This window comes from Chelon labrosus, assembly GCF_963514085.1.
Source record: "Chelon labrosus genome assembly, chromosome: 21".
Taxonomy (NCBI): domain Eukaryota; kingdom Metazoa; phylum Chordata; class Actinopteri; order Mugiliformes; family Mugilidae; genus Chelon; species Chelon labrosus.
Window position 1 is genome coordinate 2536325 of NC_140354.1, and position 72089 is coordinate 2608413.

Sequence of the window (72089 nt, forward strand, 5' to 3'; positions counted from 1 at the left end):
AATATGTTCTGCCCTAAATGCAACAAAAATGCAACAAAAAAGCAATGCCAAAACTGATTTGTGTTATTTTAATGTTTAAATGTTCAAGTAAACCCATTCAAATGTGTATTCTGCTCTGGTGTGGTTTTGAGAGAGCTGTTTTCTCAGGTGCCTTTTTCATTCCAGCGACTCTAAAACCTTGTGAATACAGAAGGAATGCCAGCCCTTGAGAGCAGCATACACTGTGTGTGTAAACATTTGCCCGAAATATAATGAAGCATTTGGGAGGATATCATTGAATTCATTCTGTATGCACAGTTTATTTATTTAAGCAGCATTTACTGAATAAACCGTCACAACCGTTGACGCTTGGGGGACAGCAGCAGCTGCTCTAATCCCACTAGGGCAAACCCCTGACTGCATTATACGGGATTAAACTGCTGAATGGATGCTTTCCAGTTCAAACGCAGCAAACTCATACTGAGGCGGTCATGGCTTTCCTCGTTAGAGAGAGGAAAGTGACAGGAACAAACCAATTGGTTTGGGAAAAGTCACAGGAATTAAATTGACTAGAGTTTTGAAAATGTTGTATTTTAAAATGAATCTTTAGATTATATTCTGTATATATGCACAATGATCTGGCATAACATTATGGCCACCTTCCTAATATTGTGTAGATCTACCTTGTGCCTCCCAAACAGTTTTTAGTTGTTCCTAAAGCATTTCTGTGTGTGTGTCTGTGTCAGGCTGCATCCTGCTGGGGATGGCTGCTGCCATCAAGGAGTGTCATTGCTAAGGGGTGGGAGGAACATGTCTAAGTAACATCCACATGAATGCCAGGTCCAAGTTTCCCAGCAGAACATTTAATTGTCACAAGATGGTCAATTTACTTCACCTGTCAGTGGTCATAATGTTACGCCTGGTCGGTATATTAATTATTATTTTTTTTTTTTAATAAACAGGAGCTGTAGCTGAGACATAATTGTCTAAAAATCATAAAAAAGGCTGTTCAAGTAATAAATACTTTATTTTCACATTAGTATTAAAATGCAGTCATCTTCAGAGCACAATATCTCCTCTGTACTGTATAGGTTTAAGTTGTCAGTGAGAGACATCTACCTTCCTTAAATAGCGTTATGTACAGCAGTTAAAATCTGTTCAAGAGAATTATTGTTCAGGAAATATTCACATCTTGATCATCGGCCGCCTCCGTTGCCGGCTCCACCACCAGCTCCTCCTCCTGACTGGTCCTGAGCACCAGACATCATCAAGAAGAGAACGAGTGGCACAATGTACATCCACTGCAGGTTAAAAACAAGAAAAGGGCCAGAGTAAATACAACAATAGTTTGTCTTTCAAGATAAATTAACCACGATCACCGACATGGAGTTTCCAGATTGATCATCCCCAATTAGGTTCAATTTATTTTCTGAACAGGAGAGAACAAAAGTGTTAAAGTGGTTGAGAGACTGGAGAGTGAAGATGTCAAACACCAAACACATTCAAAGCAGACTGACACTGAGAAATAAGATTTAGGATATACTGACTGTTTACCATGTATGCTTCTGCATACTTTAAAAAATAAAATTGTAATCTTTGGATTTATTAGGGCGAAATGTATTTGGCATTGGACCTGAACAAGAAGGAGACAGAGGAAAGCCACGGAATGGGTTTCAGTTAGTCACACTGCTGAGAAGTTAAATACAAAGTTTGACAGGCAGAGAAGGGAGGGGACAGAACGAGCCACAAGTAAGGAGACTGTACTTCAGTGGGAATCAGCTCTGCTCTCTGCCTCCCTCTGCTGGGGGCTGTGCCGAATTGGTGGCCATGAGAAAGATTGCACCTCCCAAGATCAAATACCACTGGAACACAGTACAGCACCAAGTCAACACACTGTTACTGGATGCAGCACAGAGTCAACACAAGTCACTGAACACAGCAAGGTGCAGTTAAACAAGATAGAAAGATGGTAAAGGAGCGCAGACAAGCCAAGCGATAGAATGTGGCATCCGTGAAAATGTTTCCAAACATGTAGCTCAAATGGAGAGCAAGTGTGATACCAAACAAGAGCCTGAAATGTCACACAAAAACTTGTGGTTTTAAAAGATGACTCGTTTGTTCTTTGTGGGAAGAATAATATTGGATGACTAATCCAGTTTCTCAGTTAAAGGTAATGGCAGCACACAGGGAAGAATGGCAGTACAGAGCTGGGTCTGAGCTGGCTCTCAACCATACCAAAGACACGGGCCTTGTTCAGGCCTGGTATTAACATGCATCCAGAGTGATCCAATTAAAAGTGACCAGCTTAAAGCGCAGGTGTGACCACACCCAAGATGTACCACGGAAGTATTTGAGATCTGATCCCTTATATTACATTAGTAGGTAGTTTGTGCCACTTGTGACCATGTTGCTTTAGTAGTGTGTTTACAGGTTTGCCTCATTCATTCCGGAAACACAAACACAAGACACAACAGATATTTTGAATGATTGTCTAAAAAGACAAAAGTATGCGTCACCTGTAGCTGGTAAAGAGAACCTTTTGATGAGATGTAGTTGTTAAATAATAACTAAATTTTATCAAGTTTTCATTTTGATGTTTGCAAAGTAGCCATGTCAAATTACCTTGTGCATTTTCTTAATAATACAGTAAACTGCAGACAGTGAGTATATCTTAAAGGCACAACCGGCAAGTCTTATCAGCAGTTTTCAGTGTGAGCACTTACATATTTGGCAAAGAACGATTTCTGTTCTTGTGGATTCTTCCCTTTCTTCTCAGATTCCTGTTCCATTCGTTCAAGGAATAGAGCCGTCTCAGGTCTGGAAGAAAGTTGACAATTAGTATTCAAACAAACCCAGAGTGTGAGTGACACATAGTGTATGTGAAAGGCAGAAAATGTTCTACCTATGGGTAAATGAGTTGCTAAGCCAAGGCAAAAATAACCAAATCAAAGGCAAAAAAAACAACTACACTGTGAGAACAAGACTAATGCAGCTACAGAACTGGATAGCATATCTGCAACATGCTCTCATACCTAGACAGATTTATCAAGTTGTTAGAATAAGAAGGGAGAAAATCAAAGTGAGAGTCAAACAAGAGTTCATTATAGTAGCAAATAGGGAAAAACTAAATAAATGGTGAATATAGGACTGACCCAGGTGCATTGACAGGAGCCATGATACTGAGTGTGGTGTTGAAAACCTCAAGATCAACTTCATCCTCAACTTCAGTGCCCCTACAAGCTCCAGGTAACGTCACTATGGAGACGCCAATGAGGTATCCAGAGACGTCAGTGTGAAGCGTGATCACATCACTCAGATGGGACTCAACCATGGCACACTGAGGATCAGAGGACAATACAGCTTCACATTAACATTAAAACCACTCAGGTCTGCTCTTACTCAACTCTGAATCATATGATCCACTTGTTTAGAAATATTTACACTGCAATTACACTGATTTTGAGAGTCTGTAAGTTTGAACTAACACTGATTTTACATTTTCCATTTCTGGTAAAACATCTTTATTTTTATGATATTCTAAATATACAGGAAATCAAAACACAATCATAAAGTGAGAGATCAGACAGATCTAGACAGACCATGATTGTTCATTATTACCTTCAATTAATCCAGAGTCAATCATTTCATTAATCAGTCCCATTAGAGGAACATAGATATGCAAAATAACTGATGAATATCTTCATCTAGGGATGCCCTTAGCATTAACGAACAAAGTACTCTCTTATCTCAATTTATTGCTGGTAAAGATTAGTAAAATACATACAGCTCTGACAAATGCTGTGAGGTATCCTTCCATCTGTCGCTCCGTCTGTCTGTCTGCCTGCAGGAAAACACGAGGCACTCTGATTCTGTAGAGACCGTCCACTGACGCCACTTCCTGTGGCGTCATCGAAGATGAAAATAATCGTGTTAAGAGATGTAACTCCCTGCTGTGTCAGTCTGATCACACTTAAACTGTAAAGAACTCTTTGTAACAGTGTGTATTTGTCTGTTTGAGGCTAGGTGTGTCTGCAAAGACATAAATGTTTATTGGGTATTTTTAAAATCTCTACTTTGTGCAGTTTCCAGCCCACATTCTTTCACCCTGATTCTCACCTTCAGTTTGGCTCTGTCCTCCTCTGACAGCTGGTTCTGACTTAGAGAGACGCTGGGCTCTCTTCCAGCTTTCAGCACCAGTGCTCCACGAACTTGAAATTTTGCTACATCATCTGAAACAAGAAACGCAGTGAGACCAGACAGAATAAATTAATGTGCAATAATGAACAAGTACAAATGTTACACATTATTTTCGAGTAAAAAAAAATCTCTTGTATATATTTTATATATATTTATTAAAAAAAATTCCAAACTCCCTGCACAAAAAACAAACAAAAAAAAACAATATTTAGTGGCCCACTTTAAATGGCAATATACACAGATCAGGCATAATATTATGACCAACTGCCTAATACTGTGTAGGTCTCTTAATGTTGTGTCTGATCGGTCTAAATGTACTTAAATGTGTGTATCAGGTGTGTATAATACTGTATTATCATTATCATCTTGACAGTTCTCATAACGTCTCCACTTATGCAAGACCAGGCAACTGAGTGTACATATATAAGAAAACTATTCAAGTGAGAGATATTTGAATGGAGCTTGGTGTGTAGGTTTCTCCAAGGCGTTTTTGCTTGCACAAGGCTGCCTAGCTAGCTTGCCAGCGTTGCCAATCGTACTATACAACATTATAGCAACACAATAATCGTAACTTGTTCTCACCAACTTCAAATGAGTGTTCAAGAGGTACAGAGAAACCGCCGAACTCAGTCTCCAAAGCATCACCAACCTGAGAATGAAAATACAATTCATCGTTAGCATTTAGCTACACAAGGCTAATGCTAAGCACGTAGCTAACAGGTACAGCTTCCGCTTCGCTACGTTTAGAACAATGTGGTTAAATTAGTAACATGTCTCACTTACCCTCCTGCCGTTATTACAATGTACAAAACTTGTGCATACGACAAACAAAATAGTAGAAACAATAGCAATTTTAGACTGTGGTAGACGAGCCATTTTAACAACCAATTGTACCGGACGACACGACAGTGTCAAACGTGCCCTCACAACATTATCGCTTCCGGAGTTTTTCATAATAAAAGCCCGTATAATCGTTTAGAAATATCTTTTCTTTTCTTTTCTTTTCTTTTCTTTTCTTTTCTTTTCTTTTCTTTTCTTTTCTTTTCACCGTTCATTTCGAAACGTTGTTGGAAATATAATGAATTTCCATTTCCGTTGAATTACCTTTTAAACAATTCTTACAGATGAATGGCTGTCTGTCATGCAGGTGAAAGCAAGTGAAGTTACTCATACACACATCTACACACACAAGCACAAAGGCACATTTACAGTTAATTTGCACATGCTGCTTTTGTTTGATACCTCTCAGTAAGCCAGGTATATATCAACTTGTCTGTTTTTGACCATGTTGTCAGCTGGTGTGCCAGAGCCTCTGCATAGGAACAAAACTAGTCTTTGAATTAATATTTCTGGCATTTTGCTATTTACAGTAGTTTCCTTTTTCTCTTGACAGAATACAACTAATGAAACAGGTCTGTATGTGTGCAGCTACAGACCTGTTTCATTAGTTGTTGACCTGTTTTATTAGAGAAATATAAATTGCTGTTGTTACAATTGTTACAACAGCAATTTATATTTCTCTGCAAATTTAAACAGCTCTCCATCTCTGTTTTGGGCTGTCAACATTTTAGTTAGCGCGACTCTGTATACTGGTTGAAGCGAAGAAGGAACAGGATGGATCATTTATCTGTGTGCCCAAGAGTGTTTTCTGATCTTTTTGGTCTAATATGATCATTTTTAACATTTCTTTATATTCATGATATTGTCTTTTGTAAAATGCTTTCCTGTCTGTGGTCTATTATCTCTCAATTCAAACGCAGTATGTCAAACACGCCATTTCACTTTGGTTTGCATACCATGACAAATGTACTGAATTGAACACGATGTAGAGCTGTTGTAAACAATCATGAGTCAGTGTACTGGCATATGCAGGGCCAGCAGAGGCTGCTAACACACCAGTAAAGGCCTCAACCTTCCTCTCAACCCCCACCTCGTTCCAAATGCCCCCCCCCCCCATTTTTTATCAACTGATTATTAAATATTCATGTCATGTGATGAAGAGAATAATTCGTGTTTTTAAATACTTAAGTCAGCATTCTGTGCTCTACCTTAGATAGAGTTTTATACCTAAATGTTCTCTGTCCTGAGTCACACAGTATAAAAACGCAGCCGCACTGATGTCAAGCTGGAGTGGACAGCTGTTAACATCTGGCATCAGACAGAATGTGTCTAGAATGTGACCTTTTGTGATCAGATTTCATTTCCCTGACAGAAGTTTTAGTGGGAAACAAAGGATCCTTATTTCTGGTGTTTAGTGCTGGCTATAAAACCAGAGAAGAGCATTGCAGTGGTTATTTGATGCTTTGCACCTGTTTCCAAAATCTTATGTATATTGTTCTGTACCCAAGAGTAATTGGGGAAATTGTAAAGTTGGGCTGCCTGTGTGTGAGAAAACAAGATACAATGAAGGTGAAACCATTCCTTCTGGAGTGGATGCGCTAAATACTTTTTTTTTTTAAATTTAACTGACTGTCATAAAGGAAATATTTCACGGTTGCATTAGTTACATTTCATCCCATATGATCTCAGGGTTCCTGCCTTGCTTTGTTAGCAGCGTTCCTTCATCTCAACAGGTTCAGCAAGTGCAGGCTACATATGTGGCACCCTGTTTCTGGGGCTGCGCACATTTGATTCTGGCTTCACTTTCTGATTTGACTAGGTTGTCAGAAAGTAATCCTCAAGCTCAGTTAAGAGGCAGCATGGCTGTGTCTTGACTGAATGGAGATCTGGCCAGAGATGCCCAAAACTTAAAAGTATCAAACCAGAAAGAAGAGAAATCAGCAGCAGGTTTCTGCCAAACGTGATTGATGTGTTTTATTTCTGAATGCTTTTTCTTGGCTGAAGAGTTCTGCTGACATGCAATAAACCCTCTGTGGATACCAGTGAAAGGCATCCATCATTTTAATCTTTAACATTCAGCATCAGGGGTGCAAAAAAAAGAGAGCTTTGAATCCAATATTAATCCGTTAAAGTTTCTAGAAGACCATTTTTGGACACCAGTCTTATCCTAACCTCTATTTCTGTCTTCTTCCTTACAGAACTCTTGACGAAATTACTTTTCTGGAGGGTGTCACACCTTATTCACTTTTATTTCTGTCCTGACATTTGTGAGGATGACAGTTTAACTCACATTAGAATATCACTGGTAGAAATATACATACATATTTGACAATGACAGTGACGTCCTAGATGAGGTTGAAAACATAAATTGTGCAAAGTGAAGACAGGCTCTATGACAATGCGTATTGCTTGCATATTAAAACATAAATCGCCAATAAAATATTATGGTTATATTTCTAAATGCCACACACACGCACATACATATATGTGTGTGCTTTAAACTGCTTGAAATGTAATACAAATGCATGAATCCAGCCCACATATTACTGTTGATGAAAACAGTCTGTCTTTTTCTGGGCTCTGCTTCAGTTTAAAGGTGGCAGAGCTCTGTACGGAGCATATGGTGACTGAGGCATGTGATTCCCCCGGGCTCTGCCTTTGAAACTATTCAGGCCCATACAGTATCTATTCCCCCCTTACTGGGACAGCCCATTACTCTCTGTCACCGCCCTAAACAACAGTGTCACCTTACTATTCTTAGTCAAATATGAAAGCATATTTATGTGATACGACAGGGCTTTCACTTTGAAGGAAGACGCTGTCGTGTCCTATCTGCCTGTGTGCTGTTTGAAATGGAGGATGATGAAAAATGAGAGAGTCAACATAATGTTTAAAAATATATCCAAAGTTTTAAATATGTTGTCACAGTTTATTATCGGGGAAAAAAGTAATTTTTTTTCATATAGTTTACAGATGATGAGACAACTCAATAAATTACAGGAATTAAGATGAAATGTTCCCATGGTCCTGAAAACCTCTCAACCCAGTTTCATTAAAATTGTGCCAGCAGTGTATTACTACATATACGATCATACATCATAGTCCTGCATAAGGAAGAGACAAAAGTGACTGGAGGATGTGAGACAACACTTGCTTCAGACCATATAATAAAGATCTCCTGCCTTTACTTATTTACTTTTTTTTTTTAAAGCATTATTTTGAGTACTTTAAGTAATCAGTCTAATCCCAGTTGATGGGTCAGTTACAAACCACGGATTGATCATTTCATCAAATAAAGACCAAAGTAAGAGCAGATTTATAGCCAATCAATCTGCAGCATTTCATTATGTGGCCACTTGGGGGCAGTGTAAACGAGCTGCGATCACAACATTGACATGTCAACACATTTTAGTGGCCGTTTACACCACATCCTACAGCATGTTGGCATTTGGAATGATTATTTCTGTCCAGCTGATGTAAGTGCAGTATTTACTGTGATGCAGTCCATTCTAACATCCTATTTGTGTGTCTTTGTGAAACCAAAGCAAACGGATAAATCGAGCTTAACTGTTTGCTGAAATAGGTGTATGGGTAGAAAGGTTTACAAATGAGTGTGTCTCTGGTTTTGCATCATATTGAAGAACTGCTCTGTTTACCCTCCTTCTATTCACAGCCATCTATAAAAACTTGTTTTAACACGGTCAAGGCAGTGTGCTGTAGTCCGCTGTTCAACAGTCGTGGGGAAGTTCCTGGGAGGATAGAAGCGACCCGCTTCATTTGGCTTAACATGCACTTCAGTAAGGCTTTATTAATGCGTAGTGTGGAATAACTGAGGTGTCATCCTCTATAGCGGATCACTGGATCATGTAGGACACCTATAGTTAGTCTCCTTTATCCACTTTAAATTTACAATATGTGGATCATTTCAAATCATTCAAAGAGATTAGTCACAGTAATGATTGCAACTGATGAGCTGAGAATGCATTAAAAAGATTTATAAAAGACAATTCAGCTTGAAAGTGGCATAATGTGAAGTTATAACATACAGTAAGTCTAACACACTCAAGGACCTTTTATGTCCTATTCAAACAGCTCTCCATAATCTTCCTCGAGGGTATTTTGTTCTCCTTGAACATCTGAATCTCAAGTTGCACTTGCCTTAAATAGCCGTTCTTCAGTCTCTGCATCTCTTTCTGACTTACGTTCACTCTGCAAAATTAAAGTCTCAAAGATGTTTATTGTTATAGCCAAGGTTATGGCTGCCTGGGCAATTCGGGCAGCAAGAAAACGAGTGCAGAATCCCAAAAAGTCTAACTGTACACAGATGGATGAATGGAAAGTGAAAAGCTTATTGAATGCATAATTTAACGCTGATGTCTATAATTTCCATATTTGGTCTGCACGGCCATTTAGAATCAGCGGAAGGAGGATAAAGGTCACTGTCACGCTTCTACGGCTCGAATCTTTCCTTCGTTGTGATTTATTTCTTTCATATGTGAGATACATGGGGAAGCCCAGTGCAAGCTTACATGTCTCTGCAGTCTGTGATGGTTTAAGATGTTTATGCTGCTACGGGACCTCTTAAGGTCAGCACCCTCCTGCTGTCTATGACCTTGTTTCTCAAATCACTGAGCGTGTGCGCCCTGTCTTATGAAATACACCCTGTTGACAGCTACAGCCACTGAAAAACAAATGAGATTGTCAGAGCCTTCAGGAACGCAAAGCTGCTGCTGCTTTGTTCTTGTTTGATTTTTTTTTTTTTCGCACCCATCCTCTTCAGCAAGTTGTGTGCCAACATTGCTGAGTGTGAACTTCAACTCAAACTTTTTTTTTTTTTTTTTAAAAAAGCAACACCCTCTCCAGGGTTGTTGGTATTTGGAGTGGACCCTTCCTTTGACACACAAAAAAAAAAATGTTGCAACACTCTTTCTGCTAATTTCTCACTTTAGCCCTGATTTCAGATTAATAGACAAACATCTACACAGCCCAAATTGCACATTAGGAGTAAATTTAGCCAACTCATACTAAATTTAGACTCATCCCCCTTAATATTTGTACTGAACATATTAATTCATCTTAACAAGAAACATTTCATTTTCAGTTTGTCATATGGCAAAAGAAAAGAAAGAGAGGCACTGGCTGACTAATAAAAAATGGCAAGCTCTTTAAATAGATTTTTTTTCATCTGTTTCTCAAATTTAACACATCAGCACTGCTAGAAGCCCTGACACAGAGACATGGTTGACAGCTAAATAAACATACATACAAGCGCACCTTCCTTACTGACAATACAGCTGTTGCAGGTTGGCCAGAGTTCAGATGATTAGCATCTGTCAGTTTGTTAAACTTCTTCCTCCGGGGACTACCAAGTTAATCAGCTGTCTGGTTTTCCTGAGGGCGGGACCCTTTCTTTATAACTCGGAACCACTTTTACTCCTCATGGTCTCTCCATTCTCCTCCTCAAAGCCCCACAGCTCCTGCCAAGGTTTCAAGTGACAACCATCCTGTCACCCTCTTCTTTCCTTGTTCTACTTGTTGGGAGGAGGATGGCAGTGGTACAGCGTGTGTTTGGGGGGGCGAGTGGGGGGGGGTGCCCAGGTCATAAAGGGGATGAAGGGCGAAATGCTGGCAGATCTACTGACGCGAAGGAAGGAGGACACTTTGAGAGGAATCACTATAATCAGACATGCCTGAGCCGCAGAAGCCAGGTAAGCTCGTCCATCCTGTGGGATTAAAATAGGGGACGCACTGATTAAAAACAAAGGTGAAAGTTGGTGTTTCAGTGTAATAGTGACATGATCAGGTGTGTGAACTCGATGCTTGAAATTTGGATAGAGGAGGCTGTTAGTCCATTATTGCATCCTGGTACATCTCAGCCCCGTTTCTATTAGTGCTCTGTTTAGTCCACGTGTTAAACCATGACGTTCAACCTTCATTAGTTTATGATCTGATATTTATCAAGGAGCCTGTGTGTTGCTTTCTGGTTTCCTGACAGTGTTCTTCATTGTTATTTATAAGGTATTCACAGTGAAATGTGGCGCACCTTGTTTTATTGCTCCCCCAGTATATCCTTTATTTGACTTATTTATCTAACTTATTAGTTGGTAATCAAAAATACAATGAGCCAAAATGAGGATGGATGGAAAGAAACATGCGTGGAAGGGGAGCCAGTCATGGTAGTGATGATGGACCTCACAGCTCAATCCTCTAGGGTGTTTTAAATTCCTTTTTTGCTCTTTGCAATTGTTTTATCTGATTATGGTTTTTACGTGTTAGACAGAGCTGTGTAAAAAAAAAAAGACACCTTTGAATATAAATGTGCAAAGTTCTATAGATTTGAAATACATGTATAAAGACAGTACTGTAAATGTACTGCATCATCACTGATAATAAGCCCCTTAATCACACCAGCTGTGTAGTATCATCTTACCCCACATGTGACATAACATTCAATAAACTTAGCACTGAAACATTAACCGAGCAGTGCCACAACGCTGCGATATGTGCCATTAAACTGTACAGGCTGTAATGTTTCTATCAGTCATGAGGTATGAAATATGCTCCGCTGCCTTTGTCAACAGCAGCCTCGGAGTACCGTAAATCATCCGGTGGCTTGGAGCGCGAGAAATGAAAGCGTGCAAGAGGAAAGGAGGGAAAGGAGGGCAGGAGGAAAAGAGGAAAGGAGGAGGCAACAGATAAAAGTGGGGAGATGAGCGGGGTGATTTGTTAGTGAGGCCTCTGCCAAGTCAGGTGTAACTACCTTGCGTCGTATCTCTGCACCTCAGACACCTAATCTATCTGACCCTGATTGCCTCCCTCATTCTGTTACACTGTCTCCTCTGCTGCCGTCAATCTCCTCTCGACAATATGCATGAAGTTCCATATCACTTTTTAGTGTTTGAATTTTTTTTTTTTTTCGTGGATTTCATGGATACAAAAAATCCGAGATCTCTTTTGCTTATTTACCATTTTCAAAGTCCAATGCATGAAACAAAACCAAAAATGCTGAACACCAAATGTGTCTCCATATAGAGATGGAAGTAAGCATGGACGCGTGACAAAATCCATTTAATTTGATGCTCTGAAATCCCTCCCCTTAAGAGGAGCTAACACCCTTTCCCTTTTTATTCTCTCTTCATGCAGTAATTCCATCCCTCCATTTCATTATATCTTACCAATGTGTTGCCACTCCAGTGTCCTGACATCACACATATAATATTCCCGACACCACATTATCTCCTTCTCTCAGGCTCCTCTTGTTCCTGTGTTTCCACCCATCCCAAATCACTGCCCCTCTCTTGAACTACCTCACACTCTCTCAACTTTGGAGGCCCTCTGCCACTGTCGATCAGTTGGTTAAAGCTCAAGTGACTCCCCTGGTGGCGTCTTGCTTGCCGCAGCTAAGACAGCCCGGGACTCTATTAGCCGTGGCAAGCCCCGAAGAAGCACGCATCCCAATAAACAGTCACAAGAATAGTTCTTAGGTGTAAGGGCGACGGCTGTGGATTCACAAAAGGAAAGATGCCTCTAGAGGGAGAGGGGCTTTTAGACCCTGATTGACCCACATAAAAAAAAAAAAATTAAAAATACAGAAGAAAGCCTGGCAGGCTCATAGTTCCTCATGCTATCTATGGATTGTTTTGTCTCATGAACCAGTGGGGTCTTTAGAATGAGCCAGTTACAGAATAATTAGAGCTTGTGCATCAGAGTTGATGTGGATAGTTGCAGGGTGGCGGTTCTCTGGCGTTGCTCCATTGCTGAGCGTGTGCAGAAATAACAACCCAATTTTTAATTACCAGTAATACTGCCAGAGGCCAGCATCTCCACCCAAACAGCCCTCCCTCCTCGGTGAGGACGGGGCAGAGCACGGGCCATAAAGATAGAGTTTGACTCTTGCTTGGGCTCACCTAATAAGCAGATGTCAGACAGACGTCTAAAGTCACGCAGAGATAATTTTCATTGCATTCTTAGTAAATTAATGCTGCCTTCAAACGGGGTTGTGTTTCCGAGAAAAGCCTAACAGCGGCCTCTTGTTGCCTTCGCGCTTCCACATTAAGTTAAGTTACTGGGTTGTTAGCGCGCTAAACTGTTACCCTCGGCGGCTTCTAGACACCAACAGTTGCATAGCAGCAGCGTTCTCGCGACTTATGGCTGATGTTACCACTTACATGCAAAGCATTTTGCGACCAGTCTAAAGTATCTTTGTGAAAGCGGCCTGTTGTCGCCATGGTAACAGTCACTTCCACCTGTCGACCCGCATCAGCGAAAGAAGAAAAAAATGGGACGCAAGTTTTTAAATAAAATCTCATGCGTGAGGAGCAAAATTGCTTACTGAATTAGGTTTAATTCTGATTTTACAGGTCTGTTGTCCATTGACTTTTTATGCTGCAGGATGTGAAGTTGTTGTTTTGTTTTTTTCCTGCAGTGAAATGTCCTTGCAAGAGCTCTTCCATAAAGGGCAAACATTTTCTGCTGTAATGAAAGGAGTTAAGATATCACCAAGAATTCCCTCTTAAATTACCAGAACTAAAACTGCAGTAGTCCTATTTAAGATGATGAAGAGATAGCTTTGTGGAATGGAATCAGGTGTTTAGTTGAAGCGTCACTGTTAGTTTTGATCTGATTCTGTGTAAAGTTGCCAAAGGGCCTGACACTAAAGTCCAGTCTAATACCTCTTTGAGAAACTGGCCCCAGGACAGAGGGCATCTATGAGTCCATCTTCTTGTTTTTTTTTTTTGTTTTTTTTTTTCCCAGAGTAGCAGTTGTTTAGCGGTAGGTTAAACCTCCCATCACCGTTATAGGCTGCAGGCCAGAGGCAGGCTAACATCATGTCACACTCCCAGTCATGGCCCAAAGCCACACATCTCACAACGGGTCCAGTGTAGCATTACCTCATACCAAGGCCATCATCAAGTTCCCAAAGGTATGCACCCGCTGCTTGATGAATCACTGACAGATGCAGAGTCCAGCGACTGTGCCATGAAGTCCTACAGAGAGAGCGTGAAACATTAACCGAGCCCTGATGTAGGATTAACAAAGACCCTCTAAATACAGCCCAAGTAGCGTGTTTTGCAGTGGATGCACACACACAGAATTTATCCCTTTTTCTAAAACCTTCCTCTGTGATCGGAGAGGCCTTGGCCTATTTGGAGCCCAGGCTGCGCTGATGCGAGCTGGAAGACAAAAGGAAATGAATGGAAAGCTGAAGTGGATGACAGCTTAATACGGTATTTAGAGCCGCCTTTGTTTACGGAACACCACAGATTCCTCATCCCTAAATTTGAATTGCATTTAGCAATTGTTTTCTTATGTTGAGACTGCTTTATTCACGTAATGACGATCCATTAAAATTGTCAGGAAAGTTTACAGCGGTACTATAAAATCTAATCTCCAGCTTCGCTCTCCTTTTATTCATCATTCAACCCTATTACCAAATCCTTCCCTTTCTCTTCCTTTGTTCTACCATAAATCTTCATCCTCACGTGTGGCAAAGAAGGAGTGGAGAGGAGGGGGAGGAAGACATCACTGGGGGAATCCAAACAAGCCATACTTCATATGATCATCACTACAACCCAGTGTTATATACAGCCGTCCCATCTGTCACATTCCCCCACATGTGTGCGTGTCTAATCCCTCGATCCTCACCCACAAGGCTTAATTCGTGACCACTAGTGCATGCACACAGACTAAACAACACAGCAATGCCAGCACCTTTAAAGGTTTATCAACTGGTCTCACAGGGAGAAACATTATTAGTGACCTTTTTCTTTTTGGGAAAGTCTTTATGGTGCTGAGATCAAGATGAAATAGAGAAGGGAACGGGAAGAAAGTATATCATTTCATCCCTTCTGCAATAATATGTCGACACATAAATCACAGAGAGGTTCTCTAAAAGGGTGACAGTATCAACACTGAAGCAATGACCAAACCTCGGATTGTGGAAAGTTTGTTGTAGTCATCACAAGTACTGCTCTCCATGATTCACTGATGAACTTCTGAAGGCTTGAAATTGTTTGTGTTGTTCATCTATGTAACTATCGTATAAGAATATTTGAGAAGCTAAAAAAAAAAAAAAAAGATTTCGGCAGCCTGAGCGCCCTGAAATCTTTAATAACTGGGTTTTTCTTTTCAAAGCAATTATGATTATATATCAAAAACAAATAAGTTTCATTTACTTTCTACTGTTGTCTTCTAAATCGTGTACCTTTCATACATTCTGGTTCAGGTTCCTTTAAAATATTAAAACTGTTCATATTTTCCTCCTGACTAACTGGAGCTCGGCAGCCAAAAACAAAAAGTAGGTCATCCAAAATTTGCAAAAAGACCTCTCCTGTTCCTTTTCTGGTCATATCAGTTCTGTGAGCTCTTATTAACCATGTGGAACAAACAGTTTCTCACAGCCCTCAAACGCGATGAAAACTGGCATTTTATCAGTCAAAATCAACAATTGCTGGAGGTAGATTTATATATATTATGGAACAGATATTAAAATCCAGCATAAAGAAGCAGAATAAAATCAGTTTGCCATATTTCTGCAGGAAGGTTTAAATCGCCATACCTTTGCCACCTAATATTTAAAAAACAAATCAGTAAAATAATCATACCAGGAATTTTAAAATAGGTGACCTAATTAAGAAGTGTGTCGAGAATGGATTTCATGCAAAGCTACACTGCGGCATGCTGTTATTTTTTATACTGACAATCACTGGCATTACTGGAATATCTGTCCTTTGATGTTTTATAGCATCCACTGCAATACGCATGTCAAGCAAATGTAATCGCTACTCGGTGTTTCTCCATTTGCCTACACCTCCTACACGAGCTGACGCTCGATTCAGTGCAGGATACAGCCACAAGTAAGATCATCAAGACAAATTAACTTGGCAAATGATTGAGGGATAAGAAGGGCAGAGGCTTAAGTGTACCCTGGTTCTGCCTACAGCATTGCTCTCCATCCTCACCATAAAATGGTGAAACTCCATCAGTCACGCTCTGCCCCCAGCATGGATACCAGCCAAGTGCCAATAATACCATTGATACTCATCCACTCACTCATCCACTCACTCAGTTTTATAAATAGTTTTCTTTGAATATTAATCTTCTCTTTATGGTCCGCTGCCAATTCATTCTGATGCGTATTTGAATAGTGTGCAGATACAAGAAGAAAATCTCTATGCGGTTTAATAGTAAAAGCAGCTTGACCGTATGTAAACAGAATGGAAGTGGGTTGCTTTTAAGGTGGGATTAAGGTGCTTTTCAGGCATTTAGGGGTTCCCTTATGTAAAAAAAGCATCCCTCAGAGGCAGAGCTGCTCTCAAAGCAGAAGTAATCCGACTGGTCAAGTTAAATCCTCTCTATTTGGAGAACGCTTTAAGCTCTGAATTTTGTTATTAAATAGTTAATCAAATTACTTTTAATTATTGAAATGCTACACTTCCCGTGGCCTCCCTGCCTGGTGAACATGTCCCCAAGTTTAACATCGACTCCCTCTGATCGTGACTGGGGAAACTTTTCAGACTTTTGAGTTTGCTCAGTTGCACTCTGAATGATAATTAAACCAGTCTTGATGTGTCACATGAGTGCCCCGCTAAAATGAAAACTCTCCTGTGCTTTTCTTTAGTTTACTTCAACAACATCCATCAGGTCTAAGAGTTGATTCTGTGTCTTTTGATCTTTCAGGGTTATCTTAGAGAGAATAAAGTTCAAGTACAGTCCGGTTCGATGTTGTAAAATCAGTTTAGTTGCACATATGTTACTAAATTGAGATTTACACTTTTTTTGAAAAATTCCTCAGGGCTTTTCTTCGGTCTGATTTTCAGAGTTGCCATCTGCTGATAAATGAACTTTTGGCATCCTTAAACAAATATTATGTCTCACGAATGAAAGAAGTATTTCATATATCAGCATTAAGAGATGTATTATGTGACTGGTCTGGATTTGAGGTTTATTTCTAACCCTGTTGCCTGACTCCAAGAAGAAACTTATAACTGCAACATGCAACTCACTGGATTCTTAAAGATTTCCATGCCAACAAACACACATAGTAATGTGAGCTTACAGTTTCACACACTTGTCCAGTGTAGAGAGTATAACTGGAGTGCTGTGTAAAAGGGCACCAGGCTGCATTAACAAAGTATGAGCAGTGGGAATACGTTACCATTAACCTGCACAGTGCTCAGCCAGAAAGGAGGCCGCAGTGGCCCCGGTCTGTAGTTAACACGTCTGCTGTTGCCATAGTTTACGGTTGTAGACACGCTTAAGTGACTTAATGCATGCAGCAGTCCTCTAACATCAGGCTCCAGCAGAAATAAAACCACGTAAGAGGTGCCTTCCTCAGAAGCAGCATTACGCCTCAGCCTCCGAGTTTAACACACATTCAGACAAATGCATATGAGGAATCGCTGCCCTTTTTGGCTTTGTTAAGCGATGAGAGAGAAAGATTTCAAAATTCAAATGTTTGCCTTGGCCTGACTCCTTTGGCTTAACTGCCTCAACAAACAGGAGACGTACGCAGCAAAGGAAGACAGGGAAATGTCAAGAGAGATTAACGAAGCACATTCCGCAGAGGTTACCCTTCAAAAGCAAAACAGGGAGAGAGAGACACACACACACACACACACACGCGCAGAGGAAGACTGTGTGGAGGATGAGCAGAGCAATGTTAATCTACTTACTGTTTTTCAGAATTATAGAGTTACTGATATTTGTTTTCAGGTGGATTTAAATTAATATCTGTCCTTGCCTTATATAATATGAAATGCAATGATAGAATGAATAGTGATATTGTGATAATGTGATACTATTCTAAATGTTGATTTGAGTGGTCCAAAAAAGGAACACCACCCACATGAATGTCACCAGCAGACAATCCCAGGAAGTCTTTAAAATAGAATTATCACTCATTTTGTCTCAGCTCTGTTGAGCTTCATACTGTTGCTCAGGTTCTGGTATTGGTTGTTAGACCTACAACTTTTTTTGTTGTTGTTTGTTTTGGTTCAGTGCAAGCTGCCACTTCCAGTTCTGGAGAGTGAAGCCAAACTGGTAGGGGTAAAAACTGCATTCCCTCATATGCCCACTGGAGGCTGGCTAATAGACCCCCACGTCCAGGATGAGAGCTAAAAGGAGTGATACCGAACTTAGTTCTGCCCGGTTGCCAGAAGCTTATCAATTCCAGTGCTGGTTAGCTGAATAAAATATGTATCTTCCTATGTATGGGACATCACATGCCATTTGGTGGATGCTTATATACTAAGCACCTTAAAGAATCCTTAAAGATGCATACATCTTTTAGTATCTATGGTCAGAAACAAATTGAGACACTGCTCTGTTAACTGAGCTTAAAACACTCCTATGTCTTTACATCAGAATTGTTATTTAATCAGTTTATGGCTAGAGCCTTAAAGCCCCCCAGAGTTTAAAACGATATGTGTGATAAGCTTTTGGAAAGAAGGACTGTCTGTAATCATGGATTGCAGAGCATAAAGTAATGTGTATATTTAAAGGAAGCATTACCAGTGACAGGGTCAGCAAAAACTAGTAAATAAAATCCACTGTCAACAAGCGTCTGGTATGGTATTTGTTAAATATAAACAGTGTAGCCCATATCTCATGTCTCCACTGAAGAACCCAATCCTGGAGCTCCTTGACCCCCCCCCCCCCACCCCCCCGCTGGCCTGCGTCATTGTTCTTCTGTCTCCCAGTTTTAGTTTCTCTGCTCCCCATTCTGCTCAGCCATTTTTTTTCTTGAGAAGAGAGTGGAATGAGATTAAAGTAGGCCAAAGAAATGATAGGACAAAAAAGTGCTGAGAATAAGGATTTGCGTTAAGTGAAAAGAAAGAAGGAATGGAGACCGCCAGAGACATTATCCGTTTAATAGATACCTGGAAGACAGGGGAACAGACGGCCGCTGAGTGAAATTAACTAGGGTGGAGAGGACTGTGGATGAGGCGTGGACAGTAATGAGAGTGTGGAGGGATCCACACAGGCAGAGTGTTCATCAGCTGAGCATTACCCTCAGCATTAGCACGGAGGGTTCAGGGGTCACAGTTGTCTTGGCTGCCACTTGTCAGCTTGCACACAACTTTCACAGAGCAGTGTGGACATACATGTGATAGGAGAAGCGCTACCACCAGGCGGAGAGAGCTGAAGGAGAAGCAGGTCACTGATAATTAGAAGAGGATAAAAATCTTTTTTTTTTTTTTTTTTTTTAAACTGCACTCGGCAAAACTTTTTCATTTATTTATTTAATACACATTCACTCATCTTATCAGCCTAAATCACAAAGTAGAGCTACAACAGAGAACAATGTCGCCAATCTTCACTAATTGAGATGTATAGACCTGCTCTATCTGCTTAAATTAAATATGAGTGTAAAGTATGGAACTAAATACAGTCCTAAAAGTAGTGCATATAACATAATGTACATCCTTTGCAATCATTCTAATCGTCTTTAGTTTGGCTCTAGAGGAACATGCAGCCTCTTTGTTCCAGACTGAAACATCTACCTCTAACGTGAGGTGGATGGTTATGAAACGTTTCCTCTAGTAACATGACAAATATTGGATGGACCGACATGTAATTCTGTCCAAACATTCACGGTGAGCAGAAGACGATAATCCTATTGGCTGTCATGATCCCCAGGCCTTCCCTCTAGTACCATCTGAAGGTCAGAACTGACTTTGAAATTTCCTGTGAAACGCTATTCTCTAATTTGGCACCAACATCAATGACAGAGGTCATTCACAATCTTGCTAAAACTAAGGCAAAACATAAGCATTAGGAATCCATATATTGGTTACCAAAAGTAGAGTGCAGAACGGCCTGGTTCTGCACACGGTAAAATCCGTTTTAAGAGCAGGATTTTACACAGTGGATTTTAAATTACAACACACTGTCAAAGATTAAATCGTCATTTCCTGACTTCTTGTTTTCTGCTGTCTTACAAAACACAGCGTGTATTCTGGGTCACATTCCAGACATCTATCAGTTGTTAACAGCTCCTCCAAATTCCCTTTTAACTTTTTTTTCTTCACATGGCTTCATTTCAATAAATGTTCAAACAATCCTGCATCTCACCAAAAATCACAGCTTTGTTCTTTCTTCTCTTCTCCCCTCTCCTCTCCTCTGTGTAGCCGTTCAAACTGCATTTTCAGCGTGAGCATGTTGTGGCACAGTGGGTGTGCCAAACATTGTGCCATGGTTTTGAGCCAAGTCCACTAGCTGTTGAGGTAGTGTTATTACTAAGAGAGAGAGAGAGATCCTCTCTGCCCCATATAATTTCACTGCTAGTCTGATTTACAACTGTCAGCCACTCAGTAACTATTTCAGCTACCAGCTTTTATCACAGACTGCCTTTAGTCTTATTTTTGGCACTGTCTCTTGGCATCATGACATTAGCATTTAGCTCAAAAGCGCTACTACTTTGTGTTAACGTGATGTCAGGAAAGGTACCAGAGGCAGAGTGCAGAAACATTGCAGTGTCTATAGATTTATCATGGCCCCAACATACTTCTCTACATACTTTTCTCTCCATTGCCATGCAAACAATGGAAACAACTATCAATATGGCATTTAAAAACAAGCAAAAAATACAACACAACCTATTTGTAGCATTACTGTCTATTTGTTACCATCTTAAAAGTCAGGGAAACGATTACCCAATTTGGAAAATTGCAGCTTCCATTGTTGTATAAATGTTGTTTTCCTTTGTAACAGAGCTTATTATATACATTTGTGTAACTGCCCAACTTTATGTGTCTTTTACCTCTCATTGCCACTTGGAGCTGCCAATATAAATAGTGCCTGGCAGAGTTTTAAACATTTTTGTCAGCATGGCATTTTGTCGTGCAATTATTTGCATTTTTTTTTTTCCCCTGGTCATCTGCATAAAACGCTTCACCTGGGACATAAAGACAAAGCCTAAAGCACTTGTCAGATACCCAACCTCACGCTGCAAACAAAAAAAGGAGAAATAATATCCAACACAGAGCAGAGCATATCTCATAAATTACATATGATAGGATGGCATGTATAAAATCCCTGTGTAATCATGCACGGAGGAGGTAGTGGTGACCTTGCTGGTCTAAAAATTCTTTTGTGGAAATTCAGTTCAATGCACAGAGAATGTGGAGGAAAGTTATGGAGGAAAAATGTGATTGCTGAGAGTCTCACTATCTTGCGTCTTCGCAGAGCTCAGCCGTGGGCTACAAAGATCTTATATGTTTGTAGCTAACAATGTTTTGTCATCATATTTCCAAGTTATGATGTAATGAAAAAATGTTGTCAGTTGGAATGTGAATTATTATTTTTTCAGTTTATCCGATAACAATAATATATATTTTTTATTGTTAAGGCGAGCTTTAACTATTTTCTTTTTTCTTTTTTTTTTTTTTAAGGATGTTTTTGCATCAGCTTTAATCTGTGTGAGAAAGTTGCTTAAGATGTCACAGCACATTTACCATTCCTAAGTTTCAAGACAGTCAAATCAGAGTTTCTGAACATCAATATCTTTCTCTCATATCTTGACACCGGTGAACCAAAACTCTCATTTTAGTTCTCATATTGATGTGCTGCCGCTCCACTGACAATAAATGAAGCTCTGACTGAGTATTCGTAAAAATGACAATTGAAACTTTTGCATCTAAGAAAGCTTTATATAACCAGCTTTTAGTCAGAAAAGGCTCTGTCACCATCAAACTATGTCACAGAAATGTCATACGCACATATTCCTTCCTTCCTCGTTCTTACTGGTGTTATTAGTACAGCTTTACAGGTGTAGGCTCATCTCTCTGACAACAGCAGATGAAACACTGAGCTCAGTGAAACAGATCAGATTGTCCTCACACCGTTATGTAATTCTGATAAATAAAAAATAAACTAAAAAGGCTGAGTTGGAGGTAGTTGCATTTTTGAAACATCTCTGAGCAGATGCATTTTATTGAACTTTCATGTTATGCTAAGGGCTTTATTAGCATTTATGAGAAGTCTTTCATATGAAATTTTCCTCTCAGAGACTGTAATATTCCTTTTGGAATAGTGAGACGCCAGTGGGACTGCTCTGCAGCGCACACTTTTTTGAATTCTAGGCGTCTTTGGTAAAACGGTTATATTATTAATCACACATATCTAATATCAGCATGGGGCTCTTTCCATGGCGATTTCATGACATTTATTTAACGTCCCTGCTGTCTCCCAGGGTGAGGATCGTTTCTCAAAAACAAACCCTCCTCCTGTCTTCTGCTATGCCATGACAAATAAGAGATCAAATCCTATACGCAAACTCACTGACATCAGGGTAAAAGGACCTCCTAATACCTTAGTAACAAAGGTGGGATAGATGTTTCAGCAGGAACCTAAGGAAAGTTTTTAATGTCTGGCGCGATCCTCTCTAGCGTTGAAGTGCTGAGAGAAGCATGAATAGACTGCTGCCTGAAAAACAAACCATATCCAAAATAGAAGTGTTGCCTCCCCAGCAGTATGTCAGACATAGTGTGCCAGCCTGGAGCACAAGCAGAGTGCCAAGGCCAAGCCTTGATATCTTAGACCCACTGTTAAGTAGTCTCATGGGACTCTGCTCAGTTCCAGTTGTGGTTTGTTGTTGATGGTTTGGAGACATGATAGCTGTCAAGTCCTCATTCATTTCCGTGGCTCAGCCCTCTAATAAGATTTTGCAACTTCAACTGTACCTCCCAAGCAAAGTTAAGGCACTGAAACCTTTTTTAACGTTCAAACATGGGCCTTAATGAGGGCACAGACCTGCGAAATTATTGAAATAGATGGTTAAGATGTGAATGCTGCCAAAGCTGAATTATTACTGTGCAGCTGTGTGCTTTAGTTGGTCTGGCAGACAGAAATTCATGCTTAATCTGCCATCTCATTAGACACCCTTGAGCTTCTAAAGTAACCCAGATCTAGGATCCTGGAACTTTGATGTACTTATCCTATCAAATGCCTTTTTGTCTTGAGGCCGCCCCTTTCAGAATTTTTTTAAGCCCAATTATTCCTCATGATCTCTGAAAAACGTACTTATATTTATCTCTGCCTCACTGTTTCTGTAAACTGTGGCTCATTTAAATCATGCACGATTCCTGTGTTGAAATCCAATATTCTCTCTTTTGCCAGAGGCAAACCCTACAGAAATCAAGCAGAGGTGCACAAAGCAGGGTTGCCTGAATGTAGTTTCCCTGTGCGGCTTCTTGAGAATGTGTGTGTATGTTATTAAAATGAAACAGTTTATTTAAAAGTCTATTTTGTGCAGTTTGGTGTACTTATGTCTGTAAGTATGTCTGATCTCTATTTGCAGTGTTTACCTGCAGCGTGGTTCTGGAAACCTACTGGAAAACATTTGTGCACACCTTGCACAGATGAATGAATACTATATATATATGAACTGCATGGTGTTTCACATTTTAGATGAACAATGTGATAAACAAGCACCCTCAATTATGTAAAGAAATGATTTTCAGTTATTGTCTCCTGAGGATTCAGATCAGAAGATGTGGCTCTTCAAACAGTTGAGTTACTGAGTCTCGGCTCTTAAAGCTGTGACTATCCAAACGCTGTGCTGCTGGTGTTGTATGATATGAAATAATGAGGATGTACAAATTAATTTACATAATTGTTGTTTAATTGCAGCTGCCAAGGGCGATAAGGCTGCAGCAGCCCCTGCTGGTAAGTGCCTTCATGACATCTAATCTGAACCCACAAGCTGTGCTCCAGAGATCCAATTTATTTTTGAGTTATGCATATAGTAATCAGCTACTTTACAGTTAGCCAGAATAACCACTGGAAACACATTTAGATAAAAGCTACTCATGAAGATTGCTTCATTTTCTGAATCATGTTCTTCTCTCATTTTCAGACAAGAAGGGTAAGAAAAGCGGTCCGCGCTCAGCGTTGGTTTGTCTAATAGATGTAACCACATAGATCATCATCCCAATCATCATTCACATCATCATCACTGTCATTCTCGTCGCCAAAATAATGTGCATCTTTCCACTCATTCAGAGAAGCCAGCGAACGAGGAGGGTAAGATTTAAAGATGAAACAAACACAGAAGCAGCAGACTTCTGTGGTGATGGGACTGCGTGTGTGGAGATGCATGATCCCCACTTGCTAGATGCATCACACACTACACACAGACACACACACGCACACAGCAGATACTGTTCAATGTTTCTCGATATTCTTTTATTAGCACCGAGTTTATTTTATGCACCAGGTGTTAAAATCAGAAGCAGAGGGTGTAATTTATGGGTAAGCATAACAGTGTGTCTATGTCATTACTATTTTAGCTTTGGTACAGTTAATCCTGTGAAAGCATACAGTACATGCAATTTAATGTGTCCTTTTTGTCCTTCAGCTTCCTTTGTACTGGCAAAAACACTCGCCTGAAGGTTGCTGAAGGTTTTAGCCAGTGCTATTTCTAGTTAAAGTGAATGCTTATTTGAAAGACTGATTGATTAACCACCTAAACCACCAAGTTTCACTTCATTTTGCCATCAAGCAAAAGAAAACGTTTACTATCCACAACATGTTACCGTCATGTACATTTGGTATCTTTCCTTTAGTATTCAACAGCAGCAATTTCAGCATTTGTGTCTATGTTCATTCAGTGAGAAGTCTACTACAGAATAGCCTCTGATGCTGGTACATTGAAGCCTACAGTGAAATGCAGCCACAAAACCTATGTTCACAGCAAAGGGGCTTCAGTAATGATGCGTTCAAAGAGGCTTCATTAAAAATATTGTCTGCTGCTTGTCTCTGCTGGAAAATCAAACGTGGAAGATAAAGCTATTTGGAACACAAGTCATCTTTTCAAACGGTGTGCGATTTTGTTTAAACATGGAAACTTTTATATAGTTAATTTTAGTGTAGAGGGGAAAATCTACACCTAATCTCTGAGATATCCTTCACTGAAAAGCTGAAGTGCTTTATTTGTACTTTGAGAAATCATTTCCTGGTACTGATTAATCCAGGTGTCAGTGCAGTCGGAGCCATTGCCAAGTATTGATATATCCGATTGATTGGCTATAATCATTCTTAAATTCTAATAAAATACACCTTTCTGTATGTTTACATTGGTATCTGACTGAGAAATACAGCCCTCCCTCCTCTCTCTCTCTTTTCTAGTTATTTTCTTTGCTATTAAATACAGTAAAGAGTTAAAACACAGATAAAATACACAGTCTTCGTCTCTTTATTTTCTAAATTGGGGGAGCAAATAAACAGACTCCTGTAGATCTTATCTGTGCTGTCGGTAAGCATTATATATAATGTCATGGCACTGTGAAACTGTAGAAAGAAAATAAATACATAGATAATCTGAATGTGTGGTGGCACTGAATATGGTGTATAATTGGTACATTCTAAAGTCATTAATCGGAACAAATTGCTAAGCTAATAATAAACAATCTTAAGTCAACACTACAGGTCAGCTCAACATGCAAAAACATAAGGGAGTATACAACATAATTGTAAGCATCATGTACATAATGCTTACAATTATAAAGTAACTGAATCTCATTATGTTGACATTATCATCCAAGTTCTTTACAGAAAAGTTGCTCTGAAGTTGTTAAGACATTATGAACCTATACAACCTATAAAATACTAAGAAATACTATGTATTAAAGTATGTCTAACTGTCTGGAGATGTATTCCTGGGGCTGACGTGTCGTTGCACGTGTAAGCTTCTGTGGTTTACTTCATGATCAGGTTTTGTTTTCCAACATTGTGCAGATTGCAAGGAGATGCTGTTTCATACGTGTGGGAGACAAGCCTAAGACAGATTGAGAATGGCAGTTGTCTGCATTTTGGCTCCGGGTGTGCCTGAAATCTTGACCTTTCCAGTCCAGTCCATAGTTGAGGGTAATACATTCAGCGTGAAAACGTGTGAAATTATTTTGTGTGTGGGTGTAATGGCCCACCACAGAGCAGCAACATGATATGTGAGTTGCATGTAATGTGTTCATACAATGTGTATACATCAGTTAGAATCGTGCATCGAACTGCCGGTTAGTAATAAATAACAAGTCTCCTGGGAGTAACATTTACGTGTAGAATTGGAGTCGTCAGTGTACAGTTTTAGTTCACCTTGCTGGATTAAATGTCAATTCATATTACGGAGCAGCTGTAATAGAGGGCACGAGCAGGAAAATTGTACACGTGCTTCTGAGCGTGTGCGTTTGTGTGTGCAGCTGCTGTCATTCAAGGTGAATTATTACATAAACTGTCCGTGGCTCACAGAGAGTGATTAAATGTGCGTGTGTGTGTGTGCAGGTGCGATGATGAGTTAGAGTTGTACTCACACTGCAACTCATTTACGCTCAATCGCTCTTTGAAGGGGAGACCTGGTCAGCCTGCAGATGATTTTAGGCAAAGATCAGTGGAAGCTTTAGTGTGTGATTAACTTCTTTTGTTTAACTTACTCATCTCACATGGCAGTGAAGCTCGAATCATGCCTACCATGTTTCAAAAAATGCGCTGCCACCACCTCCGTCTGATCTAGCCTGGAGTATGTTCTGCTGTCTTGTCGGCCCTGATAGCCCTGAAAGCATAACACAGATCAAAGAAATTTGTTGCAACATTTATGATATGATGTTACTGCTGGCTTCAGAGGATTGCGGCTATGGAATAACCAAGCGAGGACTACACTGCAGATTAGGGTGTTGATTGCCAAGTGCCAAGCCGATGCAAAGGCACTACAGTATTGGAGAACAGCAACATGCGTTTGATTTGGACAATCAGGGACAAATTAAACCCAGCAAGGGAGCAGTATAACTTTGCATGGCATAAACATGAACGGTTTGCAGTTTTCTTGGGCTCATTATGTCATGGTGCCTGACAATTAATCTTTACAAAGTACTGTGTCACTTTCATTTGCAGAGAAAAGAAGTTAAGTTCTATCCAGGCTAAACAGCTTAGTATGTGAGTTTGTGTGTGCTCACTGTGGCTTTACTCATCTGTTAAATTAAGCACATTGATTCGCCTGTAAAATTATCAATAAAACACAAAGAGGCACGGCTTACTTATGAAGCTAAGCATTATTCCGCCATACTTGTGTGTTTATGTACAGTACGCATTTGTATTGAAATGCTTACGGTACATTATGTCTGCATTACCACTCATTTTGTGCTGTTTATTTGCTTAACCTGTGCTTATTCTTCATTAACAGATAATCAGCCTGCTGTAGGTAAGCGCTTCTCTTTGTTGTCATTATCTGTGTGTGTGTGTGTATGCGTGTGTGTGTATGCTGTTGCAGCTTGTCTGAAGATATTGTGGTTGTCTCCATGAAAAGGCTTATACATTGTCTTTAATCCAATCTTTGTTGAACAGCTTTGTCATTCGTAATCGCACACATAAAGGCACACAAACACAGACACATCTCCGCAGTCTTAGGAGACAAATTCTTTAGTGTGGGAAGTGTTTTAACTCTTAATTGTCTACATGCCTAATTCCCATGTACCAACTGTTTCTTTTCATTTAGCCAACAGTGAGCCTAGGGATGGTAAGGAAACTGCACAGCGCAGTGTATCCCAACCTGCTTGTGCATTCTTTGTGCTTGCTTTGTGTCAACCACTTTATGTGTTCATGGACATTGGTATTAAACTGCAACTTTCCTCCCTGAAGCCTGGGATGGCCTGTGGTGATGGCCATCATTGTTAGGATCACAGGTTCTTCACTCAACAGATGGATTCAATATGAGGATTCATTTATTTTATTTTTTTTATAGTCTTGATGATTTCGTGACATTGCGTAGAATAATAATTACAGCATTAACTATGAGCCTAAATAAAATATAACAAATAACAGAGAAGCTTCTGACAGTGTCTTGTATAAAACGTTTAAAAATAAGTATATATAGTGGTTAGATTGCTTCAACCAAAGAATTCATATTAAGAAAACTGATATATCCTGCCTGTATTTCTGCTGGATATACTGTACACCAACCAGGCATAACATTATGACCACTGAGGTGAATGAATAACACTGATTATCTCTTCATCACTGCACCTGCTAGTGAGCGGGATATAATAGGCAGTAAGTGAACATTTTGTCCTCATACTCAATGTGTTAGTAGCAGGAAAAAGTATACGGATTTGAGTGAGTTTGACAAAGGCCAAATTGTGACAGCTAGACGACTGGGTCAGAGCACTCCAAGACTGTAGCTCTTGTGGGGTGTTCCCAGTCTGCAGTATCTATCAAAAGTGGTCCAAGGAAGGAACAGTGGTGAACCAGCGACAGGAGTTACTGTAGCTCCACTGAAAGCACCAACAATGGGCACGTGAGCATCAGAACTGGACCACGGAGCAATGGAAGACGGTGGCCTGGTCTGATGAATCACATTTTCTTTAACATCACGTGAATGACCGGGTGCGTCACTTACCTGGGAAACACATGGCATCAGGATGCACTATGGGGAGAAAGCAAGACAGTGGAAGCAAAGTTCTGCTGGGAAACCTTGGTTCCTGCCATGCATGTGGATGTTACTTTGACACGTACCACCAAGCATCGCTGCAGACCATGTGCACCCTTTCATGGAAACGGTATTCCCTCTTTCAACAGGATAATGCTCCCTGCCACAAGGCAAAAATGGTTCAGGAAAGGTTTGAGGAGCACAACAACAAGTTTAAGGTGTTGACTTTCCCTCCAAATTCCCATGACATCAATCAATCGAGCATCTGTGGGATGTGCTGGACAAACAAGTCCGATCTATGGAGGCCCCAGCTCGCAACTTACAGGATTTAAAGGATCTGCTGCTAACATCTTGGTGCCATGACACCACAACACACCTTCAGGGGTCTAGTGGAGTCAATGCCCAGACAGGTCAGGGCTGTTTTGGCAGCAAAAGGGAGACCAACACAATATTAGGCAGGTGGTCATAATGTTATGCCTGATCAGTGTATGTCACCTGTGTGTGCGACATGTGCTGCTTTATACTACTGCTAAAGAACATTACAGTGCAATAAGCATTCAGAACCTCAGAGTTGATTCTGTTATGCATTGCCATACTTACATGAGATTTAACAAATTTGAGATGCTGAATTTTCAGTCTGGTGCTTAGATGAAAAATTGATAATATTCTGAATAAATAATAATTATGAAATGAGAGTACTACTGTTCATGCAATATTTGACTAAAAAAGCATGTGTAATGTTTATGGGTCCATAAATTCCTAAATGTTTCCCAATGAGTTCCTGGAAAGAAATGGCACTAATTTCAAGTGACAAATGATCAAGTAATAACCTTTTGGTCAGTGTTCCGGACGTCAGCTGAAATATGCATGCTGCATTTTGACTATAAGCAAGTTGTAGTTTGGTTAGGTTTAGCAACAATGACCACAATGATCACATGAAACAGACCTCACCTACCTGGACATTTGAATGCAAAAATGTGATATTGAAGCATGTTAAAGGATGGATACTGTTTTTTTTAGTGTGCCTTAGAAATTGTTCAAATATAAACAGTGTTTGTAAATAGTGTGTGGTATAATAGCCCCAGAGGGCATTTGTCCAAAATTTAGAACTCACGTTTCCAAAGCCAAGCATTTAATTTAACTTGGAAACCCCTTCCCAACACAGCAAGTCTCTGATGTAACAGTGTATGAGTGTAAACATTCAAAAGTGTCCCCTGGGTTCCATTCCAGGATCAGTTTTACCCACTTAGCATTCTAACTGAAACCTCTTAAATCATCCTGAACATCTGAACTTGGATCTGTCCTCGGGGGTACTTTTGATTAAAAGATCAAATTAACTGAGCCCATAAAAGCAGAGAGAGGAAGAGGCGCCGACAGCGCGGTTCTCTGAATTTATGGAGGCGCATGACCTTAACTGACACATGACCCTGGATCCATTCTCTCAGCAACTGGTCTCGTCCAATGGATGTTCACAGAGGGTCCCACTCACTCTACTTGATTGGTGGTCCAATGTGCTTTTATCGTGTTGCTTGTCTTTAAACATTCTTATCCTCTACAACTTACAGTATGTCTGACTGCAAACATGACAGAAACAAGACAATTTATATAGATTATGTGAAGTTAACGTCCTAACTTCAGCGCAGTTTAAAGTGACTTTTGAAAATGATTTGTGTAACTTATTAACAGTTGTGGGTTCTTTTGAAGAGAAAAAAAAAATGGATTTGTTAATTAGAGTCAGAGGAAGAAAGATGTGTTTTTTGGAGTGTGAGAGCACGTTGATTTAATGTGTGAGTGTTCCTCACCTGAAGTCAAGGTTATCATTGGGCCAATTAACGCCTGTGTTTAACAGCACAGCACATATACCGTACAGACTGACGTGTTCCTCGCTCTCTCTTTCTTTTTTCCCCCCTCCAATGCAGAGTTGCCTCCTGATGGTAAGAAAAATGAATATGTTAGCGTCTCTGTAAAGCATATCAACTGACAAGCAAACGCCTTACAAAGGTTACATCAATTTACTTGCAAAAGAAACAAGCAAGCGGATAAAAGAGCAGCTCATTTTTTATTGCCAAGATAAGACTGTACAGCTTCAGCTTATGTTCTGTCAGGGTGGCAGATGATTGCAGAGAGTCAACCCTAATATGATGTCTTCAGAGGTGATCTGAGGAATTTCTTTATTCCCCGTTGGCCAGGCTGTTTCAGAGGGCTCCTTGGTCGCCTGTCATTTGTCAAAGGGTCCCAAATGGCATATGCAATGTAACAACAAAAGCATAACACAAACACGCTGAATGATTTTGCCTCATGGAGAGACTGTTGCTCAGCTTCAGTGCTAAATAGGACCCACTAAAGGTATCAACTTCCTTAGCTTAGAGGATGGAATTTAGTGGTTAAATGGTGATAATTACAATTTCCCAAATGATCATCAAATAGAACTTCCATTTTAAGGATGACAGTTTGGTGGTTTGCTTGGTCACCTTGTCCCCTGTTGTCTACAGTCTATGTCTTCATCACAGTGGTGCCAAGATCATGTCTTGCTTGTTTTAATTTTACCTCTCTGACCAATTCATCCAACACCCTTCACAGAACATGCTCCAGGGGAGGGTCCTCAGCTGTCCGAGTTGACCGGCCTGTTTGTGGAGAAGCCAGAGAGTGTCACAGCAACAAAAGGTCTGGCAAAATGACTGGCCCATAAAAGCCCTGAATTATATCTAAAATGAAAGGCAAGGCCACTTAAAGCTAAATCCCAGTCGGGACACAGACAGTTCATCTGCTTTAATTAATCAGTGTGTTTCATCTTTGTTCCTGGCAGGCAAGGACATCACGTTTGTGGCGAAAGTGGACTCCTCAAACCTGCTGAGGAAGCCGGCCATGAAATGGCTGAAAGGGAAGTGGCTTGACCTGAGTAGCAAAGCTGGAAAACACCTGCAGTTCAAAGAGACCTATGACAGGAACACCAAGGTACACATTTATTATGTGTGTGTTAAAGTGACCTTTGGGCATGCATTGCTACACAGACGTGTTGAAGGGTTGGTTGTACACTTTGGTCCAGAGTGGAATTTAGAGAAAGTCAGATCGTGTTTCAGCCTTTAACATCTCAACAGTTTGATAGGTTGATAGAATGTGGATGAATTCTAATGAATGAAAGATCACTTTACCATCACTGAGTCAGAATTTCCATTCACATCAAAGTCAGCTGTGTGTTAGATGCTAATTAGTTAGTAATAGTAAGCTAACAAACTACCTTTGTAAATACTACCAGCTAATCTTCAACATGTCAGCATTGTTACTAAAAGAATGTTAACCTCCTGTTATCATTTATCTCAAATCAAGTTAAGCACAGGTCTGTGTCACCTCCAGTACCACTACAGACTAACGTGTGTGATATTTTAATCTTGTTTTAAGGTGCCAACCCCCAACTGAACAGTTTATTCAACTAAGCTGTTTATATTTGATTGAATTGTTCACTGCTTAATTATGTTATAGCATGTATCCAGACTCAGTGCTGATCAGAATATGGGTCTACCTGTGTTCTGTATTAAATTGTTGATAAATGCATCCATCCCCGTGTAGAATTCAGACAAAACGAATTAGGATGATTGGACTTAATTAATGATTGGACTTAAATAAGAGAATAATTACAGAACATGATAAAACAGGATAAATGAGTAACTGAACAAATTAATCGTGCAATTAAAATAATAGATTTTAGAATGCCACATTCCAGATCAAATTGATCAAACAAATGTTTCCTTTACTTTTTCACAAAAGTAGTTTTATACACGTGAGCTACCAATAACTCTTGCACAAGTAAAGGATGCAACTAAAGGAAACTTTAGACTACACGTGTCTATCGTGCCTTTTCATCTTGAAATGAACATCATGACAGCAGGATGATAGGCTTGTTCACAGTTACCGTAACGTCTTTTACACCACTCTTTCTTGCTCAAGGAATATGCTGAGGAAAAACCTGAGATGTTCCACTTTGCATAAAAGTCTGTGCAGCGTTTGGAGGAAACGATAAATGTTTAATTTAACCAAGTCCAGTGAGTGCTATGCAAACCAAGTACCTTTTCATGGTATTGTCCTGATGGTTTTATCTGCAGACCAATATCGTTCCAGCTGTGTTGTCTGTTGTCTGCATATTCTGGCATGTGTTTTTAAGCACGTACTGCATATCTGTGCACGTGCTATGTGTGTGTGCTTGGGTGCTCATATAATTGCGTGTCTTACTAGCATATCATCCCCCCTCTCTCTCTCTGTCAGATCTACACTTACGAGATGAGCATCATCAAAGTAGTGGATGGAGACGCAGGTGGCTACCGTTGCGAGGTCACCTCCAAAGACAAGTGCGACAGCTGCACATTCGAAGTCTCCGTGCAGGGTTGGTCCGGAGACAGACACTTAATCACATTATTGTCATCTTCCATTTAGGGTATCCACTATTACTATGTAACTGGCTTTGTCAGCCAATAACTCAGTGAGTGCGATACACATTAGGTCCTATCATTTAGTGGCCTAGCGAGGTCATCACTCCATTATTCCTTCCGCTGTGTAATGAATTAACCTAGCTGAGCTCTCACCAGCCTTTCCCCTTCTGTCTGGTTTCAGCTGTACAAGAGGACCAGCAGGACAACATCTTGGAGGCATTTAAGCGATCGTGAGTGTCAGTGTCGGCAAGGGTCTACTCAACATGTCACCCGTCACACTGTCTCCCATATGCTCCTCTGTAGATCGCTGCCTCTGGGCATCTGTCAGTCTCAACGAGAGTCTCTGCCCATGCCTCTGTCTATCCCTCTCTTGAAGCAGACTTTGTGCGAGTCAGTCTGTCTGCCATCTCTCCCTTTTTGTCACGTCTCACTGCGTCTGCTGCATTGGTGTTTTACTTCACCTGGAGCCCCTCGTGGTTTACGATTTTATGTATTTCGTCACATGTCTCAGTAACAGTCTCTGAGGGGATTTTTTCTTTTTTTATATGTAACTGTTCCCCTCGCTGTCTATTTCTGTCTCTGCCCGTGTGAAGTGTCTATGTATGTATCTCATGACTGGGTAGCTTTTTTTTAATGGCTTTTTTATTTCAGTTGTTTGCAACCTGTACACTGTACGTATGTGTGCTGTGTGATAGGAGCTCAGCCGACACCTCCGTGCTGACACCTCGAGTCCCCATATGTGTAATCTGTGTTTAAAAATATAATTTCCTCCCCTCATTAGAGCTCAAGCCGAAAGGCGCAGGTAAGATGAGAAATGCAACATGGAAAAAGGCAGCATCACATTGTGGTTTAGACAGGATGTCTGCGTGCTTATTTGCAGAATGCTGATATGAGGGAGAGAGAGGGTGAAGGAGAGAGGTGGGTGTGATAAATGAAAAGTGAAAAGTTGGTTAAAACTCAAACGTGTAGCTGGAGAGATAATGTATGAGCGTGTTAAACACCTTGTTATTTGGAGGTCATGCAGCTCAGGCTCCAGAAGGTAAGTATGGAGGAGCCTATTTCCTATAGGAGGCTCATCCGTCTCTTTCTCTTAACACGTGTTACAGTATCACAGCCGGATACAGGAGGTCTGACTGCGTTCTTTTGGGATGCTCACTTCTGTTCACTCATTATTTTCTGCCCGAGGCATATCAGGTTATTTTTTTTTTTCTTCTTCATGTTGTGTCTTCACTGACTGGTTGGTCAGCTTAAAGCGCTTCAAAGGGAGGGAAAAAATGTGCGCAGTACACGCTGTATGTTGACACTGCAGTCTGGGAGTGTTTTGACAGCCTTTAAAAAAAACACTTCCTGCTTGCATTCTTATTATACCATATTGTGTTAATTCTTGACAAGGAAACATACAGTTGTTGTGAAATTTCCCATCTATCTATCTATCTATCTATCTATCTATCTATACATTATATATGCATGTCAGTATTTCGACTGAATGTCGATATTACACTGATATGAGATGCAGTAAAAAGAAATAAAGAACTCCACCTGCCATGGAAGTCAAAGTGGCTAGACTTCTTTCATTTGAAGGCTTACAGTTAATGCATCACAGAGTCAAATGAGGGGGTTTGCATTCAAACCATCGAGGGGAACTCATCCCAGTTATCACCTCACCTTCATTTTCATGTGAACTTACAGTATAGGTTTTTTGGGGAAAAAAAGCGTTTAAACAAACTTAGCATCAAAACACCCTGTAGTGCCGTGGCTTTTGGTTGCTATCTGTCGCAGTGCTGCAGAATCTTTCAAAAGCACTCAAGTAGGTTGAAATTTTGGAACTGTTGTGGCCACAGTTCACAGCTAACATTGTTTACATGCTCACCCAACCATCTGGTGGTCGTGTGTGCCCCTTGAATGAGAACATTATTGCCCTGGGAGAATCCACTCCCGTCGGGATGGCGGGGATAACGTGGATGGATGTTATCCTTGGATGAACTGCTCATCCATAGGACGAGAATGATCGCCCAGAATGACTTCGCATTTATTGGCATTTATCTTGCTCTCTGTGGGGTTCAATGAGCCTCAACCACACCAGGAAAACACACTCTACACTGTGAAGGAGCTGCCAGAACCATTCACGGTGGAAAACAACAAGCACTCGATCCTGTAGACATTTATTGGCGTGTGCCACACACAGTACTTGTCACCTTGTTGAGCACAAGAGGATGACTGATGACTCAACACCACGTGACATTCTTCCCATCACTTTATACTTGCAAATGTGAACGTGAGGGGTAATAAAGTGTTTTATGCAGGGAAGTCGAACCATAGAATATTCTCAACATATTGTTCTGCATGAGACTGCCTTTTTTAATCAAATCTGGAGCGCACTGATGGCTATGTCACAGTCTTGCATTTAAAATCCCCTTAGGCCACACCAGTGCTAACATCACTATAGTCATACTTCATACTTCACTTCATAACTTCCGTGATTGTAATTCAGTCATCATGTAAAAAATTCTTCATCACTCTTAGAGTCAGTGGAATGTTTTTTGAGCCACAGCTACTAGAATGTGCTTCCTGTAATGTGTACATTGTTTATGATGTTATAGCTTGCTTATGTCATATATGTTGTTTACATGTTGTTTGTCTATTGGGCTTTTTGTTTGTCACTTCAGTTTAGGACATGTAATGTAATGTGTGTGTGTGTGTGTGTGTGGGGGGGGGTTATTGAATGTTGCAAATACAATGTTGTTAAAAACATGCCACAGTAAACCTCAAACCTTTTCTTTTTTAACTCCAGCGGAGATGCTGGTGAGGATGCTGGTGAACTAGACTTCAGTGCACTGCTCAAAAAGAGGTAAGACAATTTACATTTTCAAAAATGCATCTTCTATCTTCTATCCTCGACAGTCTTTAATTTGGTTTGCATTATGGTTATAATCTCAACCAGGGAGAAGAAACAACAAGGGCCAAAAGAAGAAGTGGATGTTTGGGAAATTTTAAAGGATGCTAGGCCCTGTGACTACGAGAAAATTGCTTTTCAGTACGGCATCACAGACCTGAGAGGCATGCTGAAGAGGCTGAAGAAGATGAAGATGGAGTCCAAGAAAAGTGATGGTGAGGAGGGAGGAAAGAGACAGGAGGGTGGTTAAAAGGCACAAAGCAGACTGTGCACTTCGAGGGAGACGGCAGGCAAGAAACAAGACCTCTCAAATGCAGTATGCTGTTAATACCAGCAGCGTTAAAAAGGCCCCAGGAGAGAAGTTTGTGGTAGCATATGTTAGCTGCTGTTTGACACTTATGGATTATTTGGATGTTAAAGCAGTGGTTGAACTAACAGAATACTTTCTTGTTAGCTTTCCTGACCAAGCTGGATGCAGCCTACTCAGTGGACAAGGGCAAGAAGATCCAGCTCACTGTGGAAGTGGCTGACCCCAACGTTCCTGTCACGTGGCTCAAAAATGGACAGGAAATCAAACCATCGGCCAAGTGAGCCCCTCTCCTGTGTTTGTGTCTGTGTGTTTTGTTTGTGTAGTGGAACATAATGTAGAAAGAACAAACTATTTTACTTAGTTTAATAAATGCTGTCATTTGATGACATTGCTAACATGGGGCTTGGTGAAAAATAGACAAGGGTAGCTAAGAAAAAGTGGCTCAAGATGAAGATGTAGTATAAAGGTGACAACATTTAAACCATGACCCTTAAAGTCCCCATTAAAACAGTGCAATTTGTTGCCACATATTTTGCATCTCCCCGGTGAAAAACAAGCTAGGGATGCTATCACCTCCAAAAGAGCCCAGTCTGCCCTGATTGGTCAGCTTCAGTGTTGGGAAATATTAATCCACCATGTAAAGTAGGTAACATTTATGTCTCGTTACTTTTTCCATACGATCAATGTAACGGACAATGTAATGACAATCTTCATCCGGTTAAATAAAAAGTTTTGAGGTGTGCTCAGTTTAAAGTTTTAATATCACATTACAGCATATATCCAGACATAATGTTAGTCTAGATGCTGAAATGTTAGTCGCTGAAGTTAAACGGTAACTGTGACAATCAAGGAACCAAAATATTATGTATAAAACTCATATTTTACAAGTAGTTCACTCCAGCAACTGATAGATTATAATCGTTGATATATTCCTCTATGTCAGAAGAAATTGTATAAAGTAGCGTAGCATTTATTAATACAGAGTGTACTCGGTCCTCTGATTATCAGATACGCATGCAATAAGTATTATCTTCATGAACAAAACATATTACTTAACATGTGTATTTGTCTCTGTATAGTTTTCCTCTAGTTGATCCAGACAGGCTACAGTGGATGTTCAACATGAGAAAATGAACTAGACTCCTAACAGGACTTCCCATCTCTGCAGTGGACAATTTTTAAGCCATCACTTGATCATTGATTTCTTATTCCATTCCAAAAGTCGTACTTTCAGTATGGATGTTTTCCTGAATATGGAAGTTTAAGTTTAAATGTGAAGTTGCTTCTTTAGTAGTATGTATATTATGTAAATATTAACTGATTCATTGAACTCCAGCCAAAGTCCTTTTATAATAGCAGTCTTACTGCTATTTAACCAATGTACCACAATAATATAAGCTATATATAAAGATAGTGATTTTAAACTTGCGTAGTATAATCTATTTTTAAGACTATTAAACTAATAGTTTTGGGTTAATTTAGTAGAGAACTTTGAGCAGTGCTGTGACTGCTAGCTGCCAAACGGGAGCGATTCACTGTAGTGCTGTGTTAGCCAGCTGATAGCACCAGAGAGTAACACTTAGCCTAGCTTGGTGGCCGGAACGAGTTGAGTAGGTGTTTTTAACAGCCAGATGTAATACAGTCCACCCCAGCCCTCACCAACGTTCCACCCACATACCCATATTTGGATTATCTGAGAGATATTGGTCTCTTGAAACCAATATGTCAGCTGCCATGCCTGAGCTTCATTCACGCTGTTCAGAATCAGTGGGTTGGATTGGTGGGAGGGATTGTCCATCTTTTTTCACTCCCCACTCTTGGACCGTACTGCGCAGACTCTGGCTCCAAACTTACAAGATGGCTCCTTTCATATCCTTGGGGAAACTAGTGTTTCTATGCAAGGAAGTGGGGAAGAATTGTCCATATTTATATACAGTCTATGCAACGGAGAGACACGGGGAGAGGGGCATGAAATTCAAGGAAGTGTTTCTTTGGATGCAGAATTAGTGTACATCCTTTAGGAACCCTAACCCTAACATTTATAAATGTTTTTCCGGGACATGACAGTCTAAACTTCTATTAATAATACCTTTTACATTTTTTTTTTTTTTTTGGGCCAGATACAGGTGAAAAAGTGATATAAAGTGCATTCATAAAAGAACACTTAAATATCAAATTTGATTTCATACAGACTTTAACAGTACATCGATGCTGTAATAAATTGTAGAAAAAAAAAGATGTAGGTTTTTGAGATTTACGGCTGACTCAACCTAAAAAACAAACAAGGCACAAAGAGGGAGAGTGGGTTAAGATAGAATGGATAAACCAGGTAGCAAGAGTAAGTCCACTTCACTCACTTTTTAGCTCTGTTTCAGTCTTCAGAGACTCCAGTATTGAACCACTTAGTTGATCACTGTCTGACTGCTGCTTGCTGCTGGAGAGGTAGGGTACACTGTGTTTTACTGAAAATCTCCAGCTACAGCTGCTGCAGGAAATTAGGTTGTCAAGAGTGCTGAAAGAAAACTAAACAGTGAAGTTGTAGGCCGGAAAACAATGAGCTGAGACTGGGTGCTCCATGTAGCTGAGGGAAAGTGCAGAACTGGTTGATGATAATTATTGATTCATAGCTGCAAATAGTCCTTTTCACATATGACATTCATTTTTTCTCCATTGTTCATATCAAAACTATCTGTTCAGGAATGTGCAGTTCAGCCATTAGATTCAAAGACTACTCTATGAAGGGTTAATTTCAAATACTCTGTGACTATCTTTTGTATCTAACAGTAGATATATGTTAGTTTTGAGCCTTTTTCGCATGCAGTGTCGCTCTCCTCTTTGCTCTTTTCCCTCCTCTTTTCCCTCCTCCTTCTAAGATTCTTTTGGTGTTTTATTGAAGAGGGTACAGCTGTTGTGAGTTGTATTTCTTTAGTGGCTCCGCCATCTGCTATTTTGAGAGTCTTCATGCTGTTCTTGGAAAGTAAGGCAGCCCTCTTCCTGTTATGATTAAGACAGTTACTACGGGAGAGGGGACTTTGATTTTACCCTGAGCGGAGCCTCCCTGGAGGTCTTTCCAGGCTGTACGGTGTGACCATTGAGCTCTAACAAATCAAATCTTTTAGGTTACAGACTGAAAGCCATTGGGATTAGGATATTCCTGCTTCTGGTCCTCTTTGTTTCATTTTTAACAAACCACTGCTGTGACCGAGATGCAAAGCCAATGCTAAGCCGTAACTGCATGTGTATGTAATTGAAGGGAATTTCTTATTATGACCAGTTGAGATTTATTTTCTCCTCTCAGTGGTAAAACTGGATGCATGTGCCATGGAAAATGAGTTTAATCTTGTTTTCTATTTCCCTTTTACACTGAGAACTACAAAACATAATACTTGGTGCACTAAAGACACAAACAGAAATTGATTTCTTTAAGACTGTTCACATTTAAGTTAGCCTATTACTTGGAGAAAGCCTGGGAGATGATAATAAAAACGCTGTTATCATGATAAACCCTAGGCGTTTAATACTTCTCCAGATCCTTCTGCAATTTATTTGAATTTGTGTAGCTGGAGCTGCAGTTTGAAAATGAAAGGAAGCTGGAGTTGTAAAAAAGTAAGGCTGCGAGAGTAACACACACAAGGGAGTTGCATTATGGGTAATCCACGCACCACAAATTGATAAGTTGTCCAACGATGTTACAGGAGTTAAATGCTTAAGTTGTGGAGTACATCTCTGAAAAGCATACAAACATTGATGCCCCGCAGAAACTACATTCAGATTTTGTGGTGCTTTAATCCTAAACACTCCCACACAAACAACTGTCACCCCTACAGTTGGTAACTATTCATTCAGTATTCAAATTAGGCTTAATAGACCTTGAGCTGTCCGATGATGTGAGCGCTTGCAGCTTGTAACCATGGGAATCTATTCCGTCATCTGACACTTTGACGCTGTCGCATTACTGTAGCCCTTTGCAGTTTGTCACCATATTTTCTCAGCAACAAGAATATACAGTATGTGTGTGGGAGCATACATTTGCGTGCGTGTGCTTGGCCAGCTCCCAAGAGGTATAGAATAATGTGTGGATGCTTTGTCTTGTGAGTCACTCAGGCCTTCGTGCGTCTTACTGTGGCTGAATTTGCTGAAAGCAGTTATTCATTAATCTTTATTTCTTTGTCTCGTCATTTGTTCTTTATCCTCCTCGTAATCTTCCCCCAACCTCCCTGTGTGTGCAGGTATGTGTTTGAGAGCGTGGGCAACAAGCGGACACTCACTATCAACAAGTGCAACCTGTCGGATGACGCAGCTTACGAGTGCGTGATTGGGGAGGAGAAGTGCTTCACGGAGGTTTTTGTCAAAGGTATATGAGTCACTGTCTTTGGAGGAATCCTTCTTTCAGCGGGGAGAGGTTTTTCTGCTCGGTTTAGCAAATGCTGTCATTTGAGCACTGAGAGGCCTGACAGCTCGGTTCCCGTCTTGTGCCTGTGTTTGTCATCTGTTTATTTCACTGCTTTCATGTCACACTGTAACATGCTGCGCTCTGTTGTCTGCTCACTCATTTTTAATGGGTACGTGGCGAGTGAAATCTTTATGCTTTGTTTATTGTCATGTATCATTGTTGTTGTGGCGTACGGATTACTGTCTTAAACCACAGTTGTTAGAATTTGAATATTTTGTGTGTTTTTAAAGGATATTATATTATATTATATTATATTATATTATATTATATTATATTGATCTATGTCATGTCAGTGTATAATCAGACTAACTGTTCCATGTGCGTCCTGCCTCCTCAGTGTACATTTTAATAGATGTAATTGGGTCTACTGCTTCTATATTAATCCTTTACTGAGTGCTCACTGCTGCCATACAGGAGGCTAAGCTCTTCATCACTAACGCGGCTCTCATGTAGCGACAGTGTGTGTGTTTCTGTGCGTGGGGACGAGTGTTTGTCTCTGCAAAAATATCATCCATGGAGCTGTTTGCAAACACCTACATCAGTGCCTATTGCTGCTGATTCATCCTGACATTAGTGAGGGCAGTGGGGAGTTCAGTAGATGACAGCCAGTCAAAACCAGCAGTCACAGTGCTTTAAATAAAGACACTGAGTACTTATGCACAGGCCGTTGCTGTGTTGCGGTACGAGGCGATTCTCGGGTGAATTATGTGTTTCCTCAAACATGCCATCAAATACAGCAGCTCTGTGAAACAAGTAACACGGTGTAGATGCATGCTAAAATTATGTTCTTACACAGAATAGTTGACAGTATTATGGATTGGTTCCTGTAACTGAATGGTAAACTGTTTATTATGACTGACTCCTGAAGATGTGTTCAGACAGGAAGCATTTTCAGCTTGCGTTAAATCAGGTCATATATCCGTGTTTGCTCGCCCCAAGCAGCCAGTGTACCAACTGTAGAGATGTTGAACTTAAGATGCTGTTATTATTATTCCTGTTTTCTTTTTCTTTTTTGGTTCTTTTTCCTTCAGTCTAACATCTTTTTCCTCTGAACGTTGATGTGTAAAAATCATATTGATTGATAGTGAATCCTAGTAGCCATGGACTCAAAATTGACTATATTAGGATATTAAATTCTACTCTATATTGAATCCCAGACTACTTTTATACTTTTTAATTCACATTTCATAGGTTTTTCTGTTTTTTTTTTTGTTTAGTAGATTATACGTCGACTAGGAGGACAACTAGTGTCTTTCCATTTAGATTATAGGTATTTGTGTCACAACTAAAATTAAAGTAAAATAAAGTAGAAGACAGCAGACTTGTTGAATAATTGTTAACCCAGTTAATGTTGAGCAGCGACAGCTCATAAGTCACACACTGATCAGTGTGTGTCTCTATCCTTAGGATCTACTGGGCTACTTTGGCATAAAACCTTATTTTTCTCAGTTTATTCCTCAGGGAAATGTATTGCCCACTGTTCATGTGGGCACACCCTGGCCAAAGACGTCAAACTCATTTCGCGAAACTTTTGTGAGGCCAGCAGTCAAATTGTACATGTTTCTGTAGTGCTGTGACTATGATTCAGAGGGTTTGTGGGCTTACCAGCTGAGGGTAGATAGAATAGAGACGTCCAGAGGGGGGCTGGATGCTGACGATGACAAATAGTCGAAGCTAGCAGAGCATCAAGCATCTCGCCATGTGGTTAGACAACGTGACTCCCGGCATCTCAGGAGACTGGAGGTAGCTTCCATCTCTACAACACGGGTGTGTTCAGTGGCTTTGATAAGTATATTGTGCGATTATTCAAATCCAAAAGAAGGCTTGCACACGTTCCTTGTTTTTGCTAATTGACACTAATATACATGCTATCTACCACCCACCAATAAAGGAGGAAAGAACTATAGGTAGATGTATATTTACCTTCAGATAGAACTAAAGCTGTAAATATCAGGACTGGACATTATGGCTGAAAGCCATAATCACTAATTTTTCAACATTCGAATTAGTTAGGCTTTAGTTTATTACAGATTACTTCAAGTCAATAATGAGACAGAAGCTACTGTATAGCCGACAGGAAAACATACCCACCCATACCAGCTGCTCTTTTCAGCAAGCTAGATTTCTTCTTAACTGTGCTTGACTTGGACTGTATAGCCAGCCCGTATTTAAGCTGAAACCAAAAATTTGCATGTGTCAGAATTTAGCCCCAGGCTCCAACAGTTGCCACATTGGCTGTTTTGTCAAGCAATGTAGAAACGCATTACTCCACTTAACTACTGCTACCTTCCAGATCTATTTATCTGCCACACTTCATTTATCCTCCACTCATGTTCCCGGGCAGTATTACTCTAGTGATTTAGATGCGTACAGTCTGCAATTAACATAACACAGTAGTAGCAGGTCTTTAATGACTCAGTACCCCTCTGCTGTTTTAAAGGAGGCTTGACTCAGAGCTATCCATTTGTCTTCAGAGCCTCCAGTCACCATCACCAAGCTGCTGGACGATGTTCATACTGTGGTGGGTGAGAAGGTGGAGTTTGAAGTGGAAGTGTCCGAGGAAGGTGCCAGCGTCAAATGGTGAGCTATTGTACCCTTTGGTTCTCTCTGATATGAAGTAATTATGAAAATCCAATTCATTAGTCTGGGGTCATAACTTGCTGAACAAATTTAAATGAATAAACAGACCACAGGGATGAAATGCTAGGAGGCCTGGGAGTTTATGTGTTCATCATTATTGTAGAACAAGATGTGTATGTTTTCAGGTATCTTTAGTTCAAGAAATAACAACGGTATACATATAATAAAATGCAATAATATGAACACTTGTATCACCCAGTACTTTATAACAGCCCGGCTGGAGAGTCTTCTCAGCAAAAAGTAATTGAAAGGGAATTGGAATTGGAATCTACTTTCTAGATGGGAACATTTTACATAACACCCCCCAAAAAAACTGAGGAAGCAGAACGCGTGTATGCAAATAACCTGAACCAGCCAGTGGCTTGTGTTTTGCATTGTGGTAAAAATTGTCTGACAAATGGGCAAAGACAGAGCTTGGGTTTTGTACTGTTACAGTACATAACACTCAGTCTTATAATACGACTTATAAGACTTGAAATCCCAGCTGGGCTGTCAGCAGGGAAAATGTCTAAGCACGTTTTATGAGCAGGACTTGGTGATGCCACTGACAAGATTTTACATATCCAGACAAAATTATATCAAGGTGACAGCAAACACAATTTTCCCCCCTGTGGAATATTACTGCTGCATTTTTATAATAGATGACTTTATCAAAAGAAAAAAAAAAAAATAAATCGCAGCACTATTTTTACAATAATCGTTAATGCAGCACGAAAAAGTATTTTTGAAAAAATGCTCACCTTTCGCACAACTGTGCCAAAACCTTGTGCTCCCAGAAGGCTTCAGCCATGCAGAAGATTGCCGTCATGTCAGTCAGCAACTCTTCCTCTCTTCTCTGTGTTGAAGTGTCTCTGATGTATGTACGTGTGTGTGTGTCTCTCTCTCCACAGGATGAAAGACGGAGTTGAGCTGAACAGGGAAACGGCAGGTTCAAAGTACAGGTTTAAAAAGGATGGGAAGAGGCACATTTTGATCATAAATGAAGCAACTAAAGAGGATATTGGGATGTACTATGCCTTCACTAACGGTGGAGAGTCAAAGGCAGAACTTGAGGTTGAAGGTACTTTTTCCTCTATTATATTGTTATATATGTTATTAACAGCATTTGTAAAACTACCACCCAAACCCAAAAAACAGAGAAATCTACAAAACAGTAACCCATCTGTGATCAGGTGCTGTTTAAAGTTTACTAACACACATTTCAGTTAGGAATTTAAAGAAAATGTAATCAGCATATGTTGATGTTTTCCATCCTGACAAGCATGAAAAGCAATAAATTAGTCATTACTCAAGTTGTAATTAACATTACTTCATTAATCCCTTGTATCAGCGGTTCATCACACTATTCGTCATACTAATTTTCTTTTACACCTCCAAAATTGATATCAGGCTTCACATATCAGGCTGTCTTGGAAGCCAGACAAGTCTCTTAAATTGATTATAGTGTGAGAAAATGTCTGTCCTTCCTTTTGAGTTGAAGGATAGGAATACAGAAAACGGAGTAGACAGGCCAGTCATATTTGTCGCGAATCAGGTGGCCAGGGTTAATTTAGCATCGCAGTATAATGAATCAAATTAGTCAAAAGCAACTCAAAGTCTAAATAACGTTTTTTTCAACAGATAAGGAGCTGGAGGTTCTACAGAGTATAGCTGACCTGACAGTGAAGTCAGCCGAACAGGCTGTATTCAAGTGTGAAGTGTCTGATGAAAAAGTGACGGGGAAATGGTTCAAGGACGGCGTGGAAGTCCAGGCCAGCGATCGCATCAAAATGACGCATATTGGAAGGTATTGTGGCTTTTAATCTGAGAAGCTGTAGTTTCTAGCTCTCCATCTTAACCACACATTCAAACACACTCACAAAATCACACAGCTTTGACAATAAGCACTGTCTGCCACATGGCTTGGCAAACTATTACCTAAGGTTTTTCAGCCCATTTTTTTGGATAGGCTTCAATCTGTAAAGCTCTAACCTCTAAACACACACTCACATACAGCATACACACCCTGAAGGCCTGGGCTTTCTCTCAGTAATCCTTCCATCAGAGCGGCCCATGGTAGGAGATATGCCAAAGCGACAGCGGTCACACAAGGTGAAAGCCATTTAGTATGTTTCTCACTCTGCGGTACTGCCTCATGGAGTATGTTGCTAGGGCAACCATCCTTTGCATAATTGCAGGTCATAACGAGTGTTGTCTCCTTGGTAACATCTGGTAACATGTCCCCAGGACCCACAAGCTCACGATTGATGACGTGAAGCCCTCAGACGCTGGAGATTATACCTTCGTCCCTGATGGCTATGCACTTTCTCTCTCTGCAAAACTCAACTTCCTGGGTGGGAGCGATGAGCAAACCAAAATAGGAAGCATCTGACACTTTTCTGCATGTAGACAAAGGATGTTAACATTTTGAACGAAACTTATTTGCATATTTTTCTCCTCAGAAATCAAGATTGACTATGTTCCCCGACAAGGTAAGCGTTATCTCTTGGAAAGATATATATATTATTTGCTGTCTTACATAACATTAGATGTAACACCTATGCAAATGTGCTGGCATATGATTAGTACTGATTTAAAAGTTCAATCAGCAGGGCACCTGGTGCCAATATAATGAACGTTCTTAGTTTATTTTATACTCTATTGAACTTGCTAATGGAGAGGATTTTAAATATAATTTTGTGGAATTCAGAGTAAGGACGTATCCGCATATAGTGTCTTTAATGCAGAAAAACACTGTATTAAGACACATGTCATACTGCAGACACACTGCAAACACTGGATACCTAATGTTAAGGTAAAACGTTTCAAGCCTCTGACAACCCATTCGGGTAAACTGCATATGTAGTGTGTTTGGCTCTACTTGTAACCAGACGCTGCAGCAAGGTGTTAAGTTAGGTCACTAGAAGTCAAGAACAAACTGATTTTTATCTGCTGTTAAGTTGTTCTTTGAACTACTCCCTCTTTAAAATTGAGTGGTCTGCTCATGAAATGCATCAGTGACAGATGATGCCCCTGTCTGAATGGATAAAAAAAATATATATAGTATATTGAATTGATGTGGTCAAAGGATCTGACAAGAAATTGACTTAAATGTTGAAAATGTTAGTGGCTCTCTTGAAAGCCTTGTTTGTCATTACTCACAAACATACTCCAGTATATTCAATTCAATTTTATTTATATATTGTCAATGACAAAACAAATTGGCTCAAGTCACATCAAGTATTCAATTTAATGTTGATTCATAGCAACTTTGAGACAAAATGATTATATTTTTTTCCATCTGCTCATGTAATATCTACAATGAAAGACCCTCCCAAAATCCACCTGGACACCAGCAGCACTGGCAACAAGAACACCATTACCGTGGTGGCTGGAAACAAACTTCGCCTTGACGTTGAGATCACAGGAGAGCCGGCCCCCACTGTGTGCTGGATGAAAGGAGACCAAGTGAGAAAGAACAGAGAGGATTCTCATCATTCACCTCATACACACCCAAACACGTCAGCTACTTTCTATGTTTGTGCGTCAATCAGAATATCCAGCTGTTATTCACCGAACAGTACAAAGGAAAAATGAAACATGCACTAGAGTGGGAGTGTTGAATCACCTGTCATTGTTGCAGATGTCGTCATGCGACACCATCCTCTTCTGCTATGTCTTTTGTTTTGTCTGTCTTCACTCTGTTCTGCCCTGTGGTGCTGTAGGTGGTGGCTGAGGATGAGGGACGGGTCCGCGTGGAGACGAGGAAGACCCTGAGCAGCTTTGTAATTGAGGGGGCAGAGAAAGACGATGAGGGCAACTACTCCATCACTGTTACTAACCCTGCTGGGGAGGACAATGTTAAACTCTTCATCAAGATCGTGGGTCAGTGGCTTTTTCTCACACTTGCCTCATTGTTTTTTTTTTTCCTTTTTTTCTTGCGCCCTTTCTCTTTTATTTTCTGGACTGTTGAGAGCTGTAGGTCCTTGAAATTGTATTTTGCCTGTATGTTGTAGCCACTACAATTTACGAACATGCTGTATATATAATTAATGTAAAACATCAGTTATTCATTTAAATCAGTAGGGAATGGATTGTACATTAAGTGTTGACCCTGGAAATCACATCTGCATGTTTCCTCACCCATACTGTACAGCCTCAGAAACACTTCCCATGCATGCTCTCATTTCTCTTTCTGTTTCATCTTTCCAACTGTAACCTGCCTCTCCAGATGTGCCAAACCCTCCCGAGAATGTCATATGCACATCAGTTGGCGAGGACTCTGCCACAATCACATGGGATCCTCCTGCTGTTGACGGTGGAGTTCCCATTAAAGGTGCTGAAACACGCAGCATGTAATGTTTACATATGATGTCTCTGGAGAAAACAGCAGTTTATGATCCACTCTGTTTATTACATTGCAGTGTTATCAAACTCTGTTCCAAATAACACTGAGCCGTTTTTAACAGCTTCGCTGTGTGTTGATATTGCTTCCTCCAGGCTACCTGATGGAGAGGAAGAAGGTTGGCTCTTCCAGGTGGACAAAGCTCAACTTTGATGTTTATGAGTCCAACACATACGAGGCTAAGAAGATGATCGAAGGTGTACTTTATGAAATGAGAGTGTTTGCAGTCAACGGCATTGGCATCTCTCAGCCCAGTGAAAGCTCAAAGCCCTTCATGCCCATTGGTGCGTTGCCATTTGTCATTAGCCGAATGGTTAATTAACAGAGGCTTTCACACAATGCTCATTTTTAGGCAGCTTAACCTACCTTCCCATCTCATTTACAATGGGTATTAACGTATTAATTAGCTCTCGTCTCTCTCAGCCCCCACCAGTGAGCCCACTCGTCTCACGGTGGATGATGTGACAGACACTACCTGTGCGCTCAAGTGGCGTCCTCCAGAGAAAATCGGAGCAGGCGGCATCAACGGCTACATCATTGAGTACTGCAAAGAAGGAAGTAAATATATGCAAAATGGATACCACTTTATTCTCAGGTGCTATAGTGGGTTTGTAAGTTGCGACTATTGGTATTATTTAAGTCAACTGATTATGAATGCTTTGTAGATCTATCAACTTTTGTGTTATATAATGTTTACACTTCTCTGGCATTACTTTCATTGTCTTTCTAGCTAGAAAAGCCCTTTTGTGTTGAAGCAGCCTACCTGGAAATAATGATGTGTCATTTCTACTTAGTGTTCCAGTAAGCCTTGACAGTGGTACAGCATGCACAAAAGCAGGACCTCCACTAAGTGGAAGACAGCCATAATCAATACACAAGTCAAAATATCTGCTATGAAAATACCAGCCATAGTATTTCTTAGTTTTAGCCAAACAAAAGCTACAGTCTTGTATCATACGTACACAGTCCTTCCACAAGGTTGGGCTGGACAGGTGTTGCAGCAGAAGCTTTGGTGGGACAGGACTAATCAAACACTTTATTGGTGACCAATATACAGATCTTTCCTGGTTATTCTGATCTTCTGATTCCTTCTTCTCCTGGTCCGACTCCTCTCTCAGGTGACGAGTGGGTGCAGGCTAATGATGTACCATTGGAAAAGACCCAGTACAGGGTGAAGAATCTTCCAGTCGGGGAGAAGATGCTATTCAGAGTGGTGGCGGTCAACCTTGCTGGACGCAGCCCTCCTGCCACTCTCTCCCAGGCTGTCACTATCAGAGAAATCATGGGTCAGAAAAGAGCTGATTTTAAAAGCTGGTGTAAAATATGTAATAAATCCGCCTCTGTCAAAAACCCACTCACTGCTACTTCTACTTATGTGCCATCTGTACTAATGTTCAACAACAGTTCAAGAGTAGCACACAGTTTTTTAATTATAAACTATGCCTTTGTGTTTAAGCTGTTATAAAATTACTATAAACCTCATATATTGTTTTCTAACTACATGGTGCATAATTGATATTAATTAGTATTAATTTATGCTTCAACACACACACACAAATATACATAATACAAAAGCTTTATATGATATATATATTTACGCACACACATTTACATTTGTATATATGTATAGCATCACCCACTCATTCAGTTTCCTCTCTTCTGTATCCACCACCTAGAGAATCCAAAGATCCGTCTGCCTCGCAGTCTGAGAACCAAACTCATCAAGCTTGTTGGTGAGAAGGTGAACTTGGTCATCCCCTTTCAGGTAAATCCAGTTCTTATATATATATATACATAAGTTTGGATGGGCTCCGACTCCATGCACCACATAAAACAGGTCATTTCAAGTGAATCCCTGGGTATTGTAAGTAAAAATGAAACTGGGCCAAGTTATCCCATTTTACTACAGTGGGCAGCCAGGTTTAATTTATGGCTATCAGTATTACATATCCAAATGCACTCAGCGTGTGTGTTTTGGATAGTGGACAAAACCAAATACTAAGATTCCCCCATGGGCACAGTCTGACGGGGCACTTTTTCTTCTGGAATATAAATCAGATCTGTAAAGGTTGCTACCAACAGTGAGTGCAATAGCTCAAAGGGTACAGGGGGCATTATAGCATTTGACAGCAACTTGCAAATTATGGCACTGGTAAAAAGAAGCTAACCACAAGTAGCAAAGGGAAAGCCATTGTTATAAATAAAAATAGTCAAGAAGAAAGTGAACCGAAGCTCTGCTACTGTTTGAAGCAGCAGATGAAAAGTCTTTTCTGAGACACAGAACCTGGCTATGTAATGTTCTCCTGGGAGAAAAGAGCACCCATTGTTCTGTCGTTTTATCCAAGAGTTGTAGAGCGTGTGTTTCCGTGGCTGTTTTCACACTGATGGAATATGAGGTGCAACTACAGTTGAGACATATTTTACTAGACTGGATGCCCCCAAATATTCTTCAAATTGAGATTCATTTCTGTCTCAATAAGCTAAAAAAAAAAAAAGGCACAAGTATTCAAGAGTATTTTCTAAGATCGAATGAATTTATTCCTTGAAATATGAATGTCCTTCATTCTGACTGCAGGGTAAACCTCGCCCAGTTGTGACCTGGTTCAAAGATGGCATTCCCATGGACGACAAAACTGTGGGAACTCGTACCAGTGAGGTGGACACCATCCTCTTCATCCGCTCTGCAGAGAGAACCCACTCCGGAAAGTACACCCTGTCTGTTCAAATTGAGAACATGTCAGACAGCGCTGACATACACATCCAGGTTGTAGGTCAGTTCCCTCATTGCACCGACACCCTTTTAACTTCAGTTAAAGAGTCACCCCCACATCGCATGTTCTCTCATTAAGATTGGAACATCTTACATAATACATACTTCACAAGGTTCACGAGTAATAACCTGTTTGGAAGGGGATGATGGCATGAGCTAAAATCTGTGACATGCGAAGAGTTTTTTCAAATATGATGATAATTCCTCATTTCATACTTCTTGGGATCTGTGACTCAAAGCAGCAAATCATCAAAGTGCACATTCCTCTGTCTCGCATAATCCTGGCTCCTGCCCTGCCACGGCGGCCGCCAACTCATTCCTCAGCTTACGCCATGTATTCCTGGGTCAGGGATCTGGGTGGATTATTTGGTGGCGCTCCGCTGAGATTATTTGCGTGTAGACTCGGATTAAGTTTGAGGGCTACTCTGTCACTTCCTCGGCTGAGAAGGTTGAGCTAATGAGAAGCGCTGATCACCTCTAGTTGATCTATTTGAGAGGTACAGGGAGGATTAAGGAGTGAAAACGGCAGTGCTGCTCACTGCTGGTACTGTACTCCACAGAGGAGAGTATACAAAGAAAGATTAATGACAAATACATTACTGCGTTGTACAGTTTTCTGTACTGTGCTGTGTATGGTGCAGGCCACACTGAAGGATTGATGATATACATCGCATCCTTCTGCTCTGTCCTCCAGGCAGGCAAAGTATACTATTTCTTTGTCATCACCGTGCCAACAGTTTTTTCTAGTAATGTATTCAGCTATCACCACCTTCCCTTGATCTTTTGTCTTTTGCTCTGTTAATCTGTCAATCGTTGTAATCTGTTTTTATCTCACTAATCTGTCAAATCTCAGCCACTGTAAGTGTTGGTTTCTTTCTCTTTGTGGGGCTTCCCTGCTCCAGATCTGTTTGAACATTTCTCCCCCTGTATGCATTTTTAACTTGGCAGGAAAAAGAGTTATCTCCAGCTATGCATGTGTGGACCACTTTCTCAGTATACTTTAGCTATGCAGTGTAAGGATTTTGTATGAAACTATAAACCAGACAGCCTGGTTCTTGCAATATCCTCCAACTCTATCTCGTCTCTTCTCACAATCCCAACAGAAAAGCCGGGTCCTCCCATTGCCGTGCATGTCACAGATGTCTGGGGCTTCAATGCTGCACTGGAGTGGAAGCCACCCAAAGATGACGGCAACTGTGAGATTATCGGCTATACCATTCAGAAGTCTGACATGAAGACTAAGGTACGCATGAAAGAGCTGGAGGGGAAGTCATGGGAGGTAACTCAACAGCAGACATACTGGAGGTCTGCAAATCTTTTTCCGTTTGTACATTGTATTTTAAACTCTGACATATATTTTACACATAGAATGTTTAATGTGAAGCATTCAGCTTGTGGTTTAAACAAATTTTTGTTGATAATAATTGTAGATCAAATGCACACAAAGAACCGTAACCTAATTCATTGCTTTGAGGAGTAAAAACGCACCGTACACTACCTGCCCAGCAATAAATGGCAGACAGACACAGCTAACTGGCTGTTGAACACAGTATATCATGTAGCAGCTAAAGAACTACAGTGGAGACCAAACACAGAGACGGAATGCTGGACTTCCACTCATCAGATGGCCACAAACATGACTCAAGATAAATCATAATAAATCCTTAGCTAGGTTGTATACCAACAAGTCTGCCAACATATCTTCTTAAAATGTAAAAAGTCTATGATTTGTTTACAGCTCGTTTCTTTATAGCTATGTGGAATCACATGATGTTGTTCTAACTGTTGTTGGTCTACAATAAAAATATCACATCAGCCACAAACTTTAAGCACTCATGCTACATCTCATATGCTTAGAGATGTGTCACATACAGAAAGCCCAAGGCCTGCCACGTTAAATGGATAGACAGGAAGGTGGACTAGAGGAACATGGATGCTGGGGATTGCAGAGCCTTCAGCTTATATAGATCTCTCATCCTAAGCCACTTTGAACCTCTCTTTCTCCTCACTCCATCTCTTTGTCGGTCTCTGTCTCTCTCATATCAGGAGTGGTTCACGGTATATGAGCACAACCGCAGGCCCAGCTGCACTGTGTCTGACCTGGTCATGGGGAACGAGTATTCGTTCCGAGTGTTCAGCGAAAACATCTGTGGCCTCAGCGATGAGGCTGGCATCAGCAAGAACACCGCTGTCATTACCAAAACAGGTAATGAAATCCCTGCAGAGCACTGCACACTGTAACATGATAGTATTGCTTTTGATGCCAAGCTACATCTAGCGCATGCTGAGCTGTAGGCCACATTGTATTCAACTGAAGCACTAAGTGAGCATCAAGGCATGTAATTGATATGAAGAGAGGAATGTATCAGAAATGTTGATTAAATAAAAATAAATGGAATCAAAAATATGTAAATTCTTTACTATAGAACAACATAAAAATATGTGTGATTAAATGTGGCTTGCAGTTAATTACGTGAACATGAAAATGAATTCACACTGATTATGCTAAACAGAAATATTCTTTGACAGTGTGTTAAATACCATTTAATACTGTCCGCAGATTATGAAAGCAACCAGGCTGGGAAATTAACACCTGCCACCAGCCAACTGCTTCTACTGTTGTTCTCTTGTTGCATTTGTCTACTCTACCAGAAAACTTGGCAGCCCACCAGCCAATCTCTTTTGTGTTCCAACACCAGTCTGGCCTGTAAAACTGTGAGGACTGTTGATCATAGTGTCCACCTGACCTCAGGATAAAACAAAAGTCAGTTTCGTTCATGGATAATTTAAAGGGTAGCCTGCAAATCGAAACAATTTGCTGATGTGGTATGGATATTATACGAAGGCAAAACAATCCCAAAGCAGCGTAAAGTGAACAGTAGTTTAATAATGAAGCATCTATGTTTTACACATTCTCTGAACAGCTTTAGATAGTTTGGTGTGAGTTAAATTACAGCAATCCTGTCAAAACTGAAGCACATAACTCTTTTCTGCAGTATATACATTTATTCACCAGAATCTTTTCAGCCATCTGGCATACATCTATCTTTTTAACAATATTATAGTGCATTTACAATTAACCATCAATAGGTAAAATGGTTGGTTATCCATAATTATTGCAAGGAAGCAAATTATGTGCTCTTCCATTCTCACATTCATCACATAAGGAAAGGAGAAACAGCTTCAGGCAGTACACTGATTAAGTTCAGGTAGCTGAAAGTTTTTCCAGTAAAGCCCAGTGTGCTGGAGGAGAACTGTGTATGTTTTTTTTTTTGTTTTTTTTTAAATTTAGCTTTGCATTGAAGCTCACACTGGTTTAAACGTTACAGTGTATAAGTGTGTGTGTTCTCAATGACTCTTGTCCAGGTTTGGACCGCAACCCTTCAACCTTCAAGGAGAAGGACATGAGCCGCTCCCCCAAATTCACAGCTCCTCTGGTGGACAGAAGCGTGGTTGCAGGTTACACCACAGCCATCAGCTGTGCCGTTCGCGGCAACCCCAAGGTATTTACATCTCTATAATAAAGGCTGTTTGTTAGTGGAACTATGTGACTGAATATAACTGATATTTACATTATATATAAATGTAGTTTATACATATGTCATAAATGGATAGTCAAATAAAGTCAAAAAATTGGATTGTCATTTAGCACAGAAGGCCGTGTCTTGCACATGAAATGATACACTACAGCATTACAGCACCATCCTGCTTCCACTTTACCTGCTCTGGTCCCTCATAGCTGTGCTGCAAGGGTACGCCACAGATTTCATGGTTTGTGTTTTTTGAGAGCGAGCGTACAAGTTTTGAGTGCAGAACAGTCAGAGAGGATTTGATGCCTTTGCAACAGGAATGTATTTTTATGTCTGAAGCTGGAACAAGAGGTGGAACAGAAAGATCTTTGAACACACTTTTTTTTTTATCCCACCGAATCGGCAAAGATTTGTCAAGCCAAAATGTTGACCTAATTTCACCTCTCCTACCCCTCCCCACATGCCTCGCTCTGTTTATTCACTCCCTCCACCTCCTCCTCTTGTTGCCTCCTTCCCACCAATTTTGTCTCTCCTGACACACTGTTCCTTAGCCAAAGATCATCTGGATGAAGAACAACATGATCATCGGTGAAGACCCCAAGTTCCTGATACAGAACAACCAGGGTGTGCTGACTCTGAATATCCGCAAGCCAAGCCTGTTTGATGGTGGCAGATACTCCTGCAGGGCTATCAACGATCTTGGGCAAGACGAGGTGGAGTGCAAGGTGGAGGTTCGAGGTATGCCGGCTGAACTTCACTTCAAATAAAATCATAAATCCAAAGTAGAGAGTCGGAGCATGACCTGGGTCTCTTTCTGAGTGTCCTCAATAAAGCTCAACATGACAAATACCCTTCTCCCTCAACCCTTCTCATGAGCTCTCCTTCTGAAACTGTAGATGAAATTTATGCTATGCTAAATATAACTCACCTTATTGTATTTGTCAATTAAAGTTTCAGAGCCACAGATGACTCTGTGTGCTGTAGGATGATCTGCCGGCCTCTCATGCTAATTTAAATATCTCTTTTTCTCCACAGTTGCACATGAGAAAGGAGAGGAGGCGAAGAAATGAACAAAACCACGAAACAGCAGAGGATACAGCTGAACAGGAATAGTAATGGATTATGTATAACGGGATAATCATGAATAAATATGATTAGAATAGATCACTGGTGAGGCTCTAAAGCCACCCTCCTTCCACATATGCTTGGCTTTCACTGCTGCTATGACGAATGCCACATAGTAATATGCCATAAATTCTTTGAGCAAGCTGCCACCTTGTCACAACCTGACTGAGAGAAGCCACGGTAGTGTAGTAGCACTGCCCTGCTGTGACCACACACAGATGGATCCTTCTTATCTGTGAAGTGGACCTGTCACTGAACACACTTATAAAACAGCCTTTCATCCATTACGGCTCCCTGTGTTGTCTGTTTTGTGTCCTGGACGTTTTTATAGGTTGGTATGAATTTATGATTGTGATTCAGCTGTAGCACTGAAACCACAGCGGTGTGACTGAGCGGCTGCACACCGCGGCTTCCTCACTGCGGTGTTTCAAGTGGGATGTGTGAGCAGGGGCCCGTCTTGGCCCTGCGATGGTTCAACGGAGGGATCAATATTCAGCCAGGCATGGCCGACATCATGGAGTAACTAGGATTAAAGATGTTCTTATACACACTGTAGCCCTGCCGTGTCCATCATACACACATACACAAGGTACACGTGTTACAGATATGCTCTTCCTCTATTTACCCATTCCCACATGCTCTCATACTACATTCCTCGTGGCATGACCTGTAGTGGTAGACTTTTACAGATACATGGCTTACACTCATGCACATGCAAACACAAACACACACTCCAAATCAGGATCTCATTAGCATCACACACTAGAGACTAATTAATGCACCCATCAACACTGCCCTAATTAGCTCTCCCACGTCATTACTGAGCAAACGAATTACCGCTAATTTACACACCCGCAAAACAAACACAGAACCGTCTCTGCTGGGAGAGTCCGCCGCAGCTCGCCTCGCACATCAAATTAAAGCCTCACCGATGTGCCGCGAGCCAGGCCGCCGTCCCAAGTGACCCTGCCCCCCCCTTCCAACTCGCAACTCGACCACCTCACTGAAGAGATGATCAGAAAAAAAGATCGAAAGGGCAGAAGTTGTGACTGAACACATGAGCTAGTTTGGGAACTTTGATAAATATATCACCCATCTCAGGAGATATGAGGGACTCTCCAGGCCTGTCCCACCACTGACTGTATCAGGTCCTGGTCTCATGTCTCTCCAGCAGATGGGGTAAGAACACAATGACTAAGACCACAACTGACCATCATGGTCCAGGTGGTAATTGTGAGTGTCTGGTTATTAACAACTATTACATTACCAGTGCAATGCTGACAGAAACTCTGAACCTCAAGTTTTTCAAAAGGTGCCAGCCTAATCCTACTCTTGGCACTCACTCTGAAACATTCAGAGGTTCTGCATTTCCTCCTTTACATTGCAGCTTCTTGTTAAAGTTGAAAGAGTGTGAGGGCATACATGCCCAGATAAAGCAGGGAAATCCTCCAGATACCTGAAAGTAGGCCACGACTGGTTGCACAGTAGACCTGCAGTTCAGTACTAAGCTAAAATTTCAAATCCCGTCAAGCAGTAAATGACTCTTCAAATGTGTGTGTGTGTGTGTGTGTGTGTGTGTGTGTGAATTATGTGTGCTGTTGATATAATCTTATTGTCATTTAACCCCAGACCCAGCATGGTGTGTTACTCTCCTGATTGACACATAAAAGTGGTGCTGAGGATACACCGCGTGCTACTTCGCATGGAAGTTTTGGGAAAAACAGATTCTTCAGAAAAACAGCGTGTAACCTCGATACTCCACCTGAGCTTCGCCGCCTCTTCCCTCTCTCAAAAGTGAAGTTCAGTTGCTAAGCAATCAAACTAATTGTATCTAGTGGCATCATCCGCGAGCCTTAAGAAACAAAACAGAAGAAGGTGCTGGTTTGTGATGCTACTGTCAGAGTTTATGTGCCTCTTCTCATGCAGTTCAGAAAGCTTTAAGTAGTAAGCCAGAGCACAAAAGTAATAGAGCATTTTGTTTTTCTCTCATTCCCTGTGACACACCTTACGGCTCTTTAAGTTCGTGATATCTCAATGAATAATTAATAAGGACGCATGGCAGCTCAGGAGTAAACCACCGACTTCTTCATGCACACTGTATCAGAGCCGCTGTCTTTCCAATATTAGAACAGGCCTGCCTCAGACGGAGACGAGACAAAGGAAAGTGACAAGACGAGTCTTACCACCAGGCAAAGGCAAAGGAAGGCACAATCGGTGGGGTGCAAGTACTGTTGTGTCTGTGTGTGTGCGGATGTGTGAGTGTTGGAGAAAAAGAAAGACAAGCGATACCAGAGAGACAGAAACAGACCTCCTGAAACAGTAGGATGGAGGAAACTATAATTATGCAAGTAATTATACATGAAATCACAGACTGGGAGTGAGAGAGAGAGAGCACTGGAGGGAAAGAGCTTGCAGTGAGTCTCATCCATGTAATTACAGTATAGGAACTAAATGAAACTGAGGAAGAACCCACACATATAGGACCATCCACCTGTTTTCTGCACACAGTGTCCATCCACATACTTATAATGTACACACAGACCACCCTCTGTACTGTACGCTTCATGGCACTTTGTCTTCATCTGTTGCTCTGGGTTTTTTTGGTTGCCATGGTTTGCTCTATGAATACCAGTGTGACTTATACCCAGTGTCATTGCATTCATTGATTAAAGAGCCCAAACCCTCCCTGGGCTCATGACCCATATAATGAGCACAATGTATCAGGGGGACGATGGAGGCCTTAAAGGAACGAGCTGCCCTCACATTTCACAATAAAGACAATTTCACGACTGTTTGCGGCTGACAGACAGCTTTGTCTGTTCTAACGAGAGTCCTGCATTTGTTTTAACAGTACGGTTCTTAGGTTCAACTGTACTACAGTTTAGATAAGAGTTAAAGCTGATAGTATGCAAGCCCAAGTTGCAAATCAAGCCCTTAACATACACCTGCTTTCTTCCAAAAAAAAAAAGGTTAAAATGTAGTGATTCAACTCAGCTCAGCGTGGTGTCTTCTGCCATCGTTGCCTGACTCCGCAGCTAATTCAAAAATAGGCAAAAAGTGTTGCGTGCCACTCAAAGTCATGCACCTATTATTCCTAACTTTAAGTGTAATCTAAACAGATGAATTATATATAAATTCACCCCCTTGCATTTGTCAGGAATGAAGAAATTAGCTATCGAGGACAAAAAATTTTTTTTATACCAGGCTGTAAACATGTTTATTTCTGCTGTAAGGTTTTTGTAAGGTTTGGCTTTTTACAACGAGGTCTTGGGGACTGACTCAATTTTAGAGCCAGCTTCAAATGGACACTCATCAAACTACCTTTTTTTTCACTTTGGTGTTGGCTTCATTTTTAAGCCCTGGAGCTTACATTTGGACAGAAACCTATATACTCTTATTACAAAGTAAAGAGCTATTGTCCGTGTTACTGCCATCTTAAAACAGTTTACACCATGTGAAAAGTGACACGTTTTCAATTTTGGCCTTTCCAAAAGCAATCTTAGTTTGTTGAACTCAGATATAAGATATTATGAGGAGCTAGAAAACACATACAAACACAAATAATTAACTCTGTACTAAAAATTCTGGATGATCTCCACTCTATTTGAAATCTCAGACTGCAAAAATCTCATATTAGCTTCAGATGAACTTTAGAAAGCTTTTTTTTTGGCCAGAAGGAGGACACTGCTGCAGATCCTTATCCAAAGAAAAAATGTACTACATCGGCCAAAAGCACAGATGCAACCTTAAGATCACCGAAACTGGAGAGTGCATGAAAATCAAACTGGTGACAAACTTTTTGGTGTCAAACACCTCCCGTGCTGGTGGTGCGCCTGATTATTCTCATCAAAGATATTCCTCATGCACTGTTCCCTGGTACAGGCTTAACAGGCTGCTCTCAAAGCCATGTCTTATCCAGTACACTGATTGCTCTCACAGTAATGAACATGTCTGCTGAATTATAAATTTTGTTCAGAATTGATTAATATGATAGAAAAAGGGGAGGAATGTTGGGTTCAGAAATTAAAGTTTTTTGAAAAGAAATTTTAGGTCACAGAGTAGACGTGACAGAATGGGTTTAGGTAAAAATATAGCCAACAGAAGGTCCTCATAATGTAGCATGCGTGGGTGCGTACACGCATACGTATTTGTGTAGGTGTTTGATGTGTTGGCACACACAAATGAGTCACATATTGTGTATGTAAATCCATCTGCACAGTGTGAACGAAATAACAGTCTGCAAAATCATGAAAACATATGCAAAAGACAGACAAACTGCACTGACAAAGACAAAAAGCGGTCGAGACAGACACATTTACCACATAATTAACTCCTCAAAGTCTCAGTGAAATGATACACTGAGCTTTGCAAATCTTTAGAACGGAACTGAAGGATGGCTAACGTGACGTAAAGAAAAGATTTTAGTTGGCTGTCATTTTCCTTTCTCTTCAGTTCAAAGAATGCCTTCAGCCCAGTATTGGCTGTCAGCTGTGAGACATGCTGGTGGATCTGTAGCAGTAACTGCCGTCAGTCATGCAGGCTTTATGTCTGATCATTGATCTGCATGGTCATGTAACAGACGATGATGAGGCCATTTCGAACAGCAGCTCTAGTTACTACACTCCACATTGTGTCCATACACACTAATACACAAGGCAAATGCATGACTTTGCAAACACGCAATGACTTCATTTGAGTATTTTTATTGCGGTTGAGTTCTTGTGGTGTGAACTCCAACTCAGATTGGACTGCAGCCCACAAAGGGTCATACAATGATGTGTAAGACAGATGCTCAGTGATTCTCAACCAGGGATACAGTTTCCAAGAGGTAGAGGTTGGTAAACTGTGGAGTAACTGATTGATAATTTAAAATATAAATCAAAAATACTGAGTCAGGCTTAACGTCTGAACTGTGCTGGAACTGAGAGTTTGTGAAGACCTGTTGGCAAGTGAGCAGAATATCTCAAGCATCCTCTAAAAGACAATGACAATAAAATAGTAGTTAGCCAAACATAATGGATAAAAGGTTGAAATGTTGAGCTTTAGCTAGTCCATGTGGACAAAGTACAAAAACTAATTTGACCAGATTTGCCTTCCTCTGACTATATGAAACAGCAGTTTAAAATGTGGCTGTGTACTTGATTATCTGATAAATTGGGGGTACATTAGACAAAAAGGTGAACAACACAAGGCATGATTCGCTAACAAAGGCCAGACAGTGCACAATGCAGAATTTCAGATTTTGCACTCACTCAGAAACCCTTCGACTTTTTTGTTACAGCAATTCATGAACAGCAGCGTTGTCTCAGCCGATCCAGACATCACTGGACTTGTCATCCCAGGGTTTTCTCCTCTCTAGTCCCTCATAACTTGAGATTTTTCCTCTTGAAAGAAGTTCCCACCACGTGCACGCCAAGAAACAGCATGAAAGCATCACGGGGAGGACGGGAGTTGTTATGAAGGAAGCGAAGGGTGGCCGTCCTCTTTATTAGCTGCTTGATATTCACATATTGTTAGGGTGCTTCTGTTATTTTGTCACCTCCCCGAATGCGTTCATTTAGTTCTCTCTGCATGTGTTTGATCATGATGTCCTCACCTCTGCTGGCTCCTCATCATTAACTCCCAGGAATCCTGCAACCATGGAAGTTTGTCTCCTCTGACTGTCACACACCAGATTGGCCATACACACATACTGTACACACACACACACACACACACATGCACACACACACAACTCCCCAGTGAAGAATAAACTGTCGGTGCTGCCTACTAATCTCTGCACTTTGGGAGTTTTTTTCCTCATATGCTCTCTTTTCTGCAAAGGAAAACCCTTACTGTTGAATTAGATTTTCTTACTCGTCCTCACCCATCTTCAAAGGACTCAGATAACTGAATATACCTTTTATTCATTTCATGGCATTGTAATTGTTGTTGTTGTTTTTTTTTCCCACTGAGAAAATCCTGAGCAGCTCTTCGGGGAATAGACTTGCGTATATGGCTGCGCTTTCATCTACATTATGTTTAGTAATAGTATTATTATTTTAGGGTTATTGTTTTTCTGCCTTATTTTTAATATCTTTCTGCTGTTACCGTGCTTTTTTATTTCTGCTTCCTCACTGATTTCGGGGACAGTCTTATGCTTTAGGTGAGAGGGACTCATCTGCTATCGCAGGGTGAAGAAAAAGAAGCCTTGAGGCCTTTTCATTAAAACAATTACACTAATTTTACTTTAGTTGCTATAGAAAAAAATCAAAATGCTTTATTTTAAGATATCCGGTGCTGGAAAAACTGCAAGCAGAGAAAAAAAATAAATACTTGAGAGCGAAAGGGTGGAGGTGGGGCAGAAAAGATAATCTTTATCTTATTTGATTCTTAATGCTTTCTATATGTTTCATGGCTGCTTATGGAAACAATAAGACCAGCTCAACATTAAAGGAATGCAGAAATGTCTTCCCACATATCTGAACTCCCCCGTTATCATTAAAATGATTTTGTCTTTCATGTTGAGAGTGATGTTATTAGTTTCCCCTGTGCTTGTATGACCACAGCCTTACAATTAGATTTTTCAGATAAAATCAAAGCCTGCCGACGCATCAAAGCTGTGGTGAGGTATAAATTATTACCAACTGATCTAAAATAGGACAGATTAAATTTCACAGTTATGGCACATTTCTTTTTCTTTTCTCTTTTTTTTTTTTTTTTGGCAGGTGAGATAAGTCGCACAAAGCGTTCTTGGTTGCATTTCTGTATTCTTCACATGTCTGGTCTCAATTAGCTCTGTGTCATCCAAAGTGTTAAACAGCTTGATACATGCCGTATAAATTTAAAATAAACAACTTTTATTAGTGCTGTTAAGTCAGATCCTTTCACAGCAGTCTTGGGGTCCTGTTGTGTCTTCTAGGACGTAAAGGCAAACTCTTACACTAACAAAGGTGCACAGTAACACACAGGGCCGCGATGTACCAAGCTTTAAGCAGTCTACTCTTGGCTGTCATATTTGATCCTATTTGAAGAGTGACATATTAGAGGTGGTAAATGAGTTAATAAATGCATTGATATTGTATGTTGTATGGTGAGGGCTGCACAGGCTGTATCTGCTACACTGCTGTAAAGAGCAGAATGCTTTTCATTTGAACAACATATTCCGTTTTTAATACTGAAGGGTGCTAAAAAGACAATCCCTGTCCTGTAACTGTTTTGGTTGTTTTTCTATATTAATAAAAAATAAAAATAAAAAACACCAAAGTGTCCACCATTGGGCTTTTAATATTTATTGTTTAATTTAAATGGGAGTTAAGTTTTAGTCAGTTTAAAGTAGGTCCCCAAATACTCAGACATGGACCAGTAACTATGCTATCAGGCTGTAAGGAGACTATATGATTTTGGCACCTGAATGTCAACATGACATAATAGGCCATTTGTATTGCAATTATGTTGCAGCTATCGTTTGTCTGTGCAGTTTCGTCCCTTGACACAAGTGGGGCTATCCTTCCAGGGTTTCTAAGCAGATAGATTACTTTCCGAGAACAAGTCACCAGATTCCTCACAGTGTGGACAGTACAACTTGTGGACCCGTGTGACATTTTCAACTTTTAACTTGAACTCATACTAATTTCAGGGCGGACTGACAGAAATTGGCAGATTAAGTGCTGGCTTTCAAAGCCAAACTGGACTGTGGCAATGAGTGGGCAGGATTTAGCCAAGTGGTATCTGTAAATGAGGTTGAAGATTGCAACCAACTGAATAACCCGCCCTCACTTGCAGAACGCATTCAAACACGAAAGTCCTACTTCCCAGTGAGTGCTTAGTTGCTGCGGAAACGCGGTGCTGCAACATGCCGGATTCTGTGGAACTGTCCCCTTTGCAGGGATGAAGTTTTCATTCTTAATAGAAACATGAAGATTCATATTTAATTTTACACTAATGCTGACAAAAAGTATAAATCCTACACTCCTTTCACTACCCCCCGTGCAATATTATTTCAGTGAAACACAGAAAACACCAACGTACTATACAGTATGCGATATTGCCCGTACATACTTTGTAATGTCTCGCTTTTTTGTCTTCTATTTGTTAAACCCACTATGAAATGTGCAACATTTGTGTGAATTGGACAAATTTATAGTCAGATTCTCTCTACAGTGCTTCTTTTTAGGCTCTAAGCTACTGCAGCTTTAAAATCAAAAGAGAATTTCAGTCTTTGGTTTATGCCTGACTGGATGTTTGTGGAGTCAGAATCACAGAAGCTGCAGCAGTGTGCCAGGCCTCGTCAAGAGTGGGCTGCTGTGACTGGACTCCAGTCAATTCAGTCTTACTCCAGTTCACATCATCAGGCTGCATCCCGGGGGAGGAGCCAGAAGTTTGACAGACAGGCTGCTGCTGCTGAAACACTTGAGAGGACAAGCTCAAGGTAACTAGTGGAGGAGGAGAGGAGGCTTAGGCAATAGGCACTCGCCCATAATCGTGTTAGGTTCTTGCAGAGAGTGCACAGGACAGGATGCAAACATGCACTGACACGCACACACGTGTATGTGTTGAAGACAAGATCAGCTCAAACAATCACACAGCCACAAACAGAGCTCAAACGCAGAGCTCAAATCCATGCATGAAGTACACGTAGCAGGTTCAGTACGGCATGCATACAAGGTTGGACTCTGTTTCAGACGCGCACAGAACATATATAAACATATGTATATGTGCACAGGTAAACTGAAGAGGAGAAAATGGAGAGAATAAAGATAGCGAAAGAGAGAGAAGAGGCAGAGCGAGGGGATGAGTGCAGCAGTTTTAAAAGCGTGTGGCTCTGTTCAAATAGTTGCCATGGTTTCGAGATGTTTCCATGGAAATGCTAGCTGCCAATAAAATGAATTTGAGGCGGATCTTTGGAGCAGGTTGGCAGGAAGGTGAGAGTGATCTGGGAGAAGGGGACGACAGGAGTGGCAAAAGAAAAGGGGTGGGCAAAAGGGTGGGAGGGGGGACAGGGAGGCCACCTAAAATGCACCAGCTTTTCCACTAACTTGTATGAGTGGACGACGAGGGAGGGTCATGAGAATTTAAGGTAAAGAAGGTGATGCAAACATACCGCGCATACAGAAAGCAAAAGCCACTGAGACTATTTCAGTCTGGATGGGTTGTCATAGTAACCATGGCCTCACAAAGCTGAGAGTAGGTAAATACATAGGAGCCTGGCTGGCCACTGATTAACATGTGTGTGACCACAATCACGTCTATGTGTGTGTGCTACAGAGGATAAGAGGGACAAGAGCATGTGCATGTGCAAGTCTGTGTATGTGTGTGTGCACAAACTCCCTCAAAACACTTTCCGCTAACTCTCTTTCATGGAACCAGAGCCAGCGAGGGGAGCTGAATGCTTTAGCAGGGCTCCGACTCTGACGCACTTTTGTTTGTGTGTGTACGAGTGTGTAAGATCATGATGTTACATACTTTAGTCGCTCCTTCAAGGGCTAAACAAGGCTTTTAATATGTGCTCAGTCAGTGACTGATGTCTACCCCCCCTTCCCACATGCTCCCCAGAATCTTCTTTTTCCACCCTTCCTCCATTTCTTCCTTCCTTCCTTCCTTCCTCACGCCCTTTGTCTCATTCCATCTCTTCCTTCTCTCTCTTTTACTCTCTCTCTCTCTGAAGGACAGAGGTATTCCCACATTTCTCGGTCGCCATGGCAACGCTGCAGCAAGAAAGAAAGAGAGGCCGCAAGAGGAAGGGGGAGGTGGGGTGGTGGGGAGGTGGGAGGGCTGGGTGGAAGGATGGGGGTGTGAGGCTGGGGATGTGTGAACAAAGCTAATGCTACTTCACTGATCATCGATTGTGTGTTCTTGCCCCCCTCTCTCTGCCCCCCCACCCAACCCAAACCCCTGACATGACACCCCCCCCACCCCTCCTTCCCACCGAGATTTATTTCCTTTATTTTCATTTGTATCGCTCTCTTTCCATCCTCATTACTCTAACGCTCTGTCCGGCGTCCTTCTCCCTGTGGTTTTAAAACTCAATCTCCACATAGTGCTGTCATTGTTATCATTATTATTATTGGGTCATTTAGCAGGCAACGTTGGTATCCACGGCAACCTAGAGAAGTGGCACTGGTTCCTTGGTGAATACCAATATAGACAAGCATCCATCAATATCCCTGTGACTCATTATCAGTCTAATGGTGAGGCCGCTGCTGTCACACCAGACTATAAATAATGTTGTCTCATTAGGCACCACTGCTGCAGCCACCACCGGCCCATGTGTAAACAGGTCTGGTATGTGCAGCGCAGAGGTGGCGTGCACCTGCATGGTCAACAACCCATGCATATGCAGTTCTCTCTTTCATGGTGGAGTTCAGCTGGGTGCTAGTGAAGGCTGGTGGCTTAGCACGCAGCAGTGTTGGAGAGAAACAGAGGGGGCAGGCAGCTGCATGAGAACCTCACTGAGGGGGTTGACTCAATAAACCAGGTAGTGGAGTAAATAAGGCTTGTGCACTCCTTCGCGTAGGTGTGCACGACTGCAGGCTCTGCCCCCGTGTCTGCTGTCTGTGTCCCTATCTGTTGCTCACACTCGCGGGCCAGCACACACACACATACAAACACACACACAGGCAATTCTGCAGGACCGCAGTGGCTGCTGCCTGTCACTACTCCTCTGTGGCTAATCGATGGATTGAAGACCCTGATGAGACTGAGAAAAAAACGAGAGAGAGAGAGATAGAGAGAGAGAGAGAGAGAGAGATTCACCTCAACTATTGCCTCCTTGCCTCGAGTCATTACTGCAACTACTTGAATCGTTTAGCGCTGCAGCATAGGGAAAGAAGGGAGTGGTGGTGGCAGTGACCATGCGCATGAGCGAAGGTTGCGCGCCACACAATACATGGATTTTAAAATGTATCGCAAGTGCACAATCACGTCTCTGCATGCATATGAAGCCAGTTAGTTCACCTTGGGGAAGCAAACACAGCCCCTTTATGTAACCAGGAGACACAGAGCAAAAAGTAAGAGTTGTGGGTGAGGGTGGGAGGGGTGGGGTGAGGAGAAGCAGACTCCACTCTATACAAAAAGCTGCTGTTTGCATGTCAATCATCTCCAATGCATAAGAAACCTGAGAGAACTCTTAATTCTGCGGCGTTGCACAACAAGTCATTGCGTGTTGATTGCCTGTCAGCTGAATGGTAATGCATTTATAATCGCATCGTATTTGTTTGTACAGATTGTCTCCTGGTTGTTCTGGTCTAGTCTGGAATGCTGAATATCAGAGATAAATATCCAAGATAGCAGGCTGTGATCTGGCCAGCTGAAACGCTCTCATCTCTTTTGTCAGAGTCCTGTTGGATGTCATGATTTGAAGAGCTCTATGGAAACCAAAGCGTGGCTGTGAGCCCATTGCTGAGGCCAGACTGCGATGGTGTCATATCACAAGTCAACATGTTGCAAACATTGCGCGCCGCAGAGGAGGCTCTACCATCTCCTTAAAGAGCTGTTTTTAACGCACACACAGTAACACACGTTGGCTGTTGCACTGGTGTTACGTGGATGCTTCTAACTGTGTCTGAAAGAACATATGCTTGCTCTCTGGGAAAAAAAAACAAAAAAAACAGACATCTCTTCATGGATAGCTGTGCATGAAATATCATCCCTTGGTAAAACCTTGTTATGAATTAAATCTTGTTGTATTTGGATGCAGTGACCTTCTCATGGGATGACATATTCTCTGCTCTGTCTAATTGCAAACGGTTTGTTTCATACCTGCCCCTCTACGTGCATCACATGTGGCTCAGTTTAGATTTTTCACGATATTGTGTTTACCAGTGCATTTCAGTTGTGTCGCAGCTGGGTAAAATAGCATCTCCTGCATGTAACCTTTCAAGAATGGAAATAAACTGCCTTGTATTCAGGTTGACCAACATTTGTAACCTTGCAAAGGCACCCTGAATCTTGTGATTTCAGTTTTTGCAACATGATTTAAGTCTGGAAAAACGTCTGCAGAGAATTGATTGTGCTTGGCAGCAATGGGCCGGACAAATCAGCAAATTATGGAAAGTGGTTGAAATGATGACGACAGCGGGCAGCACTGATATTTGAGGAACTCAATGCCAACTGGATGCATCTCCATCTACTCCAGAGCACACAAACCTGCCACTTAATTTGGGTCTTATAAAGCAGGATTACATATCTGCATGGCCTATTTGTCAGCTCAGATCTAATCAGGTAAAATTCATCATGAGAACAAAACGATTTTCAAATTTGCAGTAATGTTTTGTTCACTAATTAGTGATGACACCAACATAGTTTAATAGTAAATGTTCATTGTAAGTGACATAGAATCCGTATTTTAAGAGCTTAACAGGTTGCTGTATCCACTCACAGACAACCAGGTGTATCCTAATTTGATAAATGTTAGTCTTTTATGCATAAATGACAGTTCATTATCACTGTTAATCAAGTATGCATGTAACAGCGTGTACACAGCATATTGCACATATGTTACAGCGGCATGTGTGTGCACGGTACCTTGATACAGTATGCAGGATGTGTCATGGGTTGTACGTGTCATCCTGTCTTCATTCCCTCTCTCTCGCTCTCCCTGACTCGCATTACCTCGCCCCTGCAACCTGCTTTCTAATCAATAACTCATCTCTCGATGTCGATTCCCCTCTACCCCCACAGGAAAACAAACGTCCTTCCACAGGACAAACAAAGAGAGGGGAGGATGGTGGGGAAAGGGACGGAGGGTAGGTAAAGAGGTAGGGAGATAATTGAGAAAATACTGTAAAGCCAATGAAATGCCTAAATAGCCTGTTGCAGAGAAGAGGAGGGGAAAGGTGGAGAAGATGTGGGAGGAGAAGGCGAGAAGTTGAGAGAAGAGACAGCGAAGTGGAGGAAGAGGGATTAAAAGGGAAGCTATGGGATGGATGATTAGCCCCTGTCTCCAAGGTTACACTTTACAACTGTATCATTGCAGAGCGGGATAGTAGCGATGTGGAGGAAGAGCGGCCGGGCGGGGGGCTGTGGAAGGGTGACATGGACCGTTCATCACAGGAGACTGAATTAAAGAAGACAGAGGCACCTCTTTGTGACTCTGACCTTCACATCCAGGACTAACGCCAGCCTTGACCTCCAGACAAAGCTCACCTCGCAGAGTAACCGTGCCGCCGACGCAGCATGAGTGCCAGAGCAGAAAATCAGAGACAAATGGCAGGGAAGAGGAGAGTGACATGCAGCAGGCTCCAGAAGAGAAGTAGCAGGGGGACAAATCACTTAGATACCAGCCGACTGTAAGAATTGGCTTTTTCATGAGTAGGGGAGGCGGAAAACAGAAAGGTGTTGGTTCCCATCGTTAGGACTCTCTCCTTTTCTTTTTTTCAAATCACCATGCCCGTCCTTCCATCAGCTCTTCTCTTGCACTTCCCCTTCCCTGCCCCCTCGCCTTCAATCACAACTATTTTTACCTAACTAGAGCTGAGAGAGAAATAGAGCCTTTTGATTGAGTTGCATGCTTCAGCCTCACTGTTTTGTCACACATAAATTGCCCTGGATTTCATGCAGTCTGTTCTAATCTTACATGAACCTGCTGCTCTACCCTTGAGTCATGTAGATACTAGTGTCGGTGACGTGAAAATGAGAATTGTTAGGAGCTTTTGCATAATCTATTCAGCGCGACCGTGGCCTGCACCCTTGATAGCATGTATACGAAAGCAGGTGTTACATCAGCATTTTAAAGTTCTAACACATGACACTTGGAGAAGAAATGCAAGTGCATTTTCTTTACAGATAATCATCTACCATGCACGGAAGCTCATGCCTCCATGCAGAGAACACAGTAGCACAAATTACATGATGTTCATGCAATTTAAACATATATGCTTTGACGTGGATTGTGCACAGATATCATGCAAAAGAGGACGGGGCTTGTTTGCATTTCTTTTCTTTTTTTTCTGCATGCACACACCCACACAAAGGCTGGAGGAGTAATACAGAATGTGTAACTGGATTACAATAATCTGATTACAGAATTTAGTGAATTTTTGGGTGGGAAAGAAAAAGGAAATGCTAACTTGCTAGGTTACCAGCTTTAGACATCTTTAAAATAAAGAATACATGTTTCCTCATTTGAACGGGAGAGTCTATGCTGTAGGTTCCAAAAGAAGATGTGAAATTATTGTGTAGTTTTAAAGGCATCATTGGTGATGCATTAGATTTTATTTAAAAGAAAATGTGCATTTTGTACATATTTTAGACAGTTCCTACACTCTCTGGTGAAAAAGCCACACACTACAATGCCACAATAATGAGAAGTCTCTCAAATGAGCCAATATTACCATGCTGTGCTGATAAGAATTATTATTTTAATATTTAATGGCATATCCGCATGCTCCCAATGACATGCAGATGGCAGATTTTATCTTGGAGCACTGTGCCAAACAAAGCCTAACACAACTGCTAGCATGACTTTGAACTGCTCTTATTGTGTAAAAATGGCACCAGTCCTTCTAAATGCATCGGCCTAATAATTGCATTTGCTAATTGCATTCAAGACGTGTGGTTGTGCAAGCAGAATTTAGCCACATCCACACACAAGACTAAAGTCTCACAGCATTCAAGGCCATTGAAGTCTATCTGCTTTCTTTGGCTGAGATTCATTGATTATATTTCATTCCAGATTACATTATTGAACACAATTTAAACTTGGACATTTATAATACTGTACGCTGCCCCTGTGAGAACACTGGGCTCTCCTCGCGAGGACACACATTCACAGTATGGGTGTTTTCTATCATTAGCTGTGCTCAGCTTTCGGCAGGTTTACAGCAAAGTTTAGTCTCGAAAGGCACTTCCATCGAACAACATCTAACACTTTCAGAGCTCAGGGCCTTTGTGGTCGATCGAGAGGCAGTTAAACACAAAAGCTATGATATTAAAATAGTTTAATGAAACATTTTATTCATCAAACATTACAGGAGAATCAGAGCAAGGAGATCAATGCTGACACAACCCTACAATCCTGCACCCCAAACCCAGCCCCATACACACACACATGCCGAACCAATAATTGTAACCCTGAGTCAGTAGCATTCAGAAGCTGACCTCTTGGCAAACCCCCAACCAGCACGAGTTAAGTGTTCACCGCAGGCTAAACAACATCCTACGAACAACACACGCAGACATGCACCCACACAAAGACACACACATACGGGCAGACGCAGGGCGCAGGCGTAGGTCAGCGGCTTGGGTCACAATACACACCCTGCAGCCAGCTGGTCCACAGCCTCAGTGTCAAATCAGCTTTAACACACTGACACAATGCCTTCAAAACACTCACATACGTTCTGCAACACTGCTGCGGCACACTGAGAAAAAAACTGATGCCGGCTGAAGGAAGAGGAGGCTCTCTGAAAAAATAACGCGGAAGAGCACACACACAATTCATTCACACACAGTGCAGGCACAGACAGGCCATGCTGCCGTCGGCCCTCCACTTGCTTTCTGTCTCAGCGATAACAGTTCATAGAGCTACAATCAAAAATAAGCAACACAATCTCACTTGGAAATTTGTGAAAAACGTTATTTTTATTTCATAAATTTCTCAGTATGGCACATGAACAGAGATTGAATGTTCTGAAAAAGATTTGGCACAGAACCTTGAAGCAGAACAATTCCACCCTCCTCCACACACACGCACACACACGCACACACACACACACACCCCTGTGACATGTTCCTCCAGTGTTAATATGCACATCTGTAGTTGTAACAGGTTAAAACACAGTCTTAAGAAACAATCACAAGAACAACCATAGCCAATATTGCAGAAGAAAAGCCGAAGAGAAACAAAGAAGCAGATGGAGGCCATGTTTAATTGAACAGAGGGAAGGAAATATCAGAAGCCTTGTTTTGTTGTGGGTTTTGTTTTCCATTTTCCTGAGAGAGGATCGGAGAGGTTTAGAGGGCGAATGGGAGCATGGGAGCAACTGTGTGTGTGTTTGTGTGGATCAAGGGGTTAATACAGAATCCCAATTTGACATCTAGCTGCAGGGGCGTGAAAAATGGCAGAAGAAGAAGGTGGGAGGGGTGAAACAGGAAGTATGAGGTAGATAGAGAAGAGCAGAGGAGGAGAACAGAAGGGTTATGGGGATGAGAAGCATGAGAGGAGGAAAGGGGGATAATACAAGACGTACTTCTGCGAGCAAGCGAGCATATGAGTATGCTGTGTGTGACTCAGGAAGAGAGGGAGGGGCCGTGACTGAGGATTCAGCTACATTTCTGAAGAGGAGGGCGAGAAAAAGGCAGAGAAGCAGGAGAAGTCAGCCATGCTCCTCCTCTGCCTCCCCTGGGTCGGGGACAGAGAGGAGTCATTCCCCCTCGGGCGCTGGGTGACATATAAGCACCACGGCGGCCCTTCCTCCTTCATGTCTTTATCTGTGCTGCTCGCAGATACACAAACACGGATAGGGTGCGCACTCAAATGCATGCAACCCATTCGGACGTATGCATAAATATGCATACTGATGCCACTCATGCAGATATTAAACAAACACGCACAGAGCGCATAGAGTCTGTGTGTGTGTGTGTGTGTGTGTGTGTGTGTGTGAGACATACATTTCAGCACGCACATGCAAACACATTCACACATGTAGACTGAAACCTACATAGATATGGAGTGACAGGATGTCTCTCAGTGTCATCTTTCATTCGTCCTGTCATCTCTTTTCCATCTATCTCTCTTTTCTGTTTCTCTATTTCTGCCTGCCCTGTCCTCCCTTGTCACTCTATTTCCTTTGGGCTCACAGGGTGGGGAAGCCTAAGGCGACAGAAGCTGTTGCGTGATGAGTGGGCTTTACTGTCTGGTTTATGTGGCGCAGCCATGATGGGCTGCCCAGAAACACCACAGATTGAGCGAATTGGAGGCCACTTTTGTTCCCGTCGTGCGTCGCTAGTAGCCGTTCATGAACATAAAGTCATGACGTGAGGTTGGTGTCACATAGACTGCAAGCAGAAATGAGAGCAAACGTGAAATAAGGGTACTAAGGGCCAGACTGGATAAATAAATCAGCACCAATGAGAAAAGCAGCATGCCTCACTGGCTGACATGTGGGGGTGGAGACAAAAAAGGGTAAAGAAAAATCAATATCTCCAG

At 41.2% G+C, this 72089-nt stretch overlaps 2 protein-coding genes across 2 annotated transcripts; one reads left to right on the plus strand and one right to left on the minus strand.

The window, feature by feature from the left end:
- Positions 1 to 987: 987 nt before the first annotated feature.
- On the minus strand, positions 988 to 5093 carry emc10 (ER membrane protein complex subunit 10). Its single transcript, XM_084571178.1, has 7 exons — positions 4960 to 5093; positions 4759 to 4825; positions 4096 to 4208; positions 3764 to 3877; positions 3132 to 3316; positions 2703 to 2796; positions 988 to 1280 (listed from the first exon to the last, which is right to left on the minus strand). Exons 1-7 carry the CDS (start codon positions 5050 to 5052, stop codon positions 1176 to 1178), a joined length of 771 nt encoding a protein of 256 aa, XP_084427304.1. The 5' UTR covers positions 5053 to 5093; the 3' UTR covers positions 988 to 1175.
- Positions 5094 to 10702: 5609 nt separating this feature from the next.
- On the plus strand, positions 10703 to 55429 carry mybpc2a (myosin binding protein Ca; the record flags this gene model as incomplete). Its single annotated transcript, XM_084570006.1, has 27 exons — positions 10703 to 10724; positions 31013 to 31096; positions 31239 to 31387; positions 32693 to 32810; positions 33038 to 33086; positions 35648 to 35704; positions 35798 to 35964; positions 36204 to 36336; positions 40289 to 40413; positions 42987 to 43092; positions 44043 to 44212; positions 44773 to 44938; positions 45379 to 45485; positions 45594 to 45623; positions 46460 to 46599; positions 46857 to 47016; positions 47363 to 47467; positions 47632 to 47820; positions 47960 to 48094; positions 48655 to 48822; positions 49213 to 49301; positions 50112 to 50307; positions 51410 to 51549; positions 52353 to 52512; positions 53673 to 53809; positions 54388 to 54574; positions 54872 to 55429. The coding sequence occupies 27 exons, from the start codon at positions 10703 to 10705 to the stop codon at positions 54904 to 54906; spliced, it is 3324 nt and encodes a 1107-aa protein (XP_084426132.1). The 3' UTR covers positions 54907 to 55429.
- Between the last annotated feature and the right edge of the window lie 16660 nt (positions 55430 to 72089).

What these genes read in the sequence shown, in the direction of transcription:
- emc10 (XM_084571178.1), bottom strand. Translation starts at nt 5,052, where the DNA reads ATGGCTCGTCTACCACAGTCTAAAATTGCTATTGTTTCTACTATTTTG. An exon ending in TGAACACTCATTTGAAGTTG is followed by an intron (nt 4,209 to 4,758) that starts GTGAGAACAAGT and finishes TTCTTGTTTCAG; the next exon opens with ATGATGTAGCAAAATTTCAA. An exon ending in GCTCCTGTCAATGCACCTGG is followed by an intron (nt 2,797 to 3,131) that starts GTCAGTCCTATA and finishes ACTTTCTTCCAG; the next exon opens with ACCTGAGACGGCTCTATTCC.